Source organism: Arachis hypogaea, chromosome 1, assembly GCF_003086295.3.
Source record: "Arachis hypogaea cultivar Tifrunner chromosome 1, arahy.Tifrunner.gnm2.J5K5, whole genome shotgun sequence".
NCBI lineage: Eukaryota > Viridiplantae > Streptophyta > Magnoliopsida > Fabales > Fabaceae > Arachis > Arachis hypogaea.
The window spans coordinates 5119503-5191591 of record NC_092036.1 but is presented as its reverse complement, the minus strand read 5'-3'; the positions used below and the strand labels follow the sequence as shown (position 1 = coordinate 5191591).

The window sequence follows — 72089 nt, the reverse complement described above, 5'->3', positions numbered from 1 at the left end:
AAGGGTAAGTCCCATTTCACAAATATGTCTATGCTTCTAATGAGCGGATAATTTATACGCTTTTTGGCATTATTTTTAGGTAGTTTTTAGTATGTTTTAGTTACTTTTTATTATATTTTTGTTAGTTTTTTTTGCAAAAATCACATTTCTGGACTTTACTATGAGTTTGTGTATTTTTCTGTAATTTCAAGAATTTTCTAGCTGAAGTTGAAGGACCTAAGCAAAAATCTGATTCAGAGGCTGAGAAAGGACTGCAGATGCTGTTGGATTCTGACCTCCCTGTACTCAAATGCGTTTTTCTAGAGCTACAAAAGTCCAATCAGCGCGTTATTAATTGGGCTGGAAAGCTAACATCTTGGGGTTTCCAGCAATATATAATAGTCTATACTTTGCCTGAGATTTGATGGCCCAAATTGGCGTTCAAACACCAGCCAGAGACCCTTTTCTGGTGTAAAACGCCGGAACTGGTACCAGAACTGGAGTTAAACGCCCAAAATGGTATCCAAGCTGACATTTAACTCTAGAAAAGGCCTATGAACGTGTAAAGCTCAATGCTCAGCCCAAGCACACACTAAGTGGACCCCGGAAGTGGATTTCTACACTATCTGCACTTAGTTACTTATTTTCTATAATCCTTAGTAACTAGTTTAGTATAAATAGCACTTTTTACTATTGTATTCGGCAGTTTTTGAAAGCTTATGCCATTTTTCACATTTGGGAGGCTGGCCATTCGGCCATGCCTAGACCTTTTTCTCTTATGTATTTTCCAATGGTGGAGTTTCTACACCTCATAGATTAAGGTACGGAGCTCTGCTATTCTTCGTGAATTAATGCAAGTACTATTATTTTTCTTTCAATTCACACTTACTTTTTCTCCAATATATACTCTCATACTTAATTCAATTAAGTCAGAATGAAGGAGTGATCCGTGACAATCACCCACTATCTTCGTTACTCGCTTAGCCAAGATCCACATGCCTGACAACCACAAGCGGTCTACATGATGTTTAACGTAGTCATTAGACAATAGCTGGAGTATAGTCTCTTGGGTCTCTGATCCACGGATCTGACTTGTCTCTCCTGACAACAGAGCATTCGAATCCGTGAGATTAGAACCTTCGTGGTAGAGGCTAGAACCAATTTGCAGCATTCCCGAGATCCGGAAAGCCTAAACCTTGTCTGTGATATTCCGAGTAGGATTTGGGACGGGATGATTATGACGAGCTTCAAACTCACGAATGTTGGGCACAGTGACAGTGTGCAAAAGGATAAAGAGATCTTATTCCGACACAAGTGAGAACCGACAGATGATTAGCCGTGCAGTAGCTGTGCCTGGTATTTTTCATTCGAGACGAGAAACCTGACAGTTGATTAGCTGTATAGAAACCGTAGCTGGACCATTTTCATTGAGAGGTCGGATGGTAGCCATTGACAATGGTGATCTACCAACACACAACTTACCATGGAAGGGAGCACGCATGATTGGATGAAGACAATAGGAAAGTAGAGGTTCAGAAGCAACAAAGCATCTCCAAACGCTTATCTGAAATTCTCACCAATGAATTACATAAGTATCTTTATTGTAATTTACGTTTTATTTATCTTTCAATTATCAAAACTCATAACCAATTGAATCCGCCTGACTAAGATTTACATGATGACCATAGCTTGCTTCAAGCTGGTAATCTCTGTGGGATCGACCCTTACTCGCGTAAGGTTATTACTTGGACGACCTAGTGCACTTGCTGGTTAGTTGTATCGGAGTTGTGAAAAGTGTGATTTACAATTTTGTGCACCAAGTTTTTGGCGCCGTTGCCGGGGATCGTTCGAGTTTGGACAACTGACGGTTCATCTTGTTACTTAGATTAGGTAATTTTCTTCTTGTTTCAACCTTTATTTTATTTTATTTTCAAAAATCTTTCAAAAAATATTAGTTTTTGAAAAATTCATAAAAAAGTTTTTAAGAATGAATTCCACCTTAGAGCTTCATGATGATATGTTGAAGCCTGGTTGGCTATTAAGTTATGTCTAATCTTTTGGACTGAGGTTTCCACTTATCATTGTAGGAGCCTTTGGATTCTTATTTTTTAGATTGTTATATGTAATGTTATGCTAAAGCTTGGCTGGCCATTTGGCCATGTCTAATCTTTTGGACCGAAGACTTAGACTAACATTACAGGAACTTTGGAATTCTTATTAAAAATTTTTGAATTTATTATTTCTCTTTTTGCAAAATTAATTTTCGAAAAATATACAAAAAAATTTTTAAAAAATATAAAAAAACAAAAAAATTTGTGTTTCTTATTTGAGTAGTGTCAAATTTTAAGTTTGGTGTCAACTGCATGTTTTTAATTTTTCTTAGATTTTCGAAAATTCATGCATTGTGTTCTTCTTTGATCTTCAAGTTGTTCTTGATGATTTTCCTTGTTTGATCTTTAATTTTTCTTGTTTTGTGTCTTTTCTTATTTTTCTTGTGCATTTTCAAATTGTTAGTGTCTCTAGTACAAAAGTTCTTAAGTTTGGTGTCTTGCATGCCTTTCTTTTCTTAAAAATTTTCAAAAATATGTTCTTGATGTTCATCATGATCCTCAAAGTGTTCTTGGTGTTCATCTTGATATTCAAAGTGTTCTTGCATGCATTATTTGTTTTGATCTTAAATTTTTATGTTTTGTTTCATTTTGTTGTTTTTCTCTCTCCTCATTAAAAATTCAAAAGTAAAAAATATATATATATATATATTTTTTTTCCTTATTCTTCTCATAATTTTCGAAATTTTGAGTTGACTTGGTCAAAAAATTTTAAAATTTAGTTGTTTCTTGTTAGTCAAGTCAAAATTTCAACTTGAAAACTTTATCTTTTCAAATCTTTTTCAAAATCAATTATTTTTCATTTTTTTATGATTTTCGAATTTCATTCTCAAAATTTTTCAAAATCTTTTTCATTTTTCTTTTAATGTTTTCGAAAATTTTAAAACTAATTTTTCAAAAAAAAAATCTTTTTCTTAATTTCATTTCATATTTTCGAAAACTTTACTAACAATTAATGTTTTGATTCAAAAATTAAAGTTTGTTACTATTTTGTTAAGAAATGTTCAATCTTTAAGTTCTAGAATCATATCTTTTAGTTTCTTGTTAGTCAAGTCATCAACTTTAATTTTAAAAATCAAATCTTTTTAATTTATTTTTCAATTCTTTTTCAAAATAAATTTCAATCATATCTTTTTAAAATTTTAATTTCAAAATCTTTTTCTAACTTCTTATCTTTTCAAAATTATTTTCAAATCTTTTTCAACTAACTACTTGACTTGTTTGTTTTAATTTTAAAGGAGCTTACTATTTCTCATCTTTTTCAAAACCACCTAACTATTTCTTTCACTTCTAATTTTCGAAAATCACCCACCACTTTTTCAAAATTCTCTTTAAGTAACTAATTGTTTTAAATTCTAATTTTATTTTATTTCTTTTTCAAATTTTTGAAACTAACTTAATTAATTAAATAAAAATAAAAATATTTTTCTTTTCTCTCTTCTTAAAATTCGAATACTCTCTCTCTCTCATCTCTTTTTATTTATTTTGTTTAATCACTAACACTTCTCTTCTACTCATAATTCGAACCCCTCTCTCTTCTCTCTGTTTGAATTACTCATCTCCTCTCTCTTTTCATCCTTCTATTCTTCTGTTCTTATACTCACATAAAGGAATCTCTATACTGTGACATAGAGGATTTCACTACTCCATTTGTTCTCTTCTTTTTCATATGAGTAGGAACAAGGATAAGGACACTCTTATTGAAGCTGATCCTGAACCTGAAAGGACTCTGAAGAGGAAGCTAAGAGAAGCTAAAGCACAATACTCCGGAGAGGACCTTACAGAAAATTTCGAAAAAGAAGCAGACATGGCAGCCGAACCCAACAACAATGGTGGAGATGTAAGGAAGATGCTTGGTGACTTTATTGCACCAACTTCCAAATTCTATGGAAGAAGCATCTCAATTCCCGCAATTGGAGCAAACAACTCTGAGGTTAAGCCTCAATTAGTTTCTCTAATGCAATAGAATTTCAAGTTTCATGGACTTCCATTGGAAGATCCTCGTCAGTTCTTAGATGAATTCTTGCAAATCTGTGACACTGTTAAGACCAATGGGGTTGATCTCAAGGTCTACAGACTTATGCTTTTTCCCTTTGCTGTAAAAAATAGAGCTAGGATATGGTTGGACTCACAACCTAGGAAAAGCCTGAACTCTTGGAAAAAGTTGGTCAATACTTTCTTGGCCAAATTCTTTCCTCCTCAAAAGATGAGCAAGCTTAGAATGGAAGTCCTCCTTCAGACAGAAGGAAGGTGAATCCCTCTATGAAGCTTGGGAAAGATACAAGCAATTGATCAGAAGGTGTCCTTCTAACATGCTTTCAGAATGGAGCATCTTATGTATATTCTATGATGGTCTGTCTGAATTGTCCAAGATGTCATTGGACCACTCTGCTGGTGGATCTCTTCATCTGAAGAAAACTCCTACAGAAGCCCAGGAACTCATTGAGATGGTTGCAAATAACCAGTTCATGTACACTTCTGAAAGAAATCCTATGAACAATGGGATGAGTCAGAAGAAAGGAGTTCTTGAGATTGATACTCTGAATGTCATATTGGCTTAGAATAAAATATTGACTCAGCAAGACAATATGATTTCTCAAAATCTAACTGGATTGCAAGCTGCATCCAGCAGTACTAAAGAAGCCTCCTCTGAGGGAGAAGCTTATAACCCTGAGAATCCTGCAATGGAAGAGGTAATTACATGGGAGAATCCTATGGAAATACCTATGATCATTCATGGAGAAATCATCCAAATTTCTCATGGAAGGATCAATAGAAGCCTCAACAAGGCTTCAATAATAATAATAATGGTGGGAGAAATAGGTATGGCAATAACAAGCCTTTTTCATCATCTTCCCAGGAACAGACAGAGAATTCTAAGCAGAGCCTCTCTGACTTAGCAACCATAGTCTCTGATCTATCTAAGACCATTATTAGTTTCATGACTGAAACAAGGTCCTCCATCAGAAATTTGGAGGCACAAGTGGGTCAGCTGAGTAAAAGAGTTACTGAAACCCCTCATAGTACTCTCCCAAGCAGTACAGAAGAGAATCCCAAAAGAGAGTGCAAGGCCATAACTATATCCAAAGTGGCCAAACCTGGAGAGAGTAAAAAGGCAGTGATTTTCAGTGAGGAAGACCTTGCTGGACGTCCACTGACCAATAAGGAGTTCCCTATTGAGAAACCAAAGGTATCTGAGACTCATATAGAGACCATAGAGATTCCATGGAACTTAATGCTGCAGTTCATGAGCTCTGATGAAGATTCTTCCTCTGATGAGGATGAAGATCTTGTGGAAGAGCAAGTTGCTCGGTATCTAGGAGCAATCATGAAGCTGAATGCCAAGTTATTTGGTAATGAGACTTGGGAGGATGAACCTCTATTGCTCATCAATGAAATGAATGCCTTGGTTCAGCAGAAATCACCTCAGAAGAAACTGGATCCTGGAAGGTTCTTAATACCTTGTACCATAGGCACCATGACCTTTGAGAAGGCTCTGTGTGACCTGGGGTCAAGTATAAACCTCATGCCACTCTTTATAATAGAGAAACTATGGATCTTTGAGGTACAAGCTGCAAGAATCTCACTAGAGATGGCAAACAAATCAAAACAGGCTTATGGACTTGTAGAGGATGTCTTAGTGAAGGTTAAAGGCCTTTAAATCCCTGCTGACTTCATAATCCTAGACACTGGGAAGGATAAAGATGAATCCATCATCCTTGGAAGACCCTTCCTAGCCACAGCAAGGGCTGTGATTGATGTGGACAGAGGAAAGTTAGTCCTTCAATTGAATGAGGACTACCTTGTGTTTAAGGCTCAAGGATCTTCTTCTGTAAACATGGAGAAGAAGCATGAAAAGCTTAATCCAATTCTCTCCATACAAAGTCAAGCAGAGCCCCCATATTCAAACTCTAAGTTTGGTGTTGGGAGACCACAATCATGCTCTGAGTATCTGTGAAGCTCTGTAAGAGCTTACTGTCAAGCTATTGACATTAAAGAAGCGCTTATTAGGAGGCAACCCAATCTTATTTATCTATGTTAATTGCTTTTTCATTTCATTTTCCACTGTTAGTTTATGTTTTCTTTAGGTTGATGATCATGTGGAGTCACAAAAACAGCTGCAAAAATTCAAGCGGAAGTAAAAACAACATCAAAAATAGCACACTCTGGAGAACAGGCTTACTGGCATTCAAACGCCAGTAAGGATAGCAGAATGGGCGTTTAACGCCCAGTCTGGCAGCATTCTGGGCGTTAAACGCCAGAATTGGCAGACAGACTAGCGTTTAACGCCAGAAAAGGGTGTCTGGTGCCTGGCTGGCGTTAAACGCCAAAAGGGGGCATCAGCATGGCGTTTAATGCCAGGAAAGGCAACAGACTGGTGTTTAAATGCCAGAAAGGGCTGTCCAGGGGCGTTTACATGTCAGAAAGGTGCAGGGACCAGAATTCCTTGACACCTCAGGATCTGTGGACCCCACAAGATCCCCACCTATCCCAACTATTTTTCTCTCCTTTTCACACCTTTCTATAACACTCTTCCCCAAAATAACCTCCACCAATCACCTCCATTTCTCCTCCAAAACCATTATACAACCCACCTACCCCTACCCATTCAAATTCAAACCATCTCCCTCCCAAACCCAACCCCTATTACAAGAATTCCCTCTCCACTCCACTCCTATATACGCCCCTCATCACTCCCTCATTTTCACACATCATAACCACCTTAAACCCCCTTGGCCGAACCATTCACACACCTCCATCTCATCCATCTCTTCTTCCTCTAATCCTCTCTTTCTTCTTTTGCTCGAGGACGAGCAAACCTTTTAAGTTTGGTATGGAAAAAAGCTCTGCTTTTTATTTTGCCATAACCATTAATGGCACCTAAGGCCGGAGAAACCTCTAGGAAGAGGAAAGGAAAGGCAATTTTTTCCAACTCTGAGTCATGGGAGATGGAGAGATTCATCTCAAAAACCCATCACTAGAAACAGGATGGAGCAAACAAGAGAGCCCACTTATGGACCTCAACGAGAGTATGAGGAAGTCCCTCATCAAGAAATCCCTGAGATACCTTAAGGGATGCATTTCCCTCCACACAACTATTGGGAGTAACTCAACACCTCTTTAGGAGAATTGAGTTCCAACATGGAGCAACTAAGAGTGGAGCACGAAGAGTACTCCATTACCCTCCATGAAATCAGAGAGGACCAAAAGGCCATGAGAGAGGAGCAACAAAGGCAAGGAAGAGACATAGAAGAGCTCAAGAACTCCATTGGTTCTTCAAGAGGAAGAAGAAGCCACCATCACTAAGGTGGACCCGTTCTTTAATCTCCTTGTTTATTTTCCTTTCTATTTTTGGTTTTTATGCTTTATGTTTTGACTATGTTTGTGTCTTCATTACATGATCATTAGTGTTTAGTGTCTATGTCTTAAAGATATGAATGTTCCATGGATCTTTCACCTTTCTTAAATGAAAAATGTTTTCTGAAAAAGAAAAAGAAGTACATGAATTTCGAATTCTATTTTGAAAATAGTTAAATTATTTTGATGTGGTGGCAATACTTTTTGTTTTCTGAAAGAATAATGAAAAAAGAGAAATGTTATTGATAATCTGAAAAATCATAAAATTGATTCTTGAAGCAAGAAAAAGCAGTAAAAAACACAAAGCTTGTGAGAAAAAAAATGGCAAAAAATAAGGAAAAAGAAAGAAAAAAAAGCAAGCAGAAAAAGCCAATAGCTCTTTAAACCAAAAGGCAAGAGCAAAAAGCCAATAACCCTTTAAACTAAAAGGCAAGGGTAAAAAGGATCCAAGGCTTTGAGCATTAATGGATAGGAAGACCCAAAGGAATAAAATCCTGGCCTAAGCAGCTAAATTAAGTTGTCCCTAACCATGTACTTGTGTCATGAAGGTCCAAGTGAAAAGCTTGACACTGAGTGGTAAAAGTCGTGATCGAAAGCAAAAAGAGTGTGCTTAAGAACTCTGGGCACCTCTAACTGGGGACTCTAGAAAAGCAGAGTCACAATCTGAAAAGGTTCACCCAGTTATGTGTCTGTGGCATTTATATATCAGGTGGTAATACTGGAAAACAAAATGCTAAGGGTCACGGCCAAGACTCATAAAGTAGCTGTGTTTAAGAATCAACATACTAAACTAGGAGAATCAATAACACTATCTAAATTCTGAGTTCCTATGGATGCCAATCATTCTGAACTTCAAAGGATAAAGTAAGATGCCAAAACTGTTCAGAAGCAAAAAGCTACTAGTCCCGTTCATCTAATTGGAACTAAGCTTCATCAATATTTTGAAATTTATTGTATTTTCTCTTCTTTTTATCCTATTTTATTTTTGGTTGCTTGGGGACAAGTAACAATTTAAGTTTGGTGTTATTATGAGCGGATAATTTATATGTTTTTGGCATTGTTTTTAGGTAGTTTTTAGTATGTTTTAGTTACTTTTTATTATATTTTTATTAGTTTTTATGCAAAAATTACATTTCTGGACTTTACTATGAGTTTGTGTATTTTTATTTAATTTCAGGTATTTTCTAGCTGAAGTTGAGGGACCTGAGCAAAAATCTGATTCAGAGGCTGAGAAAGGACTGCAGATGCTGTTGGATTCTGATCTCCCTGCACTCAAACGCATTTTTCTAGAGTTACAGAAGTCCAATCAGCACGTTCTCAATTGGGCTGGAAATCTAACATCTTGGGCTTTCCAAACTGGTGTTTAACTCTAGAAAAGGCCTATGCACGTGTAAAGCTCAATACTCAGCCCAAGCACACACCAAATGGGCCCCGGAAGTGGATTTCTCTGTAATCCTTAGTAACTAGTTTAGTATAAATAGCACTTTTTACTATTGTATTCAGCAGTTTTTGAAAGCTTATGCCATTTTTCACATTTGGGAGACTGGCCATTCGGCCATGCCTAGATCTTTTTCTCTTATCTATTTTCCAACGGTGGAGTTTTTACACCTCATAGATTAAGGTGCGGAGCTCTGCTGTTCTTCATGAATTAATGTAAGTACTATTATTTTTCTTTCAATTCACGCTTACTTCTTCTCCAAGATATACTCTCGTACTTAATTCAGTTAAGTCAGAATGAAGGGGTGATCCGTGACAATCACCCACTATCTTCGTTACTCGCTTAGCCAAGATCCGCGTGCCTGACAACCACAAGCGGTCTACATGATGTTCAACGTAGTCATTGGACGACAGCCGGAGTATAGTCTCTTGGGTCTCTGATCCACAGATCTTACTTGTCTCTCCTGACAATAGAGCATTTGAATCCGTGAGATTAGAACCTTTATGGTAGAGGCTAGAACCAATTGGCAGCATTCCCGAAATTCGAAAAGTCTAAACTTTATCTGTGGTATTCCGAGTAGGATTTGGGACGGGATGATTGTGACGAGCTTCAAACTCACGAATGTTGGGCGTAGTGACAGTGTGCAAAAGGATAGAGAGATCTTATTCCGACACAAGTGAGAACCGACAGATGATTAGTCGTGCGGTAGCTGTGCCTGGTATTTTTCATCTGAGACGAGAAATCTGACAGTTGATTAGCTGTACAGAAATCGTAGCTGGACCATTTTCACTGAGAGGATGAATGGTAGCCATTGACAATGGTGATCCACCAACACACAGCTTGCCATGGAAGGGAACACGCATGATTGGATGAAGATAATAGGAAAGCAGAGGTTCAGAAGCAATAAAGCATCTCCAAACGCTTATCTGAAATTCCCACGAATGAATTACATAAGTATCTTTATTGTAATTTACATTTTATTTATCTTTCAGTTATCAAAACTCATAACCAATTGAATCCTCCTGACTAAGATTTACAGGACGACCATAGCTTACTTCAAGCCGGCAATCTTCGTGGGATCCACCCTTACTCGCATAAGGTTATTACTTGGATGACCGAGTGCACTTACTGGTTAGTTGTATCGAAATTGTGAAAAGTGTGATTTACAATTCCGTGCACCAGCTTCCTCTCTACAACACCTTGTTGCTGGTGAGTATGATGGCATGACAATCTATAAATGATGCCATTGATATTGAGAAAGGTTTTGAATTCATTTGATAAGAATTCTTTAGCATTATCCGTTTGAATAGATTTAAGAATTTGACCTGTCTGAGTTTCCATCATGGATTTGTATTGTTGTAAGATGGTAAGCAATTGAGACTTGGTAGTTAATAAGTAAATACATGTGTATCTAGTAAAGGCATCTACAATACTCAAGTAATAATGAAAACCAGAACGAGATATAGAAGGAGTAGGGCCCAAACATCCAAGAAAACCAATTGTAAGGGTGCAGTATAAGTGGTTTCAGAATAGGAAAAAGGTAAAGTATGCATTTTTTCTTTACAACATGCTTCACAAACAAAAGATGCTGAATCAACTGTATTAGAAAATGAAAGATTACACTTTTTAAGAACAGATTCAACAATAATTGGAGATGGATGGCCTAGGCGTTTATGCCACAACTCCAAATTTGTCCTACAAGTGGCTAAAAAGGCATGAAAGTTTGAATTATCATAACATGGTTTTGGAATACAAAATTGATCAAACACATATAGCCCATGTTTAAGTTGTCCCTGAAAGAGTACCTGCTTGGTATCCTGTGATTTAACCACACAATGAAATGGATGAAATTCAAAGAAGACATTATTATCCAGACAGAATCTTGAAATAGTAATTAAGTTTTTAGCTATTTGAGGAATATGCAAAAGATTCTTTAAAATGAAAACATGATTGTTGGATGAATTTTGAATATATAAATAACCAGATTTAGAGATAGGCAAACCTGAACCATTGGCTATGTATAATTGATCGGGTCCTGTGTAATCTGAGGGTGAAATCAAACTGGATGTATCATTAGTGAGGTGGTGAGAGGCACCAGAATCAGAATACCAGGACATATTTGAATTTTGAAAAGAAGATGCAAAAAATGATTGTGGTTGATGAAATGAAGCTGGTGGAGGAGGTGGTTGATTGATTGATGGGGAGGAGTTTGATGAATTTGTAGTAGAAACTCCCTGGTAATTATGATCAAATCGAAAGAAGCATTGAAAGGTGGTGTGTCCAATTCCACTACAAACCTGACAAATCTGCATATTATTGAGTTGCCAAGAGCTTCTGCCTCCACGAGAGAATCTGCCACCTCTAGCACCCCTTCTACCTCCATAGGGACGATTAGAGTTTCTTGGATTTGGAAAATTCGTTTTAGCAAGATTTGCTTGAACCATTGTTAAAGAATTCTGTTTGAATTTTTCAATGGTGTCTTCATGAGATACGAGGAGATTTGCAACCTCTCCCAAGCTAAACAATTCAGGTTTAGTTTGGATGAGGCTGTGCAACTAGAAAACTCTTCTGGCAAGCCTTCACAAATAGTCTCAATGTAATCTTCATGGATAAGCTGAAAACCAATTGCTACTAACGAGTCTGCAATTTTCTTGATTTTTGACAAATACTCAGATATAGTAAGGTTCTTTTTCTTGGTGATATTCCATTGATTCTTCAATTGCTTGATCTTTGTTTTAGTTGATTCTGCAGAATAGTCTTGAAGTTTCTGCCAAATCTCCAATGTTGATTTACAATGAACAATTCTATTCTTGAAGGAAGAATCGACAGATGCTAAGAACCAAGAACACATATTGTAGTCTTGTTACATCCATTCTGAATATATTAAAGAAATCTTGTCAGTAGTCTTTGTTTCTTCAGATTCAAATTTAGCAGGCACCTTCCCTTCAATTATGTGATCTTCCAGATTCTGTTCTTTGATTGTGAAGAGTGCTTGTTGCTGCCATGTAACAAAATTTGTTTCTTCAAGCTTATTCAAGATAGAAGCAAGACAATTTTTTTGATATGCCAAATTCATAGGTAAAGCCATGGATTAAACCAATGCTCTGGATACCATGTGAAAATTATGAAAAAGTAAAAGAGTTAAAAGCAATTGAAAGAAAAAGAGAGCAGAGATTAATTTCTGAGATGAGTAATATTGATCTAAAATTGTTGTAGAGTGATCCTTTGTTTACACTAAAGGTTCTATATTTATAGTGATAGCATGCCCTATATAATTTCACTAGTGTCTATATTCTCTACAATATATTTATTTAGATATTTAAGTTTTGGAGTATGTTACTTAGTCAAATTTTAATAAATATAATTAACACATTAAAAAATATATTAATTTATATTAAAAGTATTTTTTATTTCAATGTTTTGTCATGATTGCGTGATACATTTATTATTAATATCAGTGCCTTGTTAAGTATTTTATATTTGTCAAATTATATTTGTATTGATTATTTTTTATGTAATCCAAAAAATATAGTTCAATAATTAAAGAATTTATCAGGAATATAACTCGAATTAACTAATTTTAAATTTTTACGAAAATTATGTGAGAGACAAAAAAATTGTGAAAAAAAATAAAAATTAAAATCAAACAACCATAATTCTCTTTATATATAGGTACAAATAAAATAATATATATTTTTATATTATGCAAATATTTAAATAATTTGTTAGCATTTAATTGCAAAATTGACATTTTTTAATATTTATAGTAAAAAATTTTCAACAAAATATTTATTATATGTAAGACCAAAACTAAAATAAAATAATAAAAAATAAATAAATAAGTAATTAATATATATATATATATATATATATATATATATATATATTACTAAATACTAATAATCTTATTTATATTTAAAAAGCTATATTTAACTTTAGATAATTAGCTAATTGAATTATTATTATTTTTGTTATTATTTGTTTTAAATATATATGATATAATAATTTTTATCATTGTATTAATATTTAATAACAATTTTTTCTTACACAACTTTTTTTTTTTAAAGTATGGAGCTATAAGGGCAATTATCTATATACATACATACTTATTATTATTTTTTATAAACTTAACGGGGCAATTGTCTCCACACAAATTAACGTGAGTCCGTGCCTGCTGGCTCCCATCGCGCAGACCACCGCATCGCCGCCTCTACAATGCGCCGCGCACGTCGTCACTCTTCTGTCGCAATGCCGGCTGATATGCGTCACTCACCCACGCCATTCGCCTGTCGCATCTTCGCCGCTCGCGGCTCGCATACCCAAGGCCAAGCCCACATTTGCACACCGCGGCCTCCACGTCGACGATCTTTTGCGCAGGGCCGGTGTCCTCCGCAACCAATTCTCGTCGCCGCGATTCGCTCTTTGCTTGCGCTGTTTCCTCCTCCAGAGGACCACCGTAGCGCCCTTCCCCTCGTGATTCGCATCGCTGCCGACCACCGCAGCACGCTCCCTCCCTCTTGTATCTACATTCTCAATCCTTTCTACTTCCTTTCTGGTGAGTCAATTCATCTTCTTTTACTTTTTCTTTTCCGATTTTCATCTTTTTCCTCTCATTTAATTTAAAAATCAATCTTTTTTAATTGTTTTGGTTGTTCCAATATACATGTTTTTTTATTATAGACTATGATGATGAGGGTGGCAAACGGTGAATCTGTGTCAAAATTCATGATTTTTTGTTGTTGGTTCATTTTAGAATTTGCACTGTTTGTTGATTTTATGTTATATGTTGTTGCTAATGAAGATTTAAGTATGCGATTATTCTTGGAATATAATTCTACCTTTGTTGTGAAGTTGTTGCCCTGTCAAAAATCATGAAAATTTTGCCAAATTAAAGATGTGAATATTATAGATTAGGTTGAAAGTTTTAGATTTCAGAATGTGTTTTAACTATAGTTGTAAAAATCGGATCGGACCTGTCGGTTCGCCCAAAAAACCGATAAACCAGACCCTACACCGGTCCGGTCCGAGGTTAGGACCGTTCAAGGCAGAGAACCGAAATGAACTGGTTGAACCTGTAACAAATTGGGTAAAACCGGCCAAATCCGGTGAAAACCAGACCAGACCGAATCGTTCGATCCCAACTGAAGGTGAAGCTACGACGCATCTGGGTTCTGCAAGTCCACCATGCTCTCCATAAATTCCAGCGTGCCAAGTGTCAAAGCTGTTTAGTTCCATGCTCTCCATAAGCTCCAGCATGCCAAGTGTCAAAGATGTGTGGTTTTTGGAAAATTTTTCAAAATGGCTGTCATAGGGTTCGAACTGCTCGCTCAAGGGTTGCAAAAAGGACCATCTAACCACCAGGCTACAATATTTCTTACTAATATATATCCAAATTACAATACATATAGCAATTTTCTATTTACTTATATTCAATTAATTTTAATTTTAAAGTCACTAATTTTTAAATCAATTATATTTTATTTAACTATAAATTTTATTAATATATATATATATATATATTAAAAAGATAAAAAAAATTATTAATCATAATTTATTTTTTCTTTTCATAATTATATGATATCTATTAATATTATTTTTTCAATAAATACTTGTAGTATATAATAATAAGTAAAGACTCACATGCAGTTGTCTTCATATGAAGTTGATAGTTGAAAATCGTTAGATGATATTTAGTTAAACTTGTCAAATTATCTAACTCTTTTTAAATATCAACTTCACATGAAAATTAACTGTATGTAAGTTTTTACTTATAATAATAGAATAATACAATAAATATAAATTAATTAATAAAGTATTAAAATTTAAAAATGATAATTATTTTTATAAAAATAAAATAAAAGTACTTATAATAAAGAAAAAATAATTAAAATTTACATAATTATTTAATTATACCGGGTTAACTGGTTCGACCAGTGATCCACCGGTTGAACCAGTAACCCAGTGACCCAGTAATCTCACCGATTTGATCACCGATTCGGTTCTGACAACTATGGTTTTAACTCCTTAATTTTCAATCTGTTATGGTCTTTTTTTTAAATGACATAAATTGTGATTATCTTAAGTTATAAGCAATATTTTTAAGTTTGTAAGATATTGTGTGCTGAAATTTAGCTTTTTTGGATTGAAAATTGAATTCAAGCATGTATGATCCTTTGATTTGTGGAAGTTGTTTTTTTATGTTGAAAATTGAATTCTAACATTCTTTGTTATTTATCTTCAATGAGAAATTAAGATATGATTGGCTATATGGTTGGAGTTGTACTCTTCAGCTTATGCCTTCCATAAAAGAGTAGTTAATCTCTTTATGATTAAATTTTGGGGATTGGAAGAAAAAGTAAAAAACTAGAAGTTTTTATTGATATCAATTCATAGTTTAGACGTTGGTTACATTAGTTCTCTTTATTTTTTATCTGCCTTTTATGATTTGACTTTATATTCTCTGAAAAAACTAGAAACTTTTATCGATTTTTCGGATGTTTCTTTCAGAATAAATGGATGTTATGCCGTATGAATGTGAATTATATATACCATTTGGAACTTGGTTGTTACCTAAGGAGTCCGACTCTCAATTTTGGTATGAAGATAAATGGTTCAGGTTGATGATTATGTTTCTTATTTATGGAATATAGTTGGTGTTAGATTATATAAGTTACTAACCTATAAATTTAATTTTCTTATCTGTATTAGCAGATCATATGTTAGGAGGGACAACTGAATCAGATAGATCAAGACATTTTAATCCATATGAAGACCATGCAGTGTTCTTTGATACTGAGCTTGACCAAAATAATAACTAATTGATTTGTTTTAAAATGTTTCTTAAATCCTTTAGTTAGATTTTTTGCTTTTTGCATAGGTGACTGTCAATATTTTGTTAAAATTAGATGCCTAAAGTATGATAACTACAATTTGTAGTGGTGTTACTTACAAGCCTTTTATTTAGGCATGTTGTTTGCTCATGTATTATCAACTTTGGAATATGACATAATATTCTTCTCAAATTTAAAGTTTATTGTTTAGTTTTATGAACTATGAACTTTGGGTTGTAGTTAATTGTGTTCAGATCATATGACATAATTATTTATTTCTTTTTTATTTTTGTAGTCTTGATCAAAAGTTGGTCGTCTTTAATAAAGGTACGGACTTGTATTCAAAGATTAGATTACGTCAGAGCGAATCTAAATCTTATATGATTTTAAGTAGTTATAAAATTAATGACACTTCTAATCACGTTTTAAACAGAAGACACATCTATCACAGACACAGCTAAAGAAGTTTAAAACACAAGACATAACTATTAAAGACACATCTAAACAAAAAATACACATCCAAACATTAGTCAGTTAAAACAAAATAAGTGTTTAACAAATGCAAAAAGACATATCAACGTCTTAACAAAGAAGACACATTCACACTTAAAAAAATTTCACAAGAGTCTCAATAGAGACACGCACTAATAAATCCAACAAAGATGAAAAATTCGGATCATAACCAAAGAAGATCCACAAGTCTTGAAAAGTAACATTGAAGTTCTAAATAGAGGACACATCCATTAAAAAGACATTCAAATAAGGTTTAAACAGAAGACACATCCATTAAAGATACTTTCAACAGAAGACATATTCATTAAAGACACATCCAAACAAATTTTAAACAGAAGATACATCCAACATACAGAAGACATTTTCATTAAAAACACATCTAAGGATTAACCGAATAAAATAAAATAAGTGTTTAATAAAAGCAAAAAAAAATATCATCTGAAAAAGCACTTCTTAACATATAAAAAATTTAGATATGTACAGTGTGTGTGATTTTGTAAGTTCCAAAGATAAAGTTCCACATGTTTGATTAAGGACTTGTAACATTTTGAATCTTTGAATTAATTATTATAAAAAAAGATTTATAGGATCATTATTTTGTAACTTTATTTGTTACTAAGTTCAAAGTACATCAAACAAAGCAAACACTATTACTGTAGTAGTATACCTTTAAGGTTAATTAAAAACAAAAATATAAACATGTCATAAAATTATTTTTTTAAATTTAAATTAATACAAAAATATATAAATGATTGTCTATATTTTTAACAACTTCTCCTTATATGCTAATTAATCAAACAAAGCATCTTAAAAAATTATAATAGAATAATTTAACTAAAAATAATGGCTCTACCAAGCTAATACCATTTTTGCCTAAATGAATTCAAAGGACATAAGAGAATGTTATGACATTCTACTTCTTGTTCTAAAGAACATATAAGTTGGCTTTCAACAGATTTTTTGAGCATCTCATCATTTGTAAGATCAGGTGAGGCAAGAGTCCTATAAAAAAATTCTCTATATTGCACAATCTTTTGTTTCTTCTCCATCTATGCATCTCTGGAAAATTGAAACAAGCCTTCTCTTAGAAATTCATGTCAAGCACCATGTGATCAACCATTTACATATTCTTACTTTGCTCCTAAATCAACAACAGAAGAAATTCACCATAGTTATAAACAAATACTAGCCATTCATGACTAATTCAACATCTCATCATAAGTATATAGAGCGTATAAGCATACTCTACAAGTGGATCAATTAAGTAGATATTAGCAATAAAGCTTCCCAAAATGAATAACTTGAACCTTAACTCAAATTGACACATCCCAATAGTCTGAACTAAGCTGCTAGATACTTATCATGATTCATAGTGGTCATTACTTCCCTTTGAGTGGTGATGTCATTTATCGGTTCTCTTGAATCAATGTCCCCAATATACACTACATTGAAAACTTATGCACTAAATAATAGAGCCTTATTTTTTTTGTTATTATCAGAATTCTAAATGCAAATGCTACTACATAATTCTAAGTTCTAACACCTAGACAATGATAGGTTTTAGCTTGTAACTAGCTTTTGTGTTTACCAATTAAGAGTATGGACTATGAAAACAAAAGAGTCTATATATGTGGTGATCAATTTGAGTAATACCCAAAAATCTTCTAAAGAATTTACCTAGGAAAATGTAACCATATGATCCAGCAATTCTGGACATGGCACCGGCACCGGCACCAACACTTCCCTCGCCAGCCTCACGCTGCAAGGTCTTAGCAAGCCCAAAATCCACTACATAAGGCCTAAACTCATGATCAAGAAATATGTTATTGCTCTTCACATCCCTGTGAACTATAGCAGGAACACAATTGATCTAAAAATCATATTGATGAAAAAGTTAAAAAACTAGTTATAGTTATTTTTAGAGTAAAGTGACAATTAGGTCCCTAAGGATTTCATGTTCGGACAATTTAAACCCTAAAGAAAAAAAAAGTAACAAATAGATCTTTCAGGAAATGAAATGTGGATACGTTACATCCTTCTGTTAGTAAGACTAATGGCGCCTCTGACGTGAACTGTTAATGTATTGAGGTGCCCGTTAAATGTGACATTGGAATTACTCTAAATGAGGAGGACAAATTGGTCATTCTATGTTGTTTGAATTTAAAATGCCCGAAACCTTAAATTTTCAGAATCCCCAATTATTCACTCTGAAACAAAACCCTAGCACAATGCAAAATGAATGGTATCGAAAGCTCGAGGCTCCAAAGGGAAAGGAATGAAGGTAGTGGTAGAAATTGTAGGGGTGACTCAACACAAGAAAGAGGTTTCAGCAATAAAATCGCGCCCAAGTGTAATTGTCAGTTATATGCAACAATATACAAGTCTGTAACAGTAGAGAATCCAGATAGGTTATTTTTAGGATACTCAAACTATAGGGTGAGTGTTAATTCGAATTGTTTTTATTATTTGAGTTTTGAGTTTTGAGTGTTCTATTGTATTGAAATTCATAGCTGTCATTCATGGTATTTTTTTGGTTCCATTTACAGGACAATTTACCATACTGCAAGTTCTTTAGATGGTTGGATGATGTTGCTGGAGATGTGGAGGTTCAAAGTTCTAAACTGGGAGTGGAGGATAAATTATTGATTTGGAGTAGAGAATTCGGAGATTGGAAATGGACTGTAGAAATAAAGAAATTCCAAACAAAATTATTGATAGTAGATTTAGAAATATTGTATATTTTATGGTTGGTTTTTTAATTGCAATTATTGTGAATGTGTAGAGAAAGGGATCTAGGTGAATCAAATTAGATAGTTAAAGCATGAATGTAGTAGTATTTGTAATTGTATTATTATGAATGCGATAATGAATAACTAATTTGTAATCATTGTATGATCTATAATGGATGTTGGTGTTAATGAATTTGTTGTTCACATTGATGAAATAAAAGAAATCAAATAACTATAATAGGCATAAAAATGTTGTTATATTATCTAAGCTTCCAAAAGATTGTTTCAAATTATAGGAGTTCATCCAAAAAGAGACTGAACACTTGTCTGTGTTACTAAATCAAAAGAAAACCTACATAGCAACATTATCATAACTGCACAATATATTGTACCTAATTCAAAACAGGATTTAAGCCCAAAGAAAGTATATCCAAAATACTAATCGATCATATCTAAATTACTAATCCATTATATCCAAAATACTACAGTTTTATCCATTGAAAACTTCAACTAAGGCTTAAATATAGGGGGTGGAAATGAAGTGAAACATTCTTGAAGCTGTTCTCGAACTTGTTGCAGCTAGAGTTTCTGCAAAAATACCATGAGTTGAGCTTGTTGGTTGTTGTGGTGAGGTTATTTAGGCATTATAATTGATTGCTTTTTTCTGAATAAGATTGGATTTAGTGGCCTAGCAGCAGAGGATTTTGACTGAACTTGAGTTGAATTTTTTTCTTGGACAGTTGTTGTTGAAGGGGGCTTACTATGGCCTTGAGGTTAGGCTGGAAACCTGATATGGTTTTGGGCTTGACTATGAGACCTGAACCCTGTGGATCTTCTTGTCCTCTTTTTTCTCTCTTTTACAACATCTTCCAATTGGTCCTGCAATGTTCACAAAAAAATTCATTATGATCTGCATTCATTTGATATTAAACAAACAAATATAGTAGACACAATATCCTCCACAAAGAACTTATAGATGCATCAATTACATTAGTGACAGATCCAGTTGTTATAGTTCCATGTTGAACAACATCATTAGAATTATTTGTAATATTTGTATAGTGGCAGCTCCATTAGTCACAGACCCAATTGGTTCCACATTTTGAGTAGTGATAGTGGGGTTAGGATTTTCTGCTTGGACTAGATTTGGCTAAATAGATATGAATGAAATAATTGCTCCAATATTAGACTAAGCATCTAAATAATCGATTAACCATTTCAATAGTAGGACCACTAAACACCTTACAAGTTAGTGATAGGACATTTAAATTCCTAATAAAAATGCTAACAGACAACTAAATCCTTAAGAATAGTGTGAATATACAATTAACTTTGCTTACCTGTGGTTGTGGGTTGGATTCAGCAATGGTTTCTTGATTTTCTGTGTGGGGAGCATTCTGAGATAGCAGTAGCTCTTCTTGTGTATTATTTTTTGACGAGGATCTAGTTCATTTTTTTTTCTTTCTTAGTTACCGGAGTTCCTTTGCATGTTTTGGAGTAATGGCCGGATTTGCCACACTTGGTGCAAGTCACCGTGAAGCTTCTCCGAACTTTATTTGCATTTAGCAGTGGCTCAATGATAAACCACTATTTTATGGTTTATCTTGTGCTAAACTGAGTGGTTTTTATCAGTGCTTCGCACACTTATTCATACAAATTGTATGGTTTTACAAATCTTTCCTAATTTTGTTCCATGATTGAAAATTTGCTTTCCTAAGCCTTTAAATTGTCAGTTTTTAATTTTTCTTTATACCATTCGATGTCGTGATCTATGTGTTAAGTGTTTTCAGGCTTTATAGGACAGGAATGGCTTAGAGGATGGAAAGAAAGCATGCAAAAGTGGAAGGAACACAAGAAATAAAGGAGCTTATCAGCGAGAATCGACGCGCACGCAAGGCTTACGCGTGCGCGTGACATGGAGCATTTCACAGCAACGTGTACGCGTGACTGACGCGTACGCGTGATCAGTGCAGCAGACGAGTGACGCGTACGCATGACATGACGCGTACACGTGACCAGGATTTTGTCAAGCGACGCGTACGCGTGATAGAGCAACGTGCTGCATTTTTTAGAACTCGCAAGGGGGATTTTGGGCTGGTTTTGAACTTAGTTTTCGGCCCAAAAACTCATATTAGAGCCAGGGGGCAAGCGGATACTCAGGAGACGTTGATTCTCATAGTTTTAGTTTTAGTTTTGGAATTCTAGAGAGAAAAACACTACTTCTCCTAGGGTTCTAGCATTTTCTTATTTTTGCTTTTGGATTGGATATCGAGAGAGCTGCTACTACCTTCAATTGAAGTCGTCCTCCCTTTAGTTTGCTTTTCTATCACTTTACTCTTTTGTTGCCATTTATTAGTCTCAATTCATGTTTGGATTTTCTTAATTTTAAATTTATTAATGCAATGACCCATTTTTATATTTGATTCCATTATTTGTTCAAATTCCTTTAATTAATTATCCATTTCAATTTTGCTTTGTTAATTTAAATTCAATTACCGTGTTTCCTATCTACTCCCTTTACATGTTTGTGAAAATGGCATTCATGTTAATGGAGTAGAGCTCCCAACTTGGCTTTGGAGTTGATTAATAGAAAACTCTTGAGTTAGAATACTCAAGTGTTGATATGTAATTGGAAATTGCTGCCAACTGGATTTTTACTAACTCTAATCCTTCCTTGTGAGGTGATTAGGATTTGTGAATTAGAGTTGGTATCACCTACTTAACTTTCCTCTATTAGTTAGAGGATAACCAAGTAGAGGCAACAACCTTTTACTATTACCCTTGAGAAAGTCGACAAGGATAGAAATTCCAATTAATCTTCTCCTAGCCAAGGCTTTTTATTTAAAATACACAACATTTCTTGTTAATTGCCTTTTGCTTAATTCCTAGTTATTTATTTTTCCAATTTTAAACGCCTAAAAATTTCTCAAAAAATTTCTGACCAATAAATTACACCCTTTTATCAACTCTTTAGGAAACGACCTGAGAATTTTACTTCCAGTTAATTAATTCTAATTTGTGACTCAACATGATCTTTTCTTCTTACATGTAGCTTTGGACGCCCAATGGGTCTTTTAAACTTGGGTAGAATAGGTCTTGATCCTTCTGCCCTCTCCTAATATTGCTCACTTGAAACTGGTTGAACACAATGTTGGTATGTAGCATTGAATGAGGTCATTTGCAGCCATGGGCGACAATAGTCTTTAGGTCACTCATTTTTCCAGGCTATAGCAGATATAGCATGCACACACGACATTCCTGACACATACAAATTAACAACAACAACAAACTAAATCAGAAAATCCAGCTAACAAACTATGTCTACATCTAATACAAAAAGTTCTATGGTTAGGAAGTTTTGATACGACCTGTGAGTTGCCACATATTACATGTGCATGTACTCTGGCCCATATTTACTGACACCTTTTTTCCATCACACTGAACCTCATATTTGACTCGATCATCATCACCAATTCATTGTGGCTGCCACTATCACTAGCTTTCTTTAGCATCTCCATCTTTTTTTGTTGAACTGGTGCAATCTTTCTCTTGTATCCACCCAAAAATCTCTCGTGATTTACCATCATTCTCATAATATAACATCTGAGTTCTTCACACATAGTCAATACTGGTTTCATCCTATAATCCATAACCTTTGAGTTTCATACCTCACACATATTATCGGTCAAATTATCTACTTTAGGTCAGTGGCTAAAGTATGCTTTGACCCATACAGCAGGCTCAAACTTAGCCAAATAGGCCCATGCTTTCTTATATATTCTCTTTAACTTATCCATACTTGCTTTGAACTCACTACAGTTGTGCATCTAACATATTCCCACACATCACCTTTGGTTTGCTTATTTTTGTATTACTTTAAGAAGTTTTTCCATATGTGCATCACACAGTTTCTGTGATATGCATTGGGTATCACTTCTCGAAGTACAGGAACTAGACCCTAACAACAAACACATAAAATTCAGTACCATAAGCCGCCTAATACACAGTTAGATCATGCTAACATGTGAGGAATACATTTAAAAATTTTACCTTTTATTGGTCAGATATGAAGCTCCATCCGTGTGTTTGAACATATCCTAAATCTTCTAGCAATAGAGTCAGAAACCATTTCCATGTTTCCTTGGTCTTTAATGCAACTACAGCATAAGCCACCACATAGAAATGGTTAATTGAATCTTGAGCCACAGCAGATAATAATTTTCCTCCATAATAGTCCTTTAGAAAACACCTGTCCAGCCCAATCAATAGGCGACATCCTGCCTTAAAACCTTGCTTACATGCATTTAGACAAATATAAAGTCTGTCAAAAAGTGGAAGAGATTGTGGAATTGGCTCAACTCCTAACAAGATTGTGCTGCCAGAATTACTTTTCAATATCTCAGCCGCGTAATCTCTTAATTTGCCATACTATTCACTTTCCTTACCAATTACTAACTCCCTTGCCTTCTTAAGTGCCCATTGCATGCTCTTGTAGTGAATTTGCATGTTATAATCCTGCTTTATGTGTTCTAATGCTTCCTTTTGTGTGAGTTTTGACTGTGTCCGTAATCGCTTCTCAAGTTTCTCAATGAGACATCTCACGTCTGCCTGATTGCTTCCAAAGTCCCGATTGCATGTATGCTTAGGATAAAAAGTTTTGATTTGGAAACAATCTTCACATGAATTCCATGAGCAAAAAATTAAAAAAGGACAGTTTTTCTCAGCACACTTGGCTCTTGACCTTAGCTTGTCATTCGTTAGCCACTGTAATTCTCTACCATGAGCTACTGTCCAGTCCTTTAGTGACCTCTTGAACTGGTCTAAAGTGTCAAACTTCATACTAATTTCTAGCTCCACTTCTCCAAATTCCGCACCCTCTGAGAAGTCATTAAAACTAGTCCTATGAACATCATTCCCTGCATCTCTTCCAACAGGAGTGTGTAAGTCTTCTAATTCATAGTCAAGCACTTTCTCATCATCTGACTCCTTGTGATTGAGTGCGTGTTTCCCCCAAAAAGGATCCAACAAAAGGGTCATTCCCAGCCTCTTCATCATTTTCTGAATGTTCATGATGTTCATGATGTTCTTCATCTCCATCATCTCCAATTTCAATTGGAGTCTGACTTGACTTAGAGTTCCCTATGTGCTTTATAGTCTGTTGTTGCAGTCTTGAACTCCTCCTCACCTTCTTATATTCCTTTTTCTTTCGAGGTTTAGGGAAATTGCTAAATACAGGAGTCTCTTCATTAGTAACTTTCTTTTCTTTTGGAGAAGTAACTTTCTTTCCATTTGAAGAATGGTTACTGTCCGCAGCCTTCTTCTTTTTTATTACTCTTGCATGCTTCTCTTTGATATCAATGTCTGATTGGTCAACACCAGGCGTTGGGGGCTTATACAGCTCATCTTTAGCGCTCTCGTAACCATTATAATCACTGTCATCATCAGAAATAGGAGGATCACCAGTTTCATCACACCCTATAGCATCTCCACCACCAAGAATATGATGCTCAAAATATATATAGAACTCGTCACATTCCTTGTTTTGTATTTTGTGCTCCCTTAAAGTATTGATCTCTAAATCTCCAAAATAGGATACAAATTGGCTTGAAAATTAGCAGCATTCAGATCAAACCACATCATTGATTCATTGCTTTTTAATCATCGTATCCTAAGCTCTTGAATAATTCCTTCAAATCAAAGAAGTTCATAAGGTCCACATCCATCTAGGGCTGCACACGGATCGGATCAGATATAGCCTAAAACTCTATCCGATCCGCACTGCACTCATCGGATCGGATCGGATACGATATCCGCAATTTTTCATGCCAGATCTGATCCACAAATATGCGGATCGGATCGGATCAGATATCGAGTATATCCGCATAATTAAAAAAAATGTTTTCAAATTCCATTTGGTTGTTTTTACAAAAAAAATTCATTTTTCACCTGTTTAAGCATATTTAAATCTAAAATATTATCTATAAAAGTTCTCTTGAATAACAAAAAAAAAATAATAACACAATATTTAAGTTTAATTATTTTAAGTCGAAGTACAATATAAAAAATAAAAAACAAGATATCATAAAATTCATAAAACAACACACTAAAATTCATATCACATTAAGGTTTATTTTCTTAAGATATGCTATTTATATGTGATGTGCGGATATGCGGATTTGCGGATCGGATCCGCGGATATCACTGCCAAATCCGCAATCCGATCCGACTATAGTGCGGATCTGATCCGATCCGATCCGATGGCTCTGCGGATCGGATAATATCCGCAAAATTCGGATCGGATGCGGATAATTACTGCAGATATGCAGATATTATCCAATCCATGTGCAGCCCTAGATCCATCTCTGGAAACCTCTCAACTAACCTATCCTGGTAACTCAATTCTCCCCGTTTGTTCCTCACAAATTTTTTTCCATGGTTAAATACAGGAATAGCAAATTCCTCCATCTGTTAGGTAGAAACACAATCATTATTTGAATAAATTAGGACAACAGTTACCTAAAGAATAAGAAATATGTATGTCTTTTTTTAGTTATGACATAAAGTGATACTAGTCTTTCTGCTAATCATTAGTTTCAGCAAATATATACAAATAAATGGAAGCCTCAAAAAATAACAACAAATGCATAAATAATTTTAAATATAACAAAATGTGTCATGTAAACAAATTAAAAAATAACAAAATCATTATAAAAATAACTGATAAAAAATAATACTAACTGACAAAAACATCACCATTTTTTATTTGATTTGAGGATATCCTGTCTAACACCGATTCCCTTGACAACGTCTTCTATCTTCTTCCTTGCTAGCCCATCGAAGAAGAATCGTCACTTTTATTACTGCAGATGATGACTCTTTGACTTCAGGTTCTCCTTAGAGTTAATAGGTAATTTGGAAATAAACATGTAAATGTCAATTATGGGATATATGGGATGGTAAATATATAGTATCCACTTGAAATAGAAAGGCATAAAGGTGACAAAGAACATGTGGAGCCCAATAGATAAGAATAATAGAATTAAAAATAAAATAAAAAATAACATTTACCAATCAAACAAGCTACAAAGCACAAACACGTTTTTTTTTGGTAACCTAATTATTGGGCATAAGTAATAAAGTATAATTCAAATAACATCATTTTTTTATACTAAAAAAAAATTATTGGACACACAACAAAATTTTGATTCTTCCTTCATCAGTCACTTCACAGAAAAATTTTCTTAAATAAATTAAAAAAAACTAATATTTCAAGAAGTAAAATTTTTTAAGGACAAAAAAATTGGGTGGACTTCGTTAAAATCAAGTGGATTCACATTTGTCACACACACACACACACCACAGACACACACACACACATATATATATACACACACACCACACACACACACACACACATATATATATATATATACACTATATTAATTTTAGTTGTAAAATTTTTATAGTTATTAGAAATAATTTTAATAAAAGTAATTTAGGTTAATTTAATTAATTTTAAAATTAATAAATTATATTAATAATTAATTATTTTATATTATTTACGATGGATTAAATTATAATTTATAATTAAATACTATTCAAATTAAACTCATAAATGCAATTTTAAATATAAATATTAAAATTCAAATTTTATGCTTTGAATTAGATCTATTTAATTGAAATTATTTAAAAGTTAGAATCTTATAGTTGTATTTAGTTTAAACATAGTTTCTTAATGTAAAAAATAGACTTTTATTTTTTAAAATAATTTTTTAGTTATTCATTTCTTAAATTTTAATTATTTTTATTATTTTACAAAACCAAATAAATTGGAAATTTTAAATCATAAAATTTTTATTTTAATTAATATTTTGATTTTGCATTTGGTTTTAATATTATATTAAGTTTAGATAGATTAAATAATGTTTAATTCTAAATAATATTTTAAAATATAAATTCTATATAATATTAAATAATTAATTATTAATACAATTTACAAACTTTATAAGTAATCAAATTAGATTAAACTAATTTGTTAAATATAATTATAATTTACGCTAATCATAAAAATTTTAGCCTCGAAACTAATATAAATACATATTAAAAACTAATATAAAAATATAAAGAAATAATAAAATGTGGTTCACCTGATTTTTCCTCCAAATAAAAAAAGGTTAATGATGTTTTAATTTATTTAAGAAAAATTCCTCCTTTCACATAGCGCAGCTATCCATATATGTGCATGAGATTGATAACTGCAGCGATGTTGTGAGGGAGAGCGAGAGATAACAGCGTCTACGATGATCTCGTAAATTTGGTGTTAACAGCAATTGTGATGATGCATGGAGACTTATCCACTGCTAACAATCTTTTTCAAGAACACAAGGCAACTATCTTGATTTATGTGGCGGCTAAAATTTGTAACGAGATTGCAAAAAAGGCACCCAGACCCAACATCCTAACTACTATTCTGTTCCACGGTTTAGGTGTGATTGCATTTGAAGCACTCTTGTGGCTCATCGTCGCTGGTCATTTTCTAGGGTTCTTCATTATCAATGTGCCTATATGGCTATATCACTTGTTACATTTCTCTGCTACTATGACTCCATCTATGAACTTGTCACCATGTGTTATGGAGAGATGTTTGGCTTCATGGAACGGCCAATTGTAGATGATAATTAAAGGAAATCAGGCAAGGTATCAACCCTTTTATTTGGAGGATTATTCCTTTTTCCTTATAATTACACTTTGTAGTTCTGTCAATTTATCTTAATCAATTACTTGTAGTAATAAGAAAAAGGAAGAAGAAAGAATGCATAGAGTACAAAAGTAGTTTCATTTTGAATTTGCCCTTTGTTAATTAGGATTAGCTTTAAGAAAGTTACTTACATTTCCTGTTGTTTGCTGTCACCATATATTTGTCTTATACAAAGGATTGAGTCTCCACTTTCTATGTATATTGGAAGGTCTATAATTAATGTCTTTATATCTTTTGAATTTAGAGTTTAGGATTTTAGAGATTTAGGATTTTAGATTTATAGTTTAAAATATAGGAATTATAATTTTAGGATTATAAGTTTAGAAATTTACTGATTTAAAATTTAGGAGTTAAAATTTTATGATTTAAAATTTAGAATTTTGTATTTAATTTTTAAAATTTTAGAGATTTTGAATTTAATTTAAAGTTTAAAATTTTATGAGTTTAAGATTTATAACTTTAGGAGTTTAGAGTTTTATAATTTAAGTTTTAAAGTTTAAAAAATTTGTATTTAGAGTTTAAGACAATTTACAGTTTAAAATTTTAGCGTTTAAATTTTTTTTAATTTTATTAAGTTATAATTTTTAGTCGATTATTGTAAATGTTAAAAAGAGAATGTACATAATATCAAATCTATGTATATGTTTGTTGCAATTAAAATATTCTAACTTTAGTAAAAATAAAGGCTGAAAATAGATATTGAACTACAAATTTTAGCCACTAAATTGGTGCACACTATAGATTGCTTTTTTATATAAAAAATTAATTTACAAATTTTAAATTCCTATAGATTGTTATTTTTTTTAACAATAACAAGGATTGACTTATTTATTTTTTCCACCAAAACTTAATAAAAAGTTAATACGTTTAATAAAAAAAATTTAAAGATTGATTTAATAATAAAAATTTATTAAATATTAAATTATTTGTTTAAAAGTTCATTTAGGTTTTTTTAACCTAAATTTGAACGACAAGTATCGCTCCGGATCCCACTTTATCCCAAAATCTAGCGGTGCAAGGGTCCCTCACCTACAGCATCACATTAAACGACATAATGCTGACACATGACAGAGATCTAAATTATACCAACGATAAAATAATTTTTAAAACAATAAAAAATATTATAAAAATAGAAATATATTAAATATATTTTTAGAAAAGTATCTTAATAGTGAGTTTTGATGTAATATTTTATAAATATAAATAGAAAATTAGACTTTTTTTAAAAAAATTTGATAGTTTTATGCAAAATATTTTTTTATGCATTTTTTAAATATTTATCTAAATATTTTTATAAAGTTTGCATCAATTATTTGACAAATATAAAATTTATGAGCTACATATAAAATAATATATTTTTCATTTCTCATATTTATAAATATTTTAGAGATTTATTTTTCGTTTATAACTTTTTTTTTTTACTTTTAGAAATATTATAATCTATCATATAAACTTTTGAGTGGCATTTAAGTAAACTTTGGATAGAATCTGTCCTTGTTAAAAAATAAGAACGTATAAATAGAATCAGGAGTCAAGACCTTGGCACCATTAACACAATGGATGAATGGAAGAGGAAAACAGCACTAGGTCAACGCCAGTCACGCTCACGCAGAGGTAAAGTTGCAATTTTTTTTTTTTTTTGGTTTTATTCTGTGTGTAATTTTTGTATCTTGTGTGTTTTTTTTCCCTAAATTTTTTGGATTTGATATTAGTGTTTTTTTTTCAAAAATAAATTACATTAAATAATAATAATAATAAAATTGTGCAATTCTAAATCTAGATACAAAGAAACTGAGTTATGCACAATTAAATTTTGCATAATAATCAATTAAAAGTATCCTATCCTCACAAGAAAATATATTCTTACATATATTAAATAAGATATATATATTTATGTACAACTAATAACTAATTTATTATTATTTAGTTATTTTTTTATATTTTTTTTGGTAACAGTAACTTTTTATTACTTATATTAAACATCGTACCTTCATAAAGCTGCTGCCGGACTTCGGGGTTGAGGTGGCTGCGGAGATGCGGAGGCTGGGCGGCAGGGTTGGGTCAATGAGGTGGGTAGGACTTGAGTTGATTTTTTCTTTCAATTTGAAAGAGGAATAGGAGCTGCGGTGCATTGGATTTTAGAACAATGACAAAAAATATAAATTTATTTTTTAATATTTACAGAAATTATATAATCATCTATCTTATAAAACTATTTACTACAAAATAGTCCTATTTTAGTTAAGATATCAATTTTTAATGGATTAAATTAATTCAAACTAAAATTAAACATCTAATTAAAATGTGCCACATCATAAAAAGTAATTTATATATTGTTTTATAGGGATTTAGATAGAATTCATTTTTTTTATATAAATAACTAATTTAATAGTTAATTTTTTTTTACCTTTTTTATACTCTTTATTATATTTTCATTATTTTTTCTTAAATATTTTTGGTAGGACATGTTATTTGTCATTATATTCTCAAAAGTAAATTGTTCAATTACTTGTTAAGAAGTAATGCTATATATTTAAATTTTTTTATGAATTAAATTCAATCAAGTTAAATAGTAAAATTTAGAATAATATTTGCTATGATTAAATTTTATTATATTAAACTAATTTAATTAAATTTTATTAATAAAAAAATTTAGATATATAATATTATTTATTTTATAAGTATTAGGAAGACAAAATTATTCATTTAACCTCTGTCATTACATAAGGATTAGACTTTCGTTTGATAAAAAATAGAGAAAGTATAAAGAGTCCATATATGTATTGTACAATATATACAATGAAGGTTAAATTGTAATTAAAATTAAATTATAGTCAATTGAATAATTTTGAATAATTTCTAATTTTAAATTTAAAATAAATTAAGATTGCAATCAGTTACACTTACACCAACACTCAGTCCCTCTCTCTATACGGTCTTACCTTTTCTCTACCTTTCTCCTCGATTCTCTCCGCCGTGCGCAGAGATCACCCTCCACCATTACCTTTCGGTCGTGTGCGCTGTTTTCGCCGCACCTCCACCATTATCTTCCACCACGTTGATTCAACCAGATTACGGTTGGATGTTCAGCCGCATTTGGTGCAAAGCAGTTCATTCCCACGAGGGGGTAGACGCGCAGAGACTAGGCTACAGTTTGGGTCGAAGGAGTTGCGCACGGAAGTTAGGCTGCAGTCACGGTGGGATGTGCAGCAGCAACGGTGCGAAGGAGTTGTCGCCTCGCCCTGTGCGCGCAGATGCAGGTTTCAGCGCACACGGCGAGGCGACGTGCGGGTTCTGCAAAGCGAACGGGAGGGGTTTGGGAGGGGAAGGGTAACCGTGAGAGCAAAAGAGTTAATGGAAGAAAATTAGAATTAGGAGTAAATTGGTAGTAGGGTAAATTAAAAGTGAACAGACTATTTAAAATTAAGGTAAATGAGGGTTGTTTTGTTTTTTTAATTTATATTGAACCAAATAAATAGTCCATTGTAACCATTGTATAACTTTTTCATTGTCTCCCTAACGGGATTCAATTAATTAAACTCTGTAGCTTGTAGGGCTGGCAATGGGTAGGGTAGGGTAGGACAAATCCTACCCTAACCCTACCCGCGAGTTGAAAATTTTATTAAAACTCTATCATATCCTATTTGCGGGTTGAGAATCTCTCAATTCTAACCCTACTCGCACCCTAAAGTTCTAAATCCTACCCTACCCGCAGAAATATTAAATTTTTTTTAAAGTAAATATAAAATTCAATCATTTCAAATTTTATACATATTAATAACATAAAAAATAACAAACTAATACTCTAAATTATTAAATTAATTAATTAATTTAGTAGTTATTCACTTATTGTAAGTCATTACATATAAAAAATTGTGGGTTCAGTTCTTACTTTTTTCACTATATACATAATTTTTATAAAATATATGTTATATTTAAAGTGCATATAAAGTAAAGTAAAAAACACCTTACCCACAAACATACTCAGACCGTAATCTACTTGAACGAATTGGACCGAATTAGACAGCCGCATAGGATGGTATGAATTGCCATCCCTGGTAGCTTACATCAAAACTCGGATTCTTTTATTCATTGGTCCCTTCACAATTCACATAGACCATAGCTAACCCTAACGCGTGTGATTCATGACACTGCAGCGGCTTTGCGAGTGAGAGCGAGACCGATAACAGCGTCTACGATTGTCTCACAAAATTGGTGTATCAGCAATTGCCATGATTCATGGAGACTTAACCGCTGCTAATAATCTCTTTCAAGAACACAAGCCAGCCTTCTTTTTTTATTTGGTGGCTCAACTTTGCCACGAGATTGCAAAGAAGGCACCCAGACCCAACACCCTAACTACTATTCTGTTCCACGGTTCAGGTGTGATTGCTTTTGAAGCATTCTTGTGGCTCATCGTCGCTGGTCAATTTCTAGGGTTCTTCATCATCAATGTGCCTATATCAATGCTTACATTGCTCTGCTACTATGACTCCATCTATGAACTTGTCACCATGTGTTATGGCAAGATGTTTGACTTTATGGAACAGCAAGCTGTAGATGGAAATTAAAGGAAATCAGGCAAGGCATCAACACTTTAATTTGGAGAATTATTACTTTTTCGTCCTAATTACACTTTGTAATTCTGTCAATTTATCTTAATCAGCTACTTGTAGTAATTATTAAAAAAAAAGTAAGAAGAAGGAAGGCATAGAGTACAAAAGGAGTTTCATTTTGAATTTGCCCGTTGTTAGTTAGGAATAGCTTTAAGAAAGTTGCTTAAATTTCCTGTTGTTTGCTATTGCCATATATTTGTCTTATACAAAGGATTGAGCCTCCATTTTCTATGTTTATTGGAATTTCTGTAATGTCTTTATATCTTTGAAGCTTGCCACTATCTCCTTTTAACTACAAATACTACAAGAAACTATAGTCTGTGAATTGTGTGAGTGCATTAATCTTGAAAACTGATGTGAAGAAAGCACATATACTCTTCAATTGGATCTTACTTATAAACTCCTTTCCTTCATGATCCTTGTTAAAATCTCTTATTAACAAATAACAGCATTGAGATCGGATTTTCGACTGCCATATGAAAATTCTATAATACCTCTGAAGCAAAGCTTATTTTATTTTTTAGAAAAATATGCCAACATTGCACTGTTCTGTCCCATCCCTTGTTACCATGCTCTTGTCTGATTTCGGGCTATAAACTTGATAATCTTCTGTGTTGCTGCTAAACTTGAGGGAGATTCCTGCTTTAGCTTTACAGTCCAACTTATGCTCCCTTTCTGTTGATAGGACTATGAAAGTGTAGCACAAAAAGTTGCAGCAGAATCAAGTTTGCTCTGCCACTACACTGCAATTACCTTTCCCGAGTAGAGCTTATGTTGCAGAAAAGAGAAAACAGAAATGAGTTTCAGTGGTTGGATGAAGTCCAGCTTTTAAAGTTCTGGGCCACCGCTTCATTTGCTGTCTAATATCTGTCCTAAAGGATGCATCTTGTTGATTTGATGAAAATGGTTTTGAAGAGACCGAGTGTATGTGTGATCATTTTCAATATATATTTACTTTCATTTCTTTGTGCTTATATTTGTATGAACTAATAATATTGAAGAATAATGGTTTGTTTGCCTAAACTAGAAAGTCCTAAAATGCTTATTATTGAAATGCATGCTTTTCAGTTGATCCTCAATAACATGAATCACTTTTTTTTATCACAGATTCACTCTCTTTCAAAGTACCTCATAGTTTTCCATGCTTCATAAGCCATTAAAGGTATATCTCTCTCTAATTAGGAACTCTGTTGTATAATACTTCTAAGAATATGATGTATTGATGGATAAATTTGAGTATTTGATGTGAGTAGTTTCTTTACTGGATAGTTTCTAATTCTATGAGCCTGAAACATGAAGTACCAAATTCTCAGAAACAGATTTTAGCTTGTTGGAATGACTGCTTATGAATGCACCAAGAAGCACATGATTGATATCTAGTTTACCAGCATCAAACATGTTTAAGTTGAGCATCAAATTTTACCAATTATTTTTTCACTTATCACCATCTTTGTTTCCATTTTGTATGATGCAGGCGCTGAACCGATGACCACTCCAACCATGGAGAAATCAGAAATAAAACTTTACATATGTTGGTTGTTCACTTTATATATGTTGTGTTTTATATTCATATCATCTTTCTTACTATATATTCTTTTCAAATTGGGTTTTTTTCCCAACAAAACTAGACATAAGAGTACAATAAGACTAGACCTAAGTGAAGAGTATGATTAGTGTCAGAATCTTTGCTGATGACAGTTGGCAGTAGGCACTAACTGTTGCTAACAGACATGGTAACTACCTAAGGGTCAAAAGACTAGTATAGCAAGCCATCCACCTTCTATATATATGTATATCATGATAAGTGATCTATCTCTTGTTTCGGTAGAATAACACAACCACCACAGCAGCAAAGTTTTATTCTACTAGGTGGGTCAGTTATATGGATCAAATAACGACATTCCACCACCCTGTTGTACCTCATTTGTGTATATTCAACCAGCAGACTATCTCATAACTATGCATCTGAAGAACATTGTTATTTTACAAAATTCAGCTTCTTTTACAAGATATCATGCATCCTCTGCTAGAATGTGAGAACTTAAAGTTGACCATAAAGCTTAAGTTAGAATCTTCCTAGAACATATCATAACCAAAAAAGGCCACATTTTAGTAAGCTTTTGGATGAAAATAGACTGAAATGTAATACCTGGAAGTCCCAAGGTACATCAAATATGATAACAATGTTTAGCATAGAACGAAGATCAAAGCAATCAAGTAATCAGAGAATCAGACAAAGATGGTAAAAATAAGCCATGCTGGGGAAACCAGTATTCTCATTCAACAATGTGTAAACGGCAAACAGTACACCCTAAAGAAAAAGAAAACTCACCAAAAACAGAACAATAATAAACATCCAATTTCTTTTCTTCTTTTTGTCACAACACAACATAGTAATTGAAAATGTAAGGAGGAAGAAGGAATCCATCAAATCTAAATGAATAGACTAGTATTGCATGATGTGTGATATTCAATAATTTTATGTCATCTGAACCAACCAACCTTATGACCAGCAGCATCAACTTTGGCGAGTTCTTTGGCGGAACACAACATAGCATATCACTGCTATGAATAACAAAGTTGCATTGGCTGTGACGAACCACGAGAAGTGATCAGCTACGACCCACAAGATGGCTTCGAAAGCAATGAGAGTGGAACTGATCAGGAGAGTAGCAGTCACCCAGCTGGGATTGGGTGTTCTTGAAGCAATGAGAGAGCAGAATTTAGCAATGTGGTAAACTAACATTGCTAACAGGTGCTCTTTGTAGGGATTAACAGGTAAAGCTTCACGCAAAATTGCAGTTGCATCTTCAACCAAATTGACTAGATTTTGCAAGCTGCAAGATCAGCATACACTACTATGATTAGCGAGTGGTAACGGTGTGTGTGAGTTTTGATTTTGGATGAAATCAAGTATAAAGTGAATTTTTTAATTATTTTTTTATAATAAAACAGATAAATCTTTTAAAAAATTGTAATGGATTTATATATTTTGAAAATAAATATTATCAAAATAAAATAAATATTATACATTAAAAATAAAATAGTCATTACATTAGTCATATACGATTAATTTGGATAAATTACAATACTAATCCTATTCGTGAAAATCCAATTCGATCCAATTCGTTCAAATAAGATTAGCAATTCGATCCATAACTAATCAGATTAAAAACAGTGTGGGTTGAGTTGTAGCCTGCAAGTAGTGTCAGGTCCAAATTTATGTCAAACTCAATCCGATCATTGTCCCTATCCTGATATATTATAGTATGTAACTAAAAATTTATACACAATAAAATTAAAAGAGATTGAACCATTCAACCCCATTTATAATTTTGTACATATATAGTAAAATTGATGGATTGATGATTACACTGTTTATAAATTTACATGAATTTTATTGTGATTTTTTGCTTTTATTTTTAATATGGACTTAATTTTGTATTTTGTTTTTAGATATATTTATGAAATATGAAATGATTAAATAATGTGTTAAAAATAATTTTCTTATAGTTAGGATAGAGTAAAAAATTTTAGAATGCGAATAAAATTAGAGCTAAAAGATTCTTAATTCGTAAATAAAATAAAATTAATACTTATTGACTTTTGCAGTTAAAAGCCAAGTCATGCAAGCTAGATTTGTTAAAAAAATATTTAAAGTGAGGAAATTATTAAAATAAAATGATAAATTAATTATCATTAAAATTATAATTTTTATAATATATTTATTCTATTTTCTTGATCTATGAGTGATTAGATTTTTACTTTTCACTTTATCAGCCTACTTAAGTTACAATATTAAGTGTAAAATATTTATTTATTTACCGTTATCTTCATTATGTAAAATATTTTGTGACTTTCAAAATGATTGACTAGTCTATTAGCAGCATATCAGATTATACTATTCACGCTTCTTTGGATATTAAACGGGTCAATTTAATTAGATTAACAGAAAATTGGTTATTAGACATATCTAAGTTTTAACATAAAAAATCGATTGAAAGTAGGGCTTATAATATATATTCTACTCGTAGATATTTAATTCGGACCAATTGTTAAGGTAGGATTATCTATCCTATCGAGTAGAATATGGATTTAGGGTTATTTAATGACAAATTCAAAAAAATTTAGTAGTAAGGACAAAATTTATATAATATGATGATAATTTTTATAATAAAAATAATATGTGTATATAAAAAATTAAATATTAAATTATCTATTAACCATTATATATCTGTGTATAAATACATGTATTGTTTAACTTATTTTCAATGTATATTTTATATTTTAATATATATTTTATACAGATAATTATTTTTCATGTACATATAGTATGATTATTATTATGATTATATTTTGTTATTGTAAAATATGATTAGCTTTTAAAATATCTAATATACAAATTAAAACATTAAAAAATAATTTAAATAATAATATATAATTTAAAATTCTATTATTTTAGGTTTTATATTTTTAAAAAATTAAATAATTTTTTTCTTAACACTATTATCAAAATTTCTCTCTTTCCATATATATTACTAAACAATTATTTAAAAATTCAGTTCCTAACATAATTAGAAGCCGACTCTTATTGATATTCATAGTTAAATTTTTTTTAATTAATACAGTTGCTACGTAATAATTAACGAAAAAAATAAAGCTAATTTGAAAAGAAGATAAATAATATTCTTTTGAGTTGATTTTTTTAAAAAAAACACTAATTTCGTTTAAATATGAGAATTAATCATTCTAACGAATATCTAATATAAAATTTTTAAATTGATGATTAAGTACCAAAAATTGAGTAAAAAATGATTGTAAGGTCAAATTTAATAATTTAATGGGGAAAAATAAATATTACTATATACTACTAAAAAAATTTCAAATTGTAGTGGGGTGCTTACCCCCACACCCCTACACTTGGAATCGTCCCTGACTCTACCCTACCCTACCCGCACCCCTAATATATTATATAATATATACGCTAAAAGTTATATATGTAGTGAAGAAAGTGAATCTTGAACTCACAATCATCCTCTTATAAAAACTTGAAATAACCACTAAGTTAGTTGATGATCATATTATTTATAATTTTATATTGAATTTCTTTAAGATTTTATTGTTTTTAATTTTTATTTGAACTTAATTTTTTATTTTCTATTTTATTAATATGTATGAAATTTGGAATGGTTAAATTTTATATTTGTTTAAAAATTTTTTATGTTTCTACGAATAGAGTCGGATAGGGTAGGGTTTAGAACTTTAGAGTGCGAGTAGGATTAGGATTGAGAAATTCTCAACCCGCGGATAAAATAGGGTAGAGTTTTAAAAAAATTTTCGACTCGCGGTTAGAATTAGAGTAGAGTCTAAACCCTACTCTATCCTATCCATTACCAGCCCTAATTAAAACTTGAGAGCATACCTAAAATAGGTTAAAGAGTCATTAAATCTAATTTGTTTTTTTACCAATGAACCAATTTCAAATAATATAAAATTAAAAAATATTCTTTAAAAATATATTTTATATAAAAATATATTATTTTATTTTATCTAATTATTTAAATATCTAAGTTTATCAATTTAATAGCCGATTTGATTTACAAAACCTGAATAATATACAAATCATTTTAAGCATTTGTTTTCTTAGAAGACTCTTTCTTTAAAAAAAAAAAGATCAATAAGGTCACCTCTTCGAAGATTATTGTTACTAAATAGAACTATATTACCAGTTACTAGTACTACTACAGGGAAAAAGATTTGAATTTGATTCTTGAAAATATAATTGTGTATACTTTAATTTCTAAAATATTAAATGTTCTAATTTAACTCATAAAATTATATTTTACAGATTATGTTACTGCCAGCTCATTTAGTATTACAATTTTAATAGTCAAAAAATGATTATTATTTTATAAATTCTGATTTATAAAAAATTTATGTATGATATACTAATTTATGAAGAATAAATTTGTTATAGAAAAGTTGATATTTATATTTGAATTTGAATTTGTTTATAAATTCTAATTTGATATTTTTTAATTTAAAAAATGTTAATAAGTTTATAATTAATATAACATAATATCGAAATTAATTTAAAACATATATATTTTTTTTAATTTTCTTAGAGTGCACATGGATCGGATGAAACTGGGTTCGCCTTGACCCGGACCCAACTCTAAATAATGATTGGGTCTATTTTTAAAACCCTTAGCTGATCCTAAATCTCGTAAAATCATACCAAATTAATCCTTAAAATGTTCGAATCTAAACCGAATCTTCAGATTAGACCGGACCATATATACAACCCTAATGTTAAGCACACGTTATAAATATTAAAGTTTAGCTAATATGTGATAAATTTATTATTAATAAAAAATTAAAATTTTTAATACATTTGTTTTATTTTTATTAAATAAAAATATTTAAATTTTTTCACTAATAATAAATTTATAAACCTTAAATATAAACCAGCCAATCGTTACACCATATCATTTATAAATTAGCAAGGGAGTGTGACATTAGTCATTTGGAAGTCACAATATCCATTTTCTATTTTCAAATCCAAAAAATGTATCAAGACATGAACTAAAATTAATATTTTTAAAGATAACAATTATCCAAACCCAAAAAACTCTAAACCCTTGAAAGTTAAAATAATAAATGAATAAATAATTAAAAAGAAAGGCCTCTGCTTTTCCCTCTCCACGTTGAAATTTGCATTGTTGCTCCGGCGCTTGTGGACAGAGCTCTACTCTTCTTCAAACGTTTCGCTCTTTCTTGCTAGAAACTGTGACTCTGCATTTCTAAATCTACCGGTTTGGCTCAGCTATGTTTGTTTATTTTATGTGTTGTTTATGGCATTCAACTTGAGCTCTACCGGATTATTAGCTGTTTACAACTTAAGATAATTGTAGTTTGAGTCCCATTTAGAATAATTAAATAATATATTCAGGAATCGTGAATAATGAATGGTGAATGGTATATGTAAATTTGAATTCAAAGACAACATATATTTGTTTACATTCTTTAGATGCAACACAATGATTCAGAATTAAAACCGCAAATGAGTTCTAGTCTGAAACCGAACTGGCCAGTGCAGTCGGTTCTGTTCCTAAGTTTCACCAAATTAAAGTAATATAACTGAGCAGAGCAAAGTACAAATATAAACACTAAAGCAATGATAATATACATAGGGATCACGTAGTCGAAGGAGTCCCGTTACCTGACATCCATGGCTGGTATTGCTTCTATAACTCTGTCGAACACGCAAATTGAATCCTTTTTTGTGTGTATTTTTGTTTCGATTTGGTTGTGGGAGAGAAAAAAGAGGAAGGGTGCCAGGGAGAGAGGGAGTTGATGAGGATTCAAATAGAGTCCCAAGCCTTAATAAAAAGCGCCACAGAATATAGTAAGTGTGAGAAATTATAGAAATGAACACAAGAAGGTCATAGTCATAGCAGGCTAATAGGAGTTTCCAAATAATTTAATTATGCTACTTTGTCATCTTCGTCGTTCGTTCCAAATAATATAAATAAAATGATGATCTCATCAACGTGTTGGTTTCCAAATTCCAAAACCTCTAGTTTGTATAATTAAATAATGTATTATATCTTTCGTAACCTTAATTTTTTTTATCATTTTTAATAAAAACATCTCAAGTGTTATATTGAAATTAAAAGTTTAACTAAAAAAATAATAATTTTATGTTTAATATCATTTATAACCAAAAATAATTTTAAAAAAATTATTTATATCAAATTTCTTTTTATAAAACTTTAAGTTTTATCTTTTATTATTATAAAAAATATAGTGTAAATAATATAAATCAGTTTATCTAATACTTTTGGTATATGTATTTAAAATAAATTAGTGAATACAGTATATAAGATATATTCATATTAATAAATAATTTATTTAATATCATAAGAATATAAATAAATTTAATATAATATTATTTTATATATTTTTATTACATTCAGTTAAAAATTATTATAAAAATTAAAGTATTCTTTATATGATAATAAGTGTAAAAATTAAGGAAAAATATAAAAAAAAATAACAAAAAAGATTCCTCAAACACACCAATCAATTCCTATATAATTATAATCAATTTCCATATACCACCAACTCAAGGAGAACCCTGAACACGAAGTCAAGGAAGCAACTAAAACAAAACAAAACAAAAAAAAGACCGAAGAGAAGAGAAATCCGTGTCTCTTGTGAGTTTTGATTTAGCATGAAATCAAGTATAAAGTGAAATCTTTTCTCTTTCTTTTTTTTATTATTATTATAGTTTAATTTTAATGTACTGTGACACTTTGACTGTGTAAATTTTTTAGCATTTAGGACATACAATTATGTTATTTTTTGGATGATTTCACAAGGTAAATATAAATACTTATTTTTAAATAATTAGATGCATTGCGTAAAACTGTTTTATACTGATCCTGTTTTAAATAATTCCTACCCAAAAGACAAATGCTTGATTCTTTGGATATATTTAATCATATTTTTGGGGGAAAATCTTGCGGAGGGTAGATCACATTCTTAAAACACTTGATTGGAAAACAGAAAACCTTTCTCCCCAAATGAAATAGAATGGGGATGCATGTTAATTTAAATGGGAAAGTATGAATATGGGTGACAAGTGCGGGATCCTTCTTTCTCAAATATAAATATGGGTGACAAGACAAAAAAGTTAATAAAAATTGAATTATACCAAAGCATATCAAATAAATTGTCAGTTGTCATCTTTAATTAATGAGTTAGGGATTGTCAATTATTTGCCACAATATTGCCCCACTTTGAACATCCCTTGAACGGACTTTGAAATACTTGTTGACTTTTGCAACTAAAAGCATCTCTAATGGACAAAATTTTGAAGCCCTCCTCTCATTTTGTGAGAGAGAAAAGAGAGATGAAGCTTTGGAGTGGAACTCGCTTGAGTTCCTTTACGCATTTCAAAATGAGAGAATCTCTTTGAATGAGGATTTCTATTAGACAATCTACACTTGTCAAATGATAAGTTAGATAAAAAATAGATAATTATATAAAATATTAATTAATTAAATAATTGTATTAATTAATTAAATAATAATTAATTCAATAATAATTATAATGACTAATTATATTAAATATTGATATTTTTATTTAATTAATAATTTATATTAATTAATTAACTAATAATTAATTAAATAATTAAATTATAATTAATTTATTAATAATTATAATAATTAAATAAATTAAATGATTAAATTTTTATTTAATTAATAATTTATATTAATTATTTATATCATAATTAATATTAAATATTATTTATATTTATATTATTATATTAATTTAGCCATGACAAAACTAGCTGTTGTAAAAATAGCCGTTAGAAACTAGTCGTTATTATGTTATCGTTATTATTAATAAATTAATATTTTGTTTTTCTTTGTATTAAGTAATTTTACAAATTAGTGTAACCCCGAATTATATATTGTGTATTATTATTATATATGAATTTATTGAATATTAATATCTTTTAATAGTGAATTATTTTTAAATTTTTAAATTTAAATTATATTATTGAAAAAATTAATTACATTAATTTTAAGTATTTTAATTAATTAATTAAGTGGGATCACAACAGGACTAAAGTTAGTTCCTCCTAATAGAGAAGAGATAGTTGTTTTGAGTTTCTATTTACTGTTTATGATACAAAAGCTGATGTGGAGTTATTTTTTATGACAGGTGGACCATAAACAAAAATTTAGATAAATTTCCTATTGGAGATGATCTAAGAGCCAAGCGCCAACTGACTCATGCAAGGTACAATTTTTGGATATACAATGTTGAGTGTAAAATATCTATTTTTAAGCGATAGGAGATACGATGATCATTATTTTTTATTTATTTAAAAAAATTAAAGAATCGAATAAAAAGTTGAAAGAAATTATTTATTTTATACAAAATTATTAACCGCAGAAATTCATGCTTATGAAATTGAAAAATTGGCAAAAGTTCTTATTCAATAATGTTAGAAAGATAATAAAAAAATTAGTCCAAATAATTTAAGTATAGAGAGATTATGTCATTTGAGTTATAATTCATTGGTATTATTTTAAATTTTATTGTTTTAACTTGATTGGATTTGATTCATAAAAAAATTTAAATCTGTAATATTATTCAATTTTTTTTCGTTTCCCAAATATTATTATTATTTTATATAAATTTTTGTTTCTCCATCTTGAATATAACTTAAATTATATCATTGTTAATAATTTTGTCGTAATTCATCCTTCTCATCAATTAGCTATTTTTAAGGCGAATCTAATGCAATTCGGGAAAAAAGAAAAAAAAAAGTAAAGAGTGTAGTATTTTTTGAAAATTAACTTGTCATTAAACATAAAAAATAAAATTCATTATAAACTCTAAATCTTATCTAAATTATTAATATAAAATATAATAAATAAAGAGTTGGGATTTGTTTAATTAATAAAAAGTACATGTCTTAAATAAAAAAATATTTAAGAACAAAATCTTTCTCAATTATTATTTAATGGATTTATCTATCTTGTGTTCTAAAGCTAAGAGTATATGTTAAGTTTATAAATTAAAAAATTTAAAATTTTAATACATTTATTTTATCTTTTATTAAATAAAAATATTTTAAGTTTTTTACTAATAATAAACTTATTATGTGTCCTTATTTAATATACTATAAATACTTATACATATATATTTTATAAAACAAATTATTTTTAAACAAAATAAAAATAAAAATTCAAATAAATTTATGTATACACTAAATATAGAACAAAATTTCAAGTAACAGAAAATAGTTAAATACAATGATATTTTGAAAAAACTTACAAGACTAGCAAGAGAGTGTAGTATCTACTTAATATATTAAAATTGGATTTTTCCTCTAACTAATGAAGGTGAGGTGTCAATATTTTGTGACTCCGTTTTCTCTCCAAAATAAACTTTTCTATTCTTTATTCTAAATTATTTTATAAAAAATATCTTTATTATAATTATATCAAATCAATATTTAATGAATTATTAAACTACTTATCAATTATCAATTAAAAATACTTTTAATAATAATAATAATAATAATAATAATAATAATAATAATAATAATATATGACAATGATATGATAATTGCACCGGTCGCAGTAATCATGATAAGAATATTTGAATTTAATAATAAAATGATCAAATTTTATGATATTAATAACACACATTAATTTTAAACATTTTTAGTCATTTTAATTATGTTAATTTTAAAAATATTAATATAATTCTAATTCTTATTTATTATCCAATAATAATAATAATAATAATAATAATAATAATAATAATAATAATAATTCGTATATAAACTATTTTAATTACCCGTGTATTATTATTAAAATTATATATGTTCCTAAATATAAGTCTTGAAAAACACGATATGGCACGGACTATTAATGTAGAGTTGTTTAGGTTTGTTTAAGAAGATATAATAGAATCTATCTATCTATCTACTTAATATACTAAAAGTGGGTTTTTCTCCCAACTAATGAAGGTGAGGTGTCAATTTTTCGTGACTCTGTTTCTTCTCCAAAATAAACTTTTCTATTCTCTATTCTAAATTATTTTATAAAAATATCTTTATTATAATTATATTATAATTAATATTTAATAAATAATACATAATTATACTAATTTAGAAACATATCTTTATTATAATTATATCAAATCAATATTTAATGTATTATTAAACTATTTATCAATTATCAATTGAAAATACTTTTAATAATAATAATAATAATAATAATAATAATAATAATAATAATATATGATAATGATATAATAATTGCACCGGTCGTAATAATCATGATAAGAATATTTGAATTTTAATCATAAAATGATCAAATTTTAATTTTAAATATATTAATATAATTCTAATTCTTATTTATTATTCAATAATAATAATAATAATAATAATAATAATAATAATAATAATAATTTAAAAAATTCGTATATAAACTATTTTAATTACCCATGTATTATTATTAAAATTCTATATGTTCCTAAATATAAGTCTTGAAAAATACGACATGGCACCGGCTATTAGTGTAGAGTTGTTTAGGAAGATATAATAGAATTTATATTTCTAAATTTCAAGACATATATTTCTATTTCAATCTGTGTATATCAGGTATAATATTCTTATTCATTGTCCAGAATTTCTCTGATTATGATAGAAGATAATTATTCTAATCATATTATGAAAAATTATATAATTTTAACAAAATTAATATATGATGTGTCATTACTGTATATAATAAAAATTATTTTAATAATAAATAATTTACATATTTATTTTTGTTTTACTAAAGTTCATATATAGTGTTTTTCTGTGGTACATGAATCTAAATTTGAGAGTCAACTCATAATTTTATATTTATTATTTTTCTTTTACTACTTCATAGAATAAGAATGTATTCTTCGTTTTTCATCGAAGTTGATCCTTTTAAGGCACAATTTATAATTTTGATATGCTATTAGTGTAAAATAGTTTTACACAAATATTCAATGACGTAATATCATATCATAAAAAATAACTATCTTTCATATTGATTGCATTCACCTAAATGATAATCCAAAAAAATAGACATAATTAAACAATTATATAAAATATTTTATACTATCAATAATTAAAATTAGACTCTAATTTGTATCTAAAAATATAAGATAAAATTATATATTAAATTAACTTAATAAAAATAAAATATTATTGTAACATTATTTAATTAATAAATTTATATAGTTAAAGGTTATATCTCTATTTTTTTTCAATTTTCCTTTAATATTTACCAGTAAATTGAAGAATTTCGGATTTAATATCTATTTTGATAATTAGTTCTCAAACATAAATTAAAATAAAAATCAATTAAAATATTAACGCATTTTCTATTTTTATCTATCTAAGTAACTAATACTATTATTATTATTATTATTATTATTATTATTATTATTATTATTATTATTATTATTATTATTATTATTATTTGAAATTAATTTTTTGACTTTTTTTATTAAATAATTAAATAATAATTAAATAATCTATAAAATATATAATGAGGATATGAAAAATTTAGTATAGATTTTTTTTCTAAAATATCATTTATTGTATATAATTCATAAAAAAATATATTTCACTTTTATTAATGATTAGAAGATAACATATTTATATTTTGATTAATTTTATTTATTATTATTATTATTATATTTAATTTACAGAAAGATAAATTAATAACCATACTATTATTTATCAATATCTTAATATTGATAGTGATTACATAAAAATTATTTAATATTTAATATTTTTATATTATTTATTTTTTATATATTTTGATATATTTATAAATATTTTTTATTATTTTTATATCTTATATGTTTACCCTCACTATTTAAAATTTCTGGATCTATCACTACTTTTGAACGTGTTTTTTAATTTATTTTTTATAATTCATTGAATACAATTTATTACAGTAAATTATTATATCAACTAATTACTTTGATTAAATATTTAAATATCACATGATTTATTATAATTCATATCAATCAAATAATTGTAATTTATTATATCAATTATTTTAATTCATTAATTTATAAGGTACATAATAACATAGATGATTTGTTACTTATAATGATTAGGGATAAGTACAATTTTGGTTCCTAAAGTTTAGTGCCATAATCAAAATCGTCCCTATTGTATTTTTGGATTTAAAATTGTCCTTAACGTTTTTTTTGTATTAAAATCGTCCTTTTTAATAAAATTTTTTATTTTATTCCTAAACTATCCCTATTCCTAGTTTAATAATAAAAATTATAAAATTAAAAAAAGAAAGAAAACGCGTAAAAACGCGTTGGGGTGGGAGAAGAAAAGGGTATACGAAGGGGGAGGGGAGGGGAGGGGAGGGGAAGAGGGGGAGGGGGACGGCGCCGGGGAGTCTCTGTCGTCGCCGCCGTGACCTCATCGTCGCCGCCGCCTCCTCCAGAACTCTGATTATGATGACGATGAAGGGGGAAGGGAAGCCGCTGTCCCGCCGCCGCAGTCTCGCCGCCTTGCTGCCATCCGGCACCGCACCGCACCACCGCCACCTCCTTCTTCTTCTTCTTCTTCTTCTTCTTCTTCTTCTTCTTCTTCTTCTTCTTCTTCTTCTTCTTCTACTCTCCTCGCCGCCGCCACATGAGGAACCACCGTCCGCTGCTGTCTCTGCCATCTGCATCTACTTTTTTGTGCTTTGAATTTTTGAGAAACCACCATCTACTTCTTTGTTAATTTATTCCTTTCTGTTTCTGCTTGTGTTAAATTTGTGCTTGAATTTTATTCCTTCTATTTTTATTTTACCACTATAAAAGACCATATATGCTAGAAAAAAATATCATTCATTTACCAATTACTTTTTTCATTAGGTAGTTTTTACAAAAATTCTTTTTCTTCCTACGAGGCGTCGTTGCAAGAAGGCAACTCCCGTGCTCATCATTTAGAGCAATATATGATATGTTATCCATGAAGCATTTATAGACCATGGTGTTATCATGTATGCATAAATAAAAAAAATTCCGTAATTAAGCTTAAGTCATTTATCTGTTTGTGTGGTATATTATAGTGTGAAATTACTTTCAATTTGTGTTGTGCAATGATATTATGGTTTAATTTAAGCTTTTGTTTTAGAACTGTGTTATGATTTTATCTCATTATTTTCTCTTAGATATCAAGTTGATGTATTTTGTAAGACTCAGAATTTTCGAAAAATCTTATTGTGAACTAATTTCAATTTATTTATTTATTAAAGATTTTAATTTCAGAAATTATTTTATTAAAGCTAATTAAATCAATTTTTGATAATTAAATTAAAAATTTTATCTAATTTTACAATTATTGGGTAATTTGCATATTTAAATTATAAAGTTTAGGAATCGTAAAATAATAAAAATTTATATGATTTAATTTAAATAATTGTGATTCTAGAAATTAATACTTTAATTTTTATGAATAAAAAAAATTAATTATATTATCTATAATTATCGAATTAGAATTATTTATTTGAGAATAATTTGTAAATTAATAATTAAATAGTATTTTTAATAAATATTAGTGTTGGATTAAAACAGATTTTCAATTATCCTATTACTTTTAATTTTATAAAATTATTATATTACTTATATGAATTTTATCTTAACTCTAAATTCCCAAATAAAACTCTAATTTTAATCAAATTAAACTATAACCCCCTCCTAATCTAACCTAACCACCGCCACTTCCTAACCCAAACTTAGTTCCATCCTTCAGAAAGAAAGAAGAAGAGAAAGATAGAAAGAAAGAAAGAAACGAAGGCAAGAAAAAGGGAAACGGGGAAGGGGAAAATCAGGGAGGAAGAGAGCGCCGGAGAGGAGCCACCGCCGCGCTACTCAGAATCGTGTCCCGCTCGCTACCGCGCCGCGCTCAGTGTCGTCCTTGCCAACGCAGTCGTGTCGTCGTCACGCACAAGAGGAGGAGAAGGGGAGCGACGGAGAGAAAAGGAAGCGATGGCGGCGTGACTAGGCTCGCCGCCGTTGCGTCGCAGAAGCTTCCAGTCCCGTTGCTGCCGTTCGCGCTGTCACCTTCAGCCCGCGCCATCGCGGTTCGTCAAGACTGAAAGAGAGAGAGAGAGAGAGCTCGGGAGCAGAGGAGAGAAAGGGGAGACCCGTGCTCAGCCACCGCCGCGCTTCTGCCGCCGAGAAGCTCTGCTGCCGCCACTGAGATTCACCATCGGTAAGGGTTTTTGAGTTTGGTTTACCTTCGTTTAAGATTCCAAAAACCTTATTGTCTCTGCGTGTTGGTTTTAGTCACTGTCGAAGAAGCTTCAGCCGCCGCCATCGATTGTCACTGGGGAACAACCGCCGTACCTCTGGTCGCTGGAATCACAGACTGGAGAGAAGGGGGCTGCCTCTCCTATTGCTGCTGTTTCGTTCTTTTATCGTAAGCGGTCTTTGTTTCTAATTCCATTGAATTCATTTCTGTTTTCGATTCCATTGAGTTTAAATTCTCTATTTTGTTGTAACCATGGTCACTGTTGCTGGAATTACTGACGCCGCTCTCGGTGCTGATTGGATTAACCACCATAGCTATTCTGCATCACCTTCACTTTCCATTATTTCTGTCAGGTCCCGTTCTTGCCGGTGTTGGCCATCGGATTTGTAACAGCTCCAACTTTTATTTCCCTCTTGATTCAGTGAGTTTTTCTTGTCTTGGAATTCTCGCTGTTAGCGATTCGTTATAGTTTATTGAGGATTTTGCAATGTTATTTGCTATTTGATTGAGTTTCGGTTATTTCTTATTGCGATTAGAGTAACTATGGTTGTTGCAAAAGTGGTTTGGAACTGCGGTTGTGGTTGCCGCTATGATGAGCCGGGGAAAAAAGGGATTCAATGCATTTAATTATGCGGATTGCGAATAATTGAGGTAGAGATTTTTCTTAAAATCTAATTTATATTATAGAGTTGTGATAACTAGATATTAATGTGAGAGAACATATGTCTGTAATTATGATTGTCTTCTAAATGTGGTTGTTTGCTGAACTGAATGACTGATTGCTTGATTGCTTGAGTAGTTTGTGATTGCTGAAAAGAAATTAGTTTGAAAGGTTATTTAGTTGATTATTACGAAAAGTGGCTTTCTTGGTTTTGAAGCTATTTTTGATAATGTAAACGAATCGGTTTTGGAAATAATTTGAAATATGAAAATGAACGAGTTTTAGAAACATTTTAATTTTGAGTTAGTCCGACTCTATAAATGATTTAGTACTTGAGCTGGTTTGATTTTAAAAAGAGATTTATTATTGGCATTGATTCTCTTGAAAAATAATTTGATATTGAAACTAGTTGAATTTTGGAAAATGATTGAGATTTGGAAATGGTTAAGAAAAGGTTTGAGAAATGTTTGGATGGGATCCGAAAAGGGTGGCAGAATCCGAGTTTTAGAGGAGATGCTACCAAAATTTTATAAAATTAGAAGTTTCATTTGAAGTAGTTATTTTAAAAGGTTTAATTTTAAGTATTAAATGATTTAAGATTACCTCATTTATTAAAGGAAGAGTTATGTGTTGGATTAGGAATTGTTAGTGAACGGAATGGAAAGAAGGATGATGAGGATTTTCTTTGAAATATGGTTTTTGAACGAATTTGGAAATGAGATTTGGATTGATGAATGATGATGATGTCGAAATATGGATTGAGAACGTTGAGATAAGATCTTTGAATTATTCATTTGGCTTATGAATTTGAAATATCTGAGATACGAGGTTCCCTGGATTAAGTGTCGTGGCTTGCCGCCACGTGTACCAGGTTGAAAACTCGATACTCTGTTGACCCTAGGACGTAAGTGTGACCGGGCACTATATAAATTCCCGGGAATGTTACCCCCATTGAGTAATATTGATTATTTGAGAAAAAGCTATGCATAGACTCTTGGGGATGTACGTCGAGGGACAGTCTAAGGACAATTCAAACTTGTCGGGTTGGCTAGATAACCGACAGATGAGCCTCATCAGCCATAGGACAGGCATGCATCATATGCACTTATATGCTTTGTTTGGGTTTGAACTTGTTTGGATTTGCCTAATTGCTAAACTGTTCTTAACTGCTACTTGATCTATTTGCTGTAACTGCTACCTACTTGTGCTTTTCTTGTCTGTCTTGCCTGTGTTTGTTCTGGCGTGCTACATTTGAGAATGAACTTTGGTGCTGAATTAATGATTGTGTTGTTGATTGCGTGGTTGGCTTCTGATTGAGATTTTCTTTTAAGAAATGAAAGGTTTTGGATTTCTGAAAGATTAAACATTGTTTTTTTTTTTGAAAAGGTTTTGAACGCTTACCTATTGGTTTTAAAAGATTCATAAGGCAATGATAATCACTGAGCTTGAAAACAGTTTTCTTATTAAATATCTTCTTATGACAACTTTAAAAGTCCGTGGTGAGACCGTGTGGTTAGGTTCTCATCCCCCTACAGCTTTACTTTTTCAGGAACCGGATGAAGAAGCATTAAGAAGAGTTAAACTCCGTTTAGTTTTATATGTTGTATTAATTAGTTTATTTTCTTCCCTCGACTTTGTTATTACAATTTTTGCAAGAGGGATAGGAGTTGTATGATTTATATATATTATATTATAAGATATTATGTAAGAAGTCTTGTATATGAATTTATGCCTGCTTGTTTTTTTTAAGATAAAGTATTTATTTCCGGTTTTCAAAGAAATTAGCGATACGGTGTTGTGTCACAGGCTCCTATTTTAATATTTAGTATGTAAAGTAGTCGTAATACTTCTTGCTATCAGAGTGGCACAGCCGGAAGCGTGACATTCTGGTAGTGAGGGTGTTACATATTTTTATTTATTATTATTGAAACGGATGTGATATAAAATTTGTAAAAAAAAAATAAAACTCTCACACTCAATTTATTTTTTTTGTAGTCTTTTATCTCTTCTATTTCTTTTTATTTTCTTCTTATTCATTTTATTTTTTTTTAAATATCATATAATTCATTATATCAATTAGTTTAATTCATTAATTTATAATATGCATGATAAAATAGATTATTTATTACTTATACGTTTATTTTTCTAAAATCTAAATCTGAATAATTATATTTTTAGTTTTAGTTATGAACAAAATATTTTTAATAATAAATAATAATTAACCATTCATACTTTTAATCAAAGTGTTTGGATGATTTTTATATTTATTAATATTAACTGTTGATTATTTTTCGTCAATAAATTGTATTATAATTTTATGTTAGTCCATAATTGATTAATGATTAATATTCATGAAACTATGTTATTCTAAATTATATATTTTACAAATATTTTATTTAAATATATTTTAAACACAAAAATGTATTATTTTAATAATATCATACTTTTACTTTTTTTAATTATTCTAAATGAATATTTTATCAAATACTAATTAAAGCCATCCTTCCATTTGCTTTGACTAACTTATTATCTAACTATTATATAAAATTAAAATCGTATTAATGAATTTAATATTAAAGTTAATTTGGTTTCTTATTTAATGTGTTTTTCGATTTTTTTAGTCTAATCAACTAAAACTATTCACTTATAAATAGTCACTTTTATCTTATTTTATATTATTAACTAATTAAAATTACTAAAATTTAATACAATTATGTTTTATATTTTTATATTTAGTTCAATCCATCTAAACTATATAATAATCATTTTAATTTTTATATTTTATAATGTAATACTACATACATTAATAGTAAAATAACATAGTAAATTTTAATGTTTTAATATTAAATATAAAATTAATACGTACAAAAGTTTTTAAGCTTTTAAATCAATACGAATCATTGTAAATAATACTTATTTATAGCATAAACAAAGAAATACAGAATCTTAAGTTTTTGATATAAAAATTTAGGAATATATTATATGTACAAATGTAATTGCATAGTATTATTTTTTTTAATGGTGTAAACCAACAATTCTAATTTTATTTCACGATCAAATTTAAAAAAAAAAGGTTGTAATTTTAAAGGTAGTAAAAAAATAATAAAATTAATCAAAAAAATAGTTAACTTATATTATTCTATTAATTTATTTAATATTTTAAATTATTTTTATTTATATTAAGATTAATTTTAAATATTTTAAAACAAAAAGTATAATTAATTATAACTTGCATCTTAAATTATGTTGAGTACATGATATTCTATTGTGCTGCTAAATGTAAAAATGAGATAACAAATATAATTTTATCTCTTAATTCAGTATATTTATTTATATTTTATACTTTTTTACGATTAATTTTGTACGGTGTTAGTATATTAAATAAAAATACCTGTTATAATAACAAAAAATAAAATAAAATTTCAATCAATAATTTTATATTCTTTACTTTTTTTCAGTTTTATTTTGGATTTTAATTTATTACTAAAAGTAGTTAAATTCTATTGATACTAAAATAAAGTTACAAAAGGTCCATAGGGTAAAATAAGTAAAATAATGTGATACCCACATTACAACATCCAAATGAAACAACCTAGGATCTAAAATGTTTATCTTTCTCTTTCTCGCCATCTATTATATTATTGATTTTATTATATAAAAATCAATTTTTTACATTTAATGATAAAGTCAACGTAGCATGTTTCTGAGTGTGTTTCTTAATTTATTTTGTTTAACTCATTAAATATAATTCATTATGATGCATTAATTATATCAACTAATTGATTTGATTAGATATTTATGTATCACACAATTTAAAATTATGTATATTGGTTTGATTTTTATGATATATAAATTTAAGGAGTAAATTAAAATAATATAATTTATTACTTATTTAATTTGAATACAACAAATACAAAATTAATTTAGTCAAAAGTTTATTATTTTCTAATCTTCGATACATAAAAATGACACAATAAACTTGTAAAAATAATTTTTTTATCGTTTTTGCTATTTTAATTTTATTTTCTTTACTTTTTTTTATGTGTAATTTTATTTTACATTAATTTTATGTATTTAATAACAAAATATACTCATATTAATTCTATCAGATAATAATATATTTTTCTCCTATATTAATCAAAGAATTTCAATAGTTATCAACTACATCTAATAGAATGACTGAGAAGTGAAAACTACGCTAAGTTAAACCCAAGTTCAAAATGCTGAAACGAAGGAAAGAAAAAAGTGGATATATGATTAGAGAAAAATATATAATAACGAGAAATATACTAAAACTGGATTTTTCCTCCAACTAATAAAAGTGAGGTGTCAATTCCTCATGAATTCATTTTTCCTCTAAAACAAAATCACTATTTTCTCTTCTAAATTTATTTTAGAAAAATATCTTTATTATAATTATATTACAATTAACATTTGACGAATAATGCATGATTATACTAATTTAGAAAAATATCTATATTATAATTATATAAAATCAATATTTAATACATTATCAACTAATAAAAGTAAAGTGTCAATTCCCATGAATTCATTTTCTCTCCAAAATGAAAGCACTATTCTCTATTCTAAATTTATTTTAGAAAAATATCTTTATTATAATTATATTATAATATTACAATTATATTACAAGTAGCATTTAATGAATAATGCATAATTATAGTAATTTAGAAAAATAAAATAAAATCCAGTAATTTATCTTTTGACTGCACACGCATGTAGAATAACTTTTAGGAAAGAGTCACGTATAGTAAATACGGTCGATGATTGTAAAACTATATACTAACATTGATATAATATTATTTTAGGTATATGTTTTTCAGGTATCAAAGAAAAGTTTTGAGTTATTTTTTAGTGGGTTTAAATTATTTATTGTTTATTAGAGAATTTTGTGCATTAGAATTCTCTAATAATTTATTATTTATTTTGAACTGATTTTGATATATTTTTACTTGACAGTAAAACAACATATAAAAATTTATTGGTGGGTCTACGTATTACTAGGTTATTTATGGTCACAATGAGTATATATGTTTGATTTATTGAAAAAAATAAATTACTAAAACTAATTAATAACTATTTTAGAATTAATACATTTAATATTAGATTAAAAGAATAAACAATACATAATATGTTACATTTTTATTAATTAAATTATTATAATTTAAATTAATCTTAACAAAAAAATTTAAAATTGTAATTTCAATCTTATCACGTGCATGACATTGGCTATTACACTTGTTAGTTATTTGAAAATCGGACGTACAATATCCAGTTTTTTTCTTATTTTGAAACGCGAAAAATGTGTCATGAGTCGAGTCAAGACTCAAGACATACACTAAAATTGACAAAGTTTTTAAAAGATAAAACTTATCTAAACCCAAAAAACCCTATAAACCCTTAATAGTTTAAAATAATAAATAAGTAAATATAAAAAGAAAGGCTCTCCTTTTCCCTCTTGTCTGGTCTCTGGATGCCGGACGTTGTTGCAATTGTTCCTGTTGCACTTGTATGTGGACAGACCTCTATTCCAAATGTTTCCTTTTCTCTTGCTATAGAAACTGAGTTGCTTCTCTGAATCTGCCAATGTGGCTCAGCTATATTTGTTTATTTTATGTATTTATGGCATCATCACTTAAATTTGCTGGACGTGTTCCAGATTATTAGCTGTTTACAAATTAAGAGAATTGTGGTTTGAGTCCCATGCATTTAGAATAACTAAAGAATATATTCATGAAATTTAAAGACGACAGATATTCGTTTACATTTATCTTTAGATGTAACACAATGATTCAGAATTAAACTCATTTTGTAAATCTAAAATTGGACCACACGGGTACCGAACATATAAATTTAGGTTTTTTATGGACAACTATGGAGGTTTTTTTATAGAGAAGATGGAAGTTTTTTGATACACAAGATGGAGGTTTCTTTTATAGAGAAAACTAGTATATTACGCGTATAATTTTACCAAAATTGATTACAATCAGATTGTTTTGTCGATTTTTAGTAAATCGATGGTGGTTAGATATTTAGTGGTTTGGGAGCGAAACCTACTCCTTTTTGCAGGTATCAGTTTTCTAAAAGTGCATCAAAGTGTCTCCGATTAGACGGAAATTGGAAATAAAAATAAATTAAAATTTATAAATTAAAGAAAAGAATGAAAAAGTAAAGTTTTCGAAAAGAAAATATGCTGAAAATAGAAAGGTTTGCGTTGAAATTGAAAGAAAGTAGTAAAATGTCTTTGACTGGGTCAAAGGGTTTTGACATGGAAATCTAAAATGCAGAAATATAAATTAGACAATGAAGATAAAAAGTACTTTGAAAGATAAATTTACTTAAAAGAATAAAGTTTACAGAAAGATAAATTGAAAGAATGAAAATATGGAAGGAACTCTACAAAAAAGTTATTCGATCGCAGATTCAGAAATTCTCTGGGATATGAGTGTGCTTAAGTGTTTTTCTGAGTTCAAGTTCCAATTCTAATTCCCTAAGACTTCATAGTATTTATAATTTGCTTTTGGTAACTAACAATTAATTACAATTAATTACAAAATTACAACTTTGAATGCGTTCTCTTTGGTAACCGTTCCCGCCTAAACGTTTCCCATGATTTCCTCGCGTGATAGAAGCCTCTAACTTCTCCACCACCATAATTACTCAAATCACTTATTCGAATAACTTATTTCGATTACCTGACTCGAGTACCTTATTCGATTTGACTTGCTCGATTTATCGAAAAGTCTTGAAATCGAATTCGTGTCGAGAACCTCCATCTAATGCTTGCATGTGTATCTTTTCGAAAACTGCTTATGTTTTCGACCGCTTTACCACTTCGAACCGTTTACCTTTATCGAAAATATTTTTTGATTAACAAATTGCCCCCTGGATTAATGTGTTTGCCTTCGATAACTTTATTGGAAGATAAAACACTTAATCCAAATTCAAACTTCAGTTTTTGAAATCAGTAATAACTATCATTTAACTTTCCATTAATACTGGCCCACTCGACACGTTTTTCGAGACACACGCTTCCTCTTCCTTCCACTTTGAACTGCCACATTCATTTCCCCTCGATAAAACTGAGCGTGAAAAGCAGTTTCTAACTGATTCATGTTGTTACCGAATTTGGCCTAAGATTCAAAAACCAAGTAAATGTATTCTTCGTCAATGAAGAAGAAAAAACTTCATTTTCAAATTTTCATCATTAGCTAAATTTTCAATCTCAACTAAATATCGAGCAACATATTCAGTAGTTGATTCTCCGATTTTTTCAGTAAATTTTATAATTATCTTTGGATTTTTCACCCCTTTTGGCAGTTCAGCCATTTGAACAACTTGGGAAAAAACAGATACAAAGTGGGGTCGATTCATAAAATCAACATTCAAACCAATTTGATTCAGTACTTCTTCCACAATTATGGTGACTTGATAACGTTCACCGCCATGGTTATTGCGTAATCTGGCTAAAAAGTCATCAGCATTTTGTCCTCGGGGAACTACATGAGGATTTTCTCTATTAACAACATCATTTTCATTCTGAAATATATTTTTGAACCCCTCATTATTTCCCCTGGCATTATGCCTTTCACCATCCTCATAATCCACAATTCGAGCAATCTGTTCGACTTGTCTAGTAAGACGTTTGAATCTCGATTCGTGATCAGCCATCATTGGATTTAAAATTGTGGTCATTTGTTGAGTCAATAAATTGAATAAGTCATGATGACTTTCTTCTACTTGTTATCGATATACTGTCATTGAATTTGCAGCATTCGAAATAGAGCCCACATTATGATCACGAGAATACTCAGAATGTTGTTGTGGGTTTTGAGAGTTACTCCCTCCACTTGTATTCCCAAAACGAATAGGTAGAACAAAACCACCCACTGGTGGGGTATAACCAGGAGGAAGACCATATGGAGACCAACCAGCGGTTAGTGGAGGCTGGAATGGTGGCAAAGTGCCACGTGGACGAATGTTACGTCCAACGTTTCCAGTTTGAACAGTCGTAACTGCTATACTCTCTGTTCCGATTGCACCTTCCGAATGTGAAGTCACATCCACTTGTTGCATAGAAATTGGTATGTTATCATTGGTGGATGAACTACCATTCACATTTGACATTTTATCAGCCATGTGAATGATCTTTTCACTTCATAATCGCATACACTAAATGACACCACAAAATACTTATTTGACAAACTTCGAAATTTTAAAACTGTCCCATCGGGCGTGCCAATTTATTTTGTCAATTTTTAGCAAATCAATTGTGGTTCGATATCTAGTAGCCTGGGAGCAAGACCTACTCCTCTTTGCTGGTACCAGTTTTTTAAAAGTGCATCAAAGTGTCTTCGATTAGACAGGAATTGGAAATAAAGATAAATTAAAATTTATAAATTAAGGAAAAGAATGAAAAAGTAAAATTTTCGAAAAGGAAATATGCTGAAAATAGAAAGGTTTACGTTGAAATTGAAAGAAAGCAGTAAAATGCATTTGACTGGGTCAAAGAGCTTTGATTGGGTCAAAGGGCTTTGACATGAAAATCTAAAATGCAGAAATATAAATTAGACAATGAAGATAAAAAGTACTTTAAAAGATAAATTTACTTGAAAGAATAAAGTTTACAGAAAGGTAAATTGAAAGAATGAAAATATGGAAGGAACCCTACAGAAAAGTTACTCGATCGCAGACTCAGAAATTCTCTGGGATATGAGTGTGTTTGAGTGTTTTTCTGAGTTAAAATTCCAACCCTAATTCCCTAAAACTTCCTAGTATTTATAATTTGCTTTTGGTAACTGACAATTAATTACAATTAATTACAAAATTACAACTTTGACTGCATTCTCCTTGGTAACCGTTTCCGCCTAAACGTTTTACGTGATTTCCTCGCGTGATAGAAGCCTCTAACTTCTCCACCACCATAATTACTCGAATCACTTATTCGAATAACTTATTTCGATTACCTGACTCGAGTACCTTATTCGATTTGACTTGCTCAATTTATCGAAAGGCCTTAAAATCGAATCCGTGTCGAAAACCTCCGTCTAATGCTTGTGCGTGTATCTTTTCGAAAACTACTTATGTTTTCGACCGCTTTACCACTTCGAACCGTTTACCTTTATTAAAAATATTTTTCGATCAACAAAAATATAATAAAAAATCTAAATACTTAACTGCAATATGTAGCCAAAAGTCATAAATGAAAAGAACAACACATGATAGTAATTAAAAAAAACCATGTTATTTTAAGTTTGAGATTATTTTTTAAAAGGGAGTTATTTAAACCAAAGTGCCAAAAACATCTTTTATAAAGATGTTTTATAAAAAAATGTAATTTATCAATTTAACCACACTTTAAATAAAAACAATACTTTTATAATATATTAAAATCTAATTCTATAATTTATCATCTAAAGATAAAAAAAAACTTTCACATAAAGACAATTATAATATTTTTTTCCGAGTACCCATCTTTTTCAAATATAATCTTTGATGTTCTTCAAACTCATCATTCAACCGAGGGGCTTGGAACAGTACTTGCGACAAACTTTCTGTCGTTATGATTTTTTCTGTTGACTTCTCACCAATAACAATAAAGACACTTTTTCCGTCTCTATTAGTCATAATCAAGTAATCAACTAACACCTTTGCTTTTTCCTTAATTTTTAATATTCCTTTCACTAATTTGGAGTTATTAGATATTGTATTTTTAATTTTATATTCATCTTTTTTTAATTTAATTATTTTTACACTTATGCCAATAAATTATAAGTCAAATGATATAGTCTCTTTATACTCATCTAAGAGATTGCGAATTTGAATTCTTCTATCTTTTGATAAAAAATAAAAAATTATTCTTACACTTATCTTTAATAGAATTCATTCTTTTTCTTTTAATAATAACCGCATAAAAACTGCAATAAGTTAAACAATAACCTCTAATATAAAATAATAAAGGAAAACATAATAATCATAATATAAAGCAAGAATATAATTGTAATAATCTAGGGGATAAAAAGCGAAAAACATTGTAAGCATGTAAATAAGAGATGCCACGTGACAATTTTTATTTGTAAGATTAGATATAAATAATGGATATTTTTACGACCTTTAAGATCTAAGAATAATTTGAATTAATAAATAGATGAGTTCTAATGATACTTATTACTTAACGTTTAATTTTTATCTAATTTATATTTTTTATGATAAATTTTAAATATTTAATAATTATTTATTTTTATATTTTTAAAATTAAATATTAATTTTTAATTTTTTTTATTAAATTAGACAAATATTTTTACAAACTATAATAATGGCGTCTGATTTGATACTCCAAACTTTAATGGAGTTTTAGAACTCCATAATTAAAAGAAAGAGTAAAAGTGTATAAAAATGTGGGTTTAGAGTTTAAAACTTCTTAAATGTGAAGAAAGAGAAGTGTGTAAAATTATGTGTTTAGAATTATAAAATTTTATAATTTTATAATTTTTGGATTAAGGATTTTTATTTTATTATTTTAAATTTTGATCCATTTTATTTTTAGATTGATATTAGAATATTATAAAATTACAACAAAAAAGAAATTAAAGAGTTAGAAATATTATAAAGTAAAATAATTAAAAAAATAAAAATAAAAAATATATTTAAAAATGATATAATTATTAGTTTTTTTAGCATCAATAACTCTTTTATTTAATAAAAAAAATATTTGGTTCAACGGGCTGGATTGTCTCGTTCCGCAAAAATCCGTTAATTTTGACGGTGTGAGTTTGATGGAATTTTTTTTGTTTGGAAGATTTTAAATTCTAACCTGACTCGCTCTTTTAAATGAATTCGACAGATTAGTCCGACAGATTCAACCTATTTTGTCATTTTAAAATTGGATGAGAAACTAACTTGGGTTGGTCGAGTGGTCAGCTCACTCGTCTACTTAAACAAGTGTCGGGGGTTCGAATCCTGCCTTGTGCATGCAGCAATCCATTGACCAGTGGCAAACCCTTAAATAGAGCTCCAATCCGCGATAAATTAGTTCTTGACCTGTCGGGTTAGAAGATACCGTAGGCATCAACAAAAGAAATAATTTGTCTCTTTTTCATGGTGTTCTAAAAAAGAACAAAGCCACTAAATACATTTTCTGTTCAATCCCATCCTTCTAAATTTTTTATTATATATGTCAAAGATTAAAAAGTCAAAAGAATGGAATACCAATATACTAAGAAAGTACAGTAGTATATGTGAAAACCTTCCAATAATTTATGCATATTCATATTCATATAATTGATAAAAAGCTGGAGAGAGAATTGTATGCAAGGTTGTAAAAATCGGACTGGTCAATAAACTGGTAAGGTTATTAGTTTAATAGTTCATTGGTTTGACCGGAATTTAACTGGGGTTCAATCGGTTTAATTAAATATTAAATAAAATTATTTAAAAACCTATATATAATTTTGAATATATAAATTTAATAATTTCTAACTTAATCAAATTTAAAATTTTATAATTTCACATCACAAATTATCCATAATTTAATATTAGAAGCTCACAAACAACTTCAATCATCAAAGTTCATAACAAAAAACAACCATTTTTTCAAGCCATGACCCAAATTGCTTCCATTTACACAACAACATGCAACAATCATATCAATCAAAATCAAAATCAAAGTTTTATTACTCAACAAGAAACATAGTTCACTTGAGCTGCAACTATTCATAACTAAATATGCATTAACAAATATGTTGAATAATGTGAAGTGCATGTGAAGGATCATCAGGAATAATAATAATAATAATAATAATAATAATAATAATAATAATAATAATAATAATAATAATAAGGAGCAGCATGTGAAGAGGATCAAGAAAGAGATAGAAAGAACAAGATCAACTACTATTAGAATTAAACCAATGATTAATGTTCTAATTTGCACTCAGGTCAAAGGCAGTGTCTTGCCACCTCTTTTTTCACTCAAGAAAAGAAGATTAGAGAGGTAAAAATAAAAGAAAAATTTTGGAGTATTCATAAGTTTGTTTAGTTTGATTCTCCTTATTAGTCCTCAGAGTTCTTCTCAAATAAATTTTCTTATTTGTTTTTACGATCAAATTATGCTTTCATGCTTATTTGTTTTTATGATCAAATTATCCTCAGAATTCCTCGAATAAGTGAGTCTCACATGGATGCTTGATCCATCAGTCTCAAAGATTTGATCAATTGACACAATATTAATGAGTGAGTGGTGCAACAATTCAATTTCAGGAAAAAAGTATAGTTGAATAAAATTCAACTCAGACTTACAGCAATACCCAAGTTTCATCGAGAAGTGTGGATTCCTCAATAAACAATAACCTAAAAAAAAAATCATGAACAGAAAATCAGATTCTAATATAAATAATACCAAAATCATGAACAAATACCAAAATCATGAATCCAAAATAGCCTCAGAAAATCATGAACAAATACCAAATCATGAAGTCCAGTAAATCAGAAAATCAAGAACAGATACCAAAATCATGAAGTCCAGCAAATCAGAAAATCATGAACAGAATATCAGAAGGCGGTGAGGAGGAATAACAGGGTATTAATACCGGGCGAGCAACGGCGTCAACAGAGGAGGCGAGGTCGGCAATGACAAGGACGCGGTGGCTGCGGGACGCGGTGGCGGTGGGCTGCTTGATTGGTGGTGGTGGCTGCAATGGTTCTCAGAGAAGAGAGGAGAGATGAGTGTGAATTCGTGACTAGGGTTCAGTCGTTCAGACTTCAGCACTTTAGCGTTTAGCCTTTCTTCTTTTCTTTTTTTATTTTATTTTTATAGGCTAAATGACGACGTTTCAGAGGATGTATTTCTGAACCGAAAATCCTCTAAAAAATTGGACGGTTCTACCAGTTCATTGGTTAATTGCTGATTCGACCGATTTTTTTACCGGTTTTTGCCAGACGATTTATAGACTTATTCGGACTGGCTAGGTGATCGATTTTCGGTTAATCCGATTGAACCGGTCGGTCCGATTTGATTTTCAGAACAATAATTGTAAATGTATTGATTATGTGAAATTTGTATAATACATCTTCACTAACTCTAGTGCAAAAAAAATCTCCAACTTATTGTAGATGTTAAAGGAGTCGAAAATGGAGTATCTCCCTGCTTAAGTTTCATCTAATGTGAACCAAACAAAAAGTTGTCCAAATTTTCATTAAATCTTTATGTTTCTAAACATGAAACAAAAATCTTATGTAAATTTCACTTTCAACCTTTTCTCTCGTATACATGGATAGTTACTTGTTAGTCTTAGAGGGCCGCTATGGCTAATTTTTTATTGGTAATCAAATAAGTAATACACAAATAAACAGATTTGAGAAAATCGACAGAATTTTTCTAAAGAGAATTAGAGAAAAAAGAGTATACTAAATTGCTTATTCAGAAACGCTGGTGTTTTATAATTTAATAATGAGATAATGACCAAATCAGTACTTGAAAGATTCAATCGCTGACATTTTGGTACTTCACTATTATAATTGACAAAATGGTACCTAGATAATTTTAAAAATTGACAAACATATCCATGTGCTTGCCGGACCAAAGCTCCGGTGAGGACAATGCTGAGCTGGACACCAAATTTTGCTAACAAAATAGGTTTTATTTGAGTTGAAATTTGTAATTAAATAATTTGTTAGCCTAGGTGAAAATAAAATTAATTAACACCAGATTTTGCTGACAAAATAGGTTTTATTTGAGTTAAAATTTGTAATTAAATAATTTGTTAGCCTAGGTGAAAATAAAATTAATTAAATTTGATTGTGCCCTAAATCAGAGTTCTTTGCCCTAATCCCCAATACTGCTCTCTTCGTTCACTCGCAGGTGGGGACCAAAATTAGAAGATGCATACAGTAAGGGCTTGTGGAAAAGCTGCAACGGTGAGAAGGTAGTCATCGATGCAAGCCTTCGACGTGGATGGTGCTTCTGGTATTGTGAGCAAAATTTACGATGGCTGTTGCTTTTGTCCCCTTCCAGTGATTCCGTTTAAGTCGAAGACAAGTAGCAACCCTGACAGATAGTTTCTATGCTGCTCTATATGGAAGCTAAGCTTGGAATTTTGATGAATATGTAACGAAGTAATTCAATATCCCTTTTTGGTTTGTCATCTCTGCTTATTCAATTTTAGTTTTCGATCGTTCTCTGATCTTTGAAATTTTCGTGTTGTACTAGAACACACAAATGCGTTACGGGTATTTTCAATGGTTGGATGAAATACAAGAGGAATGTGTGGAAGGGAAAGTTTCTTCAGAGAATAGTAATATGCTGGGCAAATCAGAACCAAAAAAGAAAAGCAGAATCAATGTCGAGTGTGGGGATGTCCAGGAAATTGATAAGATGATGATGGTACTATCTGTGGTGAATGACATGAAGGAGCATCTGAAGAGGGTTGAGTTGTGCCTAATTTTTATGTGTATATTGATTGGGTTAAATGTGGCTTTAATTATGTTTTATTTGGCTAAGTAGGTAGACAGTGCACAGTTTAAGAGTATAACAATGACACTTTAGAATTTTGTAATCTTCTCCTCATTGTAATTGAGATAATTTAATGTATGCTATGTTATTCTTGTGCTGTGACTGAGTTATTGTTGTTGTGATGTGAGCATGCTATATAGAGTATATGTAAGCCATTAAAAATAGATTTGTCAACAGAAGTTCAATAAAACACCAGGAGCATAACATAAAGTTATAACCATTAACTATTCAGAGTAACAAAGTTTAGACCCTAAATAAGACTAGCAAAATGACACTATATGTTCATAGTAACTGCTACAGACCCAAAATGACACTAACAAAACACCAAAAAATTTGGTTAGCACTTACATGCCATAATGGCACTTGGGTGCATATTAACTAAATCATATCCAAAATGGAGCTAACAATAAACTAAAAACACCCAAGATTCTCATTTCAGTTCTTGTCATTTGTTGATGGCTTTGATGGTGGTGGTCTGGATGGCTTTTTCTTCTTCAAGGATGGGATGAACATAAAGTCTGTGAACTTGCTCTGTGTGGCTAGGCTTGCTGCTTCCATGATCTCAGGTTGGGCCTGAATAGTGGATCTAACTAATGGACCTTGTGGCATTGACCCAGTCCCACTATATGGGACTGCAGCACTGGATGGTAATGCAGAAATTTGGGATTTAGACCCAACATCAGGCCTGACAACCCTAGGTTGAGCAGGGGATAGTGGTGCAGTTGCTGTATTTTTGTGTTGGAGTTAGAGGTGTTGTAGTGGCTGCCAGTCCTCTTCAAGTGGTGCTGCCTTTACAAAAGTGGGTCTGCCTCTCCTCTTTGGTGTTGGTGCTGGTGGTCTAACCAAGGTGGTTGCTGCGAGTATAATGGCTACATTAGGGGGTGCAATATTTGTTGTAGTGTTCTCATCATTGATAGTATTCTATATCAATTTGTCCATTCATTAAAACAAACCTTTTATGGAAACAGATCCAACACTTTGGAACAACAAGGTAACCTAAATCACATTGTTTACCTGATCAGGCTGACTTTGTGGATGATTTTGAGTGAGGTCTTCCTCATCTGCAACATGTACAACGTGTGCAACCTCCATGGACTCCTCCCAGTTAGCTTCTTGCTCCCTAGCTTCTTCCTCATCAAGGCCTAGTTCTTCAGCTGCTGGTCTAGCTGGTCTCTCAGGACAAATTTTGCTATTATGTCCAGCCTTACAAAGAGTACATGAGTAAAGTAAATCAACATTCATCAAATTTACAAATAGCAAATACAATGTATTGTAAATAGATATTAATATTGGATTTTGTTTGACTGACCCTCTTGCAGGTTTGGCATGTTATCTATCCGTATCTTCTCTTGGCCTTGTATTGGCTCCCAGAGCTTTGCTCAGTGATGTCCTTCTCCTCTTCTTTGTAGGTCTGCCAATAGGCCTCTTGTATGGAGGAGGCAGACATGGCAGCCCTTCGTGATGCTCCCAATACTCTTGACTCGGTATGCTGCTAATGTGAAACTGGTAAGTCCTATTGTATGCCTCAATGGTGAGCTTGTGATGGACATAGTCTTCAGCCTTCTTATTCTTTCTCTGGATTGCTGCAATTTCATGATAGCATGGTAGTCCAGTCAGCTGCCATTTTTTGCATGAGCATGTCCTCTTTCGTGTATTGACTCTCACTCTATGTTGCCACTTTCTGACTTTAAACTGGTTGTGCTCATCATCACCACACCATTGTGTTTCCTAGTAGTTAGCTCGTCTTTTTTCATTCTCTAGCCTACTGACTTGTACAGGGGCTATCTGTCCAATGTAAGCCACCAGTTAGTCATTGTGAGTTGCCATTATCTTCAGGATATAGAACCTAAGCTCCTCAAGCATTGTCAAAATGCTCTTTCCCTGCAGACCCACAATTATTGAATTAAATGACTCACAGTTATTGCTTGTCAAACTATCTACCTTCGGCCATTCTGAAAACCTTGATCTCGACCACTGTTCTTGCTCAAATTTTGACAAATACTCCCACGCTTGTTTGTTGATCCATTTTACAGTAGACATTGCATCATTGAACTCTTGATCAGTAGTTACTTTTGCACATTGCCAAAATGCTGCCTTAAGTTCCTTATCCTTCCATCTCTTGTTCATATTTCTCCACATATGCATACAACAAAATATGTACTTGACCCTTGGCATCACGTCTTGTAATGCTGGTATCAATCCCTGCATTGAAGGGTAACCACAAATAATTAGAAGACATTTAAAAAGTAACTTATAGAAGCATACAAGAATTCAAAAACAAGGTCATAGTGCACATCACCTTCTGCTGGTCCGACATAAAAACCCACCCATTCTCATTGTAGTCCCCTATGTCAGTGTGCAACTCCTCAAGAAAGACTCTCTAATTTTCCCTAGTTTATGCATCCACAACCCCGTATGCTATTGAAAATAGTTGGTTGTTTGCGTCTTGACCAACGGCTAATTGCCCTCCAAAGTAACCTTTCAAAAACGTCCCATCCAAAACTATAAAGGGTCTACACCCTGCTTTAAATCCATTCTTGCAAGCAGCCAAATAGATGTACAAGTTCCTAAACCTAGGCAACCCCTCTGGCTGTGGAGTAGTTCCCATGTTGGCTCTTGAACTAGGATTAGCCTTCATGATTTCGTTCAGATAGTCTCTAAGCCTTAGGTATTGATCTTTCTCTGTTCCCTCAATAACTTCTTTGGCCTTGTCCATAGCCCTATACATCATCCTCTCATTAACTGAAATGTCATACTCTATTTTAAACCACTTATGTGCCTCCCTCTGCAGCATGTTGGGATGGATTCTGAGCTTTGGCACTAGCTCTTCAGCAACCCAAGCACATGTGACTGACTTACTCTTGTTGCTTCTGGGACACGTATGTTCGTCCACAAATGTCTTAATATGAAAGGATGTTAGGTAGTTGGTCCTGGCACAGTAGCACAACCAAGGACAGTCGGGGTCATAGCAAATCACCCTACACCTCTTCTTCTCATTCTTAAGATAGAATACATGTCTCCTAATTTGTATGTTGTACTTCTGCACTGCTGCTTTGAAGTGGTCCATGGTCTCGAACTCCATATTCAACTCCAGAGTTATTTTTCTATATGGCATGTTGGGGTTATGTTGAGAAAATACAGGTTCCTCTTCATCGTTAGATGCAGGAGGGCTACAGAGTTCTTTAGGATCATATTGGTACATCTTATGTTCACTTTCGCCATCTTTTCTGTTCGGGTTAGGCACCTCTACCCTTGGTGCTTCATCGTCCTTTTCAGGTACAATTCTCTGCCCAGATGGTTAAGACCGTGGATGATTTCTCCTTGTATTGGTCCTCTCATTTGTTTGTGTTACATTATCTATTGCAGAATAAGTTGAGATATATGAGAATTGATGTAATACTTATTCACATAGCCTCTAACAAAACAAAAACAACAAATTTACCTGTTGCATTTTCTATAACTGGTTCCTCTGGCCTCAACTCATCCACAACTGGTTCTCCAAAATCAGAACCTTCATTCGGATCATTAACATCATCAGCATTGGTCTCGTATGTGGATTCATTTACCGCTTCAGCTTCTCGAGGATCACTCTCAGGTTGTTCATTTTCGGTAGCTCTTCTTTCTCGGGTTAAACCACTTGGTGGTGGTCTTGGATGCCTCTTTCTAACCTTCTTAACACCCTTCTCTGGAGCTGATGCTCCTTCAGTGTCTTTCTCCTCATTCCCGTCATTCACATCTTCGTTCATAGCACCACTCTCACTTTGTTCGACTCGTTAACATCAACAGTGGCCTTATTCACGATCTCATTCACAGTCTCCTTCACAACAACACTTAAAACCATATTCAATTCATTAACCTCATCACTGGTCTCATTCACACCTTCATTCTCCTTCTCATTAGCCTGACCAACTACTTTATTAGTCACTTCAAATTTGTTGACATTATCACCAGCTGGATTGACTTCAACTACACTATCACTGCTACCATCAGACACGACTTCTTCGTCAATGATTTCAGGGTTGATATCAATGTGGTGATCAAAATATAGGTGGACAGTGTTGTCATTCTTCATCGCACTCTCACACATCCTCATTACTTCAGCATCCGTCCTAAGCACTCTAAGACCATTACCTAAGTCTAAACCAGGTTCTAGCCAGTACACCTCATTGTATCCAGGGTAACCCAAGTCTAGAAATAAGCCCTCAACAAAAAATAAATTGCATGTCTCCACATTCACCCTGTGTATCTCAGTTACTAAACCCCCGTCGTATATCACATTACCGTCCCCCACCCCTTTTCAAGGCACCCATGTAATGATAAATAAACATAACTAGACGATCCGTCTAAAAAATCGTAGAGGGAAGATACAATGAATAAACAAGGAGTTACAAGCACATAACACAAACAACGAAAATGGCACACTACTAAAACAATCAAAATGATCATAATGCTATCCACAAAAGCCACATAAATGAGACGATGAAATGAAGGAGAACTTACCTCTTCGTAGGGTTGTTCCTAGCGAAGAATGGAGACGCGATGACGCCACTAGCAAACCCACACACTTGACGCTCCGACTTCGACAATGTCTCTCACCTCGTTTTTGTTCTTCTTCGCGCCAAGCTTCCAGAACGACGTCTTTCCCTCTTTATGTGACCTTTCAGTTTTACTCCTAGTGAAACACTAAGTCACAGTAAATAAGCAACTGGTAACAACACTTGTTAATTGAAGATTAGGGCAAAGATCTCTGATTTGGGGCACAATCAAATTTAATTAATTTTATTTTCACCTAGGCTAACAAATTATTTAATTACAAATTTTAATTTAAATAAAACCTATTTTGTCAGCAAAATTTGGTGTCCAGCTCAGCATTGTCCTCACCGGAGTTTTGGTCTGAAAAGTACATGGACACGTTTGTCAATTTTTAAAATTATTCAGGTATTATTTTGTCAATTATAATAATGAGGTATTGAAATATCAGCGTTTAAATTTTTTGAGTACTGATTTGATCATTACCTCTTTAATAATTTATCAACAACTACAACTTGAAGCAAATAACAGTAGACAGCGTTTTAAAGAGTGATTTGTTAGCCATATACTACCGAAATAAAAATGGCAAAGAGATGTGTTAGTAGAGTGATTCAATTATAGAGAAGTATAACAAATGATACACAATGGTATCATCCTTCCGTAGGATTCATTCACCAAATAACTTCCATAGAGTTAAGCATTAAAATCACACATACAGTAAAACTGATGAGCAATTAAACTATTTGAAGAGAATGAAAAAAATCGGCCGAAATGAATATTTGAAGAGATTACTCACGATTTAGAACTATATATAGTGATCCAAAAAATTTTCGCGGTGGAAATCGTCCAAGTGAAATGAACGAGGACGGAGATACAAGTATCTGCCTATGAGTTAGAGGACCTGTTAAATCTACACAAATATAAAATTATTAATTTATCTTAATTTATATATACGTAAATTCATTAGTAACTAATCTTAATTTTAGTCTCTAATTCGAACCTTTTTTTTCCCTAGATTTATCTATCTCCAACCTCGAGCGATTTTATATATATATTTTGAAAGATATTTTATATATATATATATTTTGAAATGTTATTTTTTATAATAAATATGTTATGAATTGTGTTGAACTATATTGAATTAATTATTAAATTATGGCTTTTTTGTTAATTTTTTTAAAAAGTTAAAAAAAATATTCATAGATACCTGTACGTATTTACGTTCCCTAACAGAACAATTACATAAAAAATTAAGATGAAATAGAGATAAAATGGGAGGTATTTTTTTAAAATCGGGGTAAGGGACGGAAAAGAAGGCTTGCCGTGTCCTCGCATATTTGTTACCATCTCTAATTAGCAACGAAAATTCAATCTGAGCCGATTTGAGATGGGACACGTGGTCTTTATATGCTTTGAAGTTTTTGAGCCTTAAAGTAATAAACTTAAGTCGTATTTGAGACTCTAACAATAGGCTTAGGTTAATTGATCTTAAGAGTCTTATTGGATCCAAGTATATATTCGGTTAATATTTTAAGTAATTGTTATAACAAATATTATACTATTAAATTTTATTATATTTAGTATATATCAAAATTGGATATACTCACAAGATATTTTTCAATTCAAATTAAGAAATTTTTCTAATTTTTTCTCTCTTTTAATTTTAAATATTATTTATTAATGCAATAAAAAGTGAATAACAATAATCATTCACATAATTAAAATAGATCATCCTAATAGATACATGACATTACATATATCAAGAATTATTATGTATCATAAATATTTTTTTTATTTTTTATAAAAATAATTTATATGTAAATCAACTAATCTTTATAACGTATGATTTAGTGTATAATTTTTCTTCTCTTGCTATGGGTAAATTAATGAATTTAATATATAAAATATAATTTATATTATTTAACATATAAAATAAGCAACTTAAACTATCATCTAGCACAATAAATATAATAGTACAAATATTTACTTACTTATTAGTAAAAAAATATATAAATAGTATAATTTAAATTTTTTTGGTAGAAAAATAATGATAAAATTTATTAATTAAGTTAATTGTATAATAAAATGATTATGAATAATTTTTAAATAATAATAAAAAATAAAAACACTATTTTCACATACTATAAAATTTATAAAAATATTTTGGATAATAAATCAACCCTCGATCAATTATACATTATATATAATTATTTATGTACTAATATATATATATATTATTGAGTGTTAAATTATAATTAATTTCTAACCTAATTTATGGTAATCGAAATTTAAATAATTGAAATTATTATATACCAAATATTTTGCACTTAACTCATTTTGTTTGAATAAAGGCCTACAACAAGTAAAAAGTTTAACTAAATTCAACCAAGTTGTTATTAAAGATTTTAAATCTATAGGCACACTCTTCTTTATCTCTATATCTTCTTCTTCGTGGTCGTCTTCTTCTTCTTCATGTTTCAAATTTACGCGCGTACGTTCTTTTGCACCGCTTCTTTCTTCTTCTTCTTTTTTTCCTTATTTTTTGTTATCTTTTTCTTTTGTTATCGTCATTACCATTACCACCACCACCATCTCCTCCATCTCTTCTTTCTCCTTCTTTTCTCATTTGAATTTCTTTTTCTCCTCCTCCTCCTCCTCTATCATCATCATTGTTGTCGTCGTTGTCGTCTTTTTCTTATATGTATCGTCATTATCATTATTGTTATTGTTGAATTTTTGTCATATTAATGATGTTGTCTGATCCTAAATTGATTCGGAAGTGTTTTTGTTCATGATTTAATCTTATTTGTGTGCTTGTTTTTTAACTGAATTTGTGCGTTGTAATTATTAAGTAATTTCGGTACATTTCTGAGTTAATTGAGGTGCATCAAATGTAAATTTACATGTCATAATCATTAAGTAATTTTGGTGAATAAGAACCAACGACATCAACCACAAAATCATAACCACACAAAATATACAACACTGAAAATAATTCTTGTATGAGAAGCAATACTTTTAAAAGAAGAAGTAAGAGCAATAGAAAAAAAATAAAAAAAAAAGGAAAAAATATAGTATTAAAGAATATATTTTTGTGTTTTTGTAGCAAAATTTTGATATCAAAATTAAAAAATATATGTTATTATTAAAAATTTCGGTGTTATTTTTTTGATAAAGTCTACGTAATTCTTAATTAAGAGAAATAAAATAAAAAAATATAATAACTACAATAACACATAAAAAAGAAAAGGAGAAGAAGAAGAAAAAATTTTTAGGTGTTATTTGTCGATAAATTCTTCACACTTTAAGATTCTGCTTCCTCATCTTCCTCTTCCTCTTATCATCATTATCTTTTTCTTCTCCTTCTTCTTGTTTCATATTCTCACAATTCTTATTTCACCTTCTTAACAGGAACTTGTGTCACGGTTAAGAAATTTCGATATCAAAATTGAGAATATTTTGTGTCACGCTTAAAAGATTTCGATGTTATTTTTCTGACAAATTCTGCATAACTTAAAACAAATCATCTTCTTCTTCTTCTTCATCACGATCTTCTTCTTCTTTTCTTATTCATATTCTCCTTCTTATTTTACTTTCTCATAATTCTTCTTATTTTACTCTCATAACAAGAAAAAAAAATAAAATTTAAACAAAGAAGAAGTAACACATAATGCTGCAAAATCACTAAAAAAAAAGGAGAAAAAGAAAAAAATGCATTAATAACAGCAGTAATAAAAGAACGACGATGAGAAGAAAACACGTGAAGAAGAAAAAACGCAAAAAAGAATAATAATAATAATAATAATTATAAATGAAGAAGAATGCGAAGAAGAATGTGAAGAGGCTGAGAAGAAGCGTGTACACACGCTCTCTATAATGAAACTGATTTTTATTGGATTTGGACCAACATAGTTAAACTTGGTTGCCAAAAATATTTGGATGTTTAGCATCATTGATTTTGTTTTTGTTATTGAAATTAAAAAAAAAAGATAAGTTGTTAATCAATTCTGATTTTAAATTTAAATCTGTAAGAAAATTATTTTGAATTTTATCATATTAACCAAAATTAATTTCAAATAAAAACTATTTTATATATCATATTATAGGATAATGTAGTCATTTATTTTTTTAATGGCAGCCAAACAAAATGGAATAAAAAATTAGAAAAAATGTATTTATTAATCCAAGAGATAATAATTTATTT

General features: G+C 30.7%; 2 long non-coding RNA genes and 1 other non-coding gene across 4 annotated transcripts; 2 read left to right on the top strand and 1 right to left on the bottom strand.

The window, feature by feature from the left end:
- Positions 1-4299: 4299 nt before the first annotated feature.
- LOC112716082 (small nucleolar RNA R71) lies at positions 4300-4405 on the bottom strand. The gene has a single exon (XR_003160155.1). It is a non-coding gene; the product is annotated as a small nucleolar RNA R71 (small nucleolar RNA).
- Positions 4406-31689: 27284 nt separating this feature from the next.
- LOC112791795 (uncharacterized) lies at positions 31690-34320 on the top strand. The gene is made up of 4 exons (XR_003197285.2): positions 31690-32294; positions 33015-33253; positions 33437-33491; positions 33804-34320. It is a non-coding gene; the product is annotated as an uncharacterized lncRNA (long non-coding RNA).
- A 13293-nt stretch (positions 34321-47613) lies between these two features.
- On the top strand, positions 47614-50609 carry LOC112791786 (uncharacterized). 2 transcript variants are annotated; one of them, XR_003197283.3, is made up of 5 exons: positions 47614-48128; positions 48203-48335; positions 48521-48588; positions 48704-48818; positions 50364-50609. It is a non-coding gene; the product is annotated as an uncharacterized lncRNA (long non-coding RNA). The 2 variants fall into 2 exon arrangements; XR_003197284.3 differs by having other exon boundaries at positions 47624-48128; positions 48482-48588.
- The last annotated feature ends 21480 nt before the right edge of the window (positions 50610-72089 follow it).